General features: G+C 42.0%; 2 protein-coding genes across 2 annotated transcripts in view; one reads left to right on the forward strand and one right to left on the reverse strand.

The window, feature by feature from the left end:
- The window catches only part of UPRT (uracil phosphoribosyltransferase homolog), a gene marked incomplete at both ends in the record, with an annotated part of 16,400 nt that extends 4,392 nt beyond the window's left edge, over nucleotides 1–12,008 (forward strand). The window contains 6 exons of the mRNA XM_082003968.1: nucleotides 2,418–2,460; nucleotides 7,072–7,141; nucleotides 9,006–9,068; nucleotides 10,008–10,169; nucleotides 10,941–11,039; nucleotides 11,902–12,008. Coding sequence (XP_081860094.1) covers nucleotides 2,418–2,460; nucleotides 7,072–7,141; nucleotides 9,006–9,068; nucleotides 10,008–10,169; nucleotides 10,941–11,039; nucleotides 11,902–12,008 — 544 coding nt within the window. The remainder of the gene's footprint in view (nucleotides 1–2,417; nucleotides 2,461–7,071; nucleotides 7,142–9,005; nucleotides 9,069–10,007; nucleotides 10,170–10,940; nucleotides 11,040–11,901) is intronic.
- Nucleotides 12,009–19,795: 7,787 nt separating this feature from the next.
- ZDHHC15 (zDHHC palmitoyltransferase 15) lies at nucleotides 19,796–40,444 on the reverse strand (the record flags this gene model as incomplete). The annotated part of the gene is made up of 10 exons (XM_082004133.1): nucleotides 40,274–40,444; nucleotides 34,194–34,288; nucleotides 32,499–32,619; nucleotides 31,584–31,653; nucleotides 31,240–31,272; nucleotides 30,063–30,183; nucleotides 28,759–28,891; nucleotides 27,446–27,572; nucleotides 25,823–25,932; nucleotides 19,796–19,839 (listed from the first exon to the last, which is right to left on the reverse strand). Exons 1-10 carry the CDS (start codon nucleotides 40,389–40,391, stop codon nucleotides 19,796–19,798), a joined length of 972 nt encoding a protein of 323 aa, XP_081860259.1. The 5' UTR covers nucleotides 40,392–40,444.
- Between the last annotated feature and the right edge of the window lie 31,645 nt (nucleotides 40,445–72,089).

Genomic DNA, 72,089 nt, shown 5'->3' on the forward strand with positions numbered 1-72,089 from the left:
TCCCTTCCACATGCCACATACCCCCAGCCCACGCACTGAAAAAAACTAAGTACTGAAGGACTGCAGGTAGAACATGGTCCTGTTTCCCAGCTACATCATCTCCTCTTAATGGCAACAGTTCATCCAGGGCTTTCCGTTTTCTCATAAAGGCCTTTTACAAATTCTGTTTCAGGAAGCAGCTTTTTTTCGGTCTTGCCTTCACAGTAGCCTGGGTGTCTCTCAAGAAGTTGTGTAAGGTAACTAGAGAAACAGGAATTACTAAAGCTACTCAGACCACAACCTGCATAGCCTACAGCTGTACCCGTGGTTGTAGCTAGTACCGCGTGCTAAAGCAGGAAGAAACCCTGCAGTTAGTTTGTATTACGGTACACTCCCAAAAAAACATTTCTGCTAACCTCTTAAGTCACGCACATGACTTTAATTGTACGTCAGCCATGCTTCCATACCTTCAGAAACAAAATTAAACTAACTTGTATTGTTTAACACAACCTTCATGTTGTTTGCCGTGTGCTACAACAGTCAGGTTTTAATGCCTCACTTTTTAAGATGTTGTCTTTTTGCTTGATTAAGAAGCTGAAAAAGTTTCTAGTCTGCCATGGATCATTACTTTCAATACTTCTATTTGGTATTTAAGGTGAGCAGTTAGTGTTTTCACGTAAGCCTTTTTTTCTGGCCCCTAACAATTCTCATATGATGCACTGGTCACAGCTTTCCAGCTGCCGGTGTCCAAGAAGTGTGTCATTTTTGGTATTACTATTCTTTGTCTCTCATTTTTATGCACTGTTGTTGTCCTCCTCCCCTCAAAAAAGAGGCCTAACGGACTAAGGGCGTTCAGTGAACTGTGCATAAAAACATCTGTGTCGCTCTGCAAGGACAGAGTACTTAATTTAAAGCCAAGTAATCTGTATTAATAACTCATAGTATTCACTCTAGACATCTATCGCTTTGCAGTCAAAACCGCAGTCTTGACATTGTTGGGTTTGTCTTGCAACCCATTCATGAAACACTGCTAAATTTTCAGAAGTACCCTAGTCTAGTCTGGAAGAACCTAGATGCACCACCTACACACTTTGCTACTTCCCTTTTTAAAAAATATTTATACAAACCACAGATGGAAATATGAATCCTTTCAAAAATCTTAATTAAATCAATTTGTACGATTGTAGGGGTCTTGGGGTTGTTTTTTGCCATTTTGGGATTGGGTTTATTTTTGAGTATTGCCTTTCTGGTTGATGTCAAAGTAGCAGAAAGTTATAAATACCCTGTCATTAACAGAAAGAAGGAAAAAATAGAAACAAATAGTGTTTTTAAATAGCACACAGAATAGTATTAGATTAGGCTGATACTCTTCTAAAACTCCTTTTCTTTAATGTGGCTGCGTTGCCAGTTAGCCCAGGAAATAAACTTGACTTTCGGTCATGTAAACATAAGATGTTGCAGAATCTTGGGGATTAAATGCAAAACTCTCTTCGTGGTATTTAAGGAGGCATCCAGAGTATCATGGTTTGAAAGTGAGAGAGGGGTATGCCTGCTGTGAGTAACAGAAAATTTCACTAAAAAGTACCTGCTTATGATGTTGATGCTTTGTCTTGAGTGTTTTTAAGGCTAGCATACTGTAAGTGTTGGCTTGGAAATTTGCCCTACTCTTGTGTAGTGAGAGATGGCCTTGACATGGGAAGCAAGGTGTTAAAAAACTGCTTTTGAAACTCAGGCTTTTAACGTGCCGTACTTACACAGTACGTAGCAGGAGGAAGTGTCCGTCTTTTGAACGGGCCAGCAGCCACACAGTCACTCTAGCAAAAAGGTGCACCCACGCTAGTAAGACAGCAGAGAGGTGTTTTCATGGGGGTACTCGTTGGTCCCTGCTCATTTTAGTCTCAAATTCACCAATCTAGTCATGCTATGAAATGAATTCCAGACAACTTACAATATATGTCCTGCTTATCAGCTGTGTTAACTCAATCTCAGGGGTTGGGATCTGCATTATCATTGTCCCGTGGTTTCTGATTGACTTAAGAACAGGCGGAGCAAAGCTGTCTTGCTCAGAGCTGCAGGGAATGTACCAGGCTGGTGCACATCTGAGCTTGCGAGGTGTTTTGGAGCTGAGCTGGAATGGTGGTACGATGGAAAACCTACAGAATATCATCCTTACGTTTTCATGCTTTAATTGTTGCTGGTACAGTGCAGCAATGTTGCCAGTAGTAAGAGGCAAACCCCTGCATTAGCTCACCGCATCTCAATCTTCACCACCAAGCAGGAAATCCATGAAGCAGCCTCTGTGGGATAAATTTCATATATGGTAGGAGACTTTTCCCTGAACAGCCTTTAGAATATATTGTCCTTGAATTAATACTATATTTAAGCAAAGTTCTTAAAATTATTCCCCAATTTAAAATACAAATTATTACCTTTTTCAGGAAGTCCAGTAGAGGAGACTTCGTATTTTCTGCTGATCGTCTGGTAGGTGAAGAATTTCTTCTTCTTGGTATTGTACTTTGTAACGCTTCCATAAAATGCGTGTTTCAGGGTAGAATAATGGTGGTGTGAGAGCAACTTTTCTACACAAAGGAAATTGCTGTTTGCAGCAACTTTCTGTATAGGGACTTCTGTTCTCTGTTACGGACTGCTTTCATCTCAAAGGGTTCCAGAAACCACGTTATTATCAAACACAACTACTTCAGGACAGAGAGCAGTAGTAGTAAGAGAATACTGTTTAAAAACAGATGCACAGAGGCTAGAAATAATTGGGTTTTACTTTGAAACGGTACTTTTGATCTTGTGAACAGAGCTGTACAATTTCTTAGAGTCTAGATGTTAACAATTGCTTGCATGCAGAAGTGCCTCCTGGCACTTGTTGCGTGTTAGATTAGTAGCTCTGGGTGGATCACACTGGGAATTTGTTTTTAGCCATATGGTAGTTATTAGCAAGGACAAAGCAATTTGAAGTTTTCACACATTTTAGTAAGTCAGAACAAAGACTGTTGGGAATGCAGCATTTATCTCATTTAAATTACATGCTTAAAGAAAACCACAGCTCTCACGCCCACACATGTACTTCCGTGTATTCATGAGGGTGTTTGCTGTTTGCAGATCCACATTCATTAACAAGGAAAGCCTTTCTTTCCCATCTAGCAAAGATGAGTCCAGAGACCATTCAGTTACCAGCACCATTTGCTACAGCAGCCAGGTTTCCCATGATGAGCCCAAGCTTAATCCATGCCTGATCCAGGCTTGCTCAGGGCTTAGATATGACCACAACCTAGGATTGCGACTGCAGTGCTTTATCTTTGCAGCTTTTCCACTTTCCCCTCTGCTTTTCCCTTCTTGAGGACGTTTCTTGCATTCCTGTTCACCCAGAACAGTAAAGGCCCAAGCCGACAAATCCCATCACTCATAGCTCGTAGATCAAGTGACTGACTGGAGTGCCTTCTTTGCCAAGAGCCCTTCATAACAGACAGGCAGAAAGCTGCAGCCCCAACTTCGTTCTGTGCCAGCAGAATAGTTTATATAGGTACATGTTCTTTACAGTTGAGTAAAAGATGAGTAGGAACAGCCTAGGAAGCGTCCACCACCTGTGAAAGTCTAGCTCAATTACGTATCATTCTTCCAGGGTTTTGTGGTTTCAGGTTCTTCACGTGCTTAAATGTGCAAATAAGATTCAGGAAGCCAACAAAGGGCAACAGCAGCAATCCCACACATTTACAGGATATAGGTCTCCAGTGCAGGGCTCAGGGCCCTTCCCCACCAGTACTCCTTTCACAGGAAGGGTTTCTGGTTAACATTCTCATTTTACCTTGTATTAGGTTCCCATCATGCTGCACCCTTTAAGGAGCTCCTTAAAATCAGCAAGCAGCCTGGATTCAGGCAGGTGTTTGTCGTTTACACAGCACTGACCTACAGCCTCAGTTCACAAATACAGTGGTGCTTTTCAGCAGAAGGTACATTTTGTGGTTTGACTGGAGGTCTGAGCTTGAGGAGTTAATTAGTTTCTCAGCCCTACCAAAAACTCCCTGCATCACTTCACCTTTCTGCCCGCGTGCCTCTCTTTCGAGGGGGGTGGTAATGCATACTTCAAAAGTGGTTTGAAATCCTGAGGTGCAAAGAGCTGTATAGATACAAAATATGGCTGACAGCCCCACTATTCTGCCTTCCCTTCGGCTTCCAAGAAAAGCTACAACATAATGGTGAGAGGACCCCTGTAGGAATTACTGTGATCTTGGAAATTAGGTGATGCATAAAAATAAATAAAATAAATATTTTTATTTGCACATAAAATACTGTTAGGCTGTCTTCCCACAAATAGGGGAAGATAGTAATGGTCACTGCAGGAATTTAAATAAATTCTGGTTTCTTGGCTTTTAAAGGCTTCACCTTTTTCCAAATTGCAGGCAGATGGAAGAGTTGCAACATCCAGCTGCTGAGGATCACAGATACCTTTTGGGGTGGCTCTAAAAGGGCTCCCATTTTTCCAGTTTTGTTTGGTCAGAGCAGCACCGCCTCTGACTGCACCCCAGCTGCCTTCCTTATTTAGTGATTACACCTCTTCTAAATGAGGGTACTGTCAGCCTGCTTCCTATAGGTGCCTAGAGCCAAATTTCTGTGTTCACGGACTCTGAGGAACTGGTCAAACCTGATTCCTTCAGTGGTATTTGAGTGTGGTAAGGAGACTTTATTCATGTGCTTAATTGGCTGAGAAAAGGTAGATTTCACTAACCCTTGAAATGTTTATGTCGTTGTTAGTTAAAACTCCTTGGACCTCTGTTAACTGTTCTTTTTGCTAAGAGTTCTTACAGATCTTGTACTAATGAAGGTTTGAAGCAAACAGTATTTCCCTTTACTTACTGCAAAGGCTCTGGGGTAAATCTTAATAATGACCTAATAAATGAGCACGTTGACGTATAATTTTGTATATCGGCATTAAATGCTTAATCTAAAACTTCAGCATAACTCTAAGCCTTGACAACCTGCCAGAATTTAACATCCCTTTTAGCTTTTTTTTTCCCTGCAATTAAAAATAGACTTTATTTTTGTTATTGAGAATTTTAATTCATTATTTTAATCTCTGGTCAAACTCTTCTATCTTGGGACCAAAGCTTTACTTGCCCAGCTTTATGTGGGGACATAATAATACCAGTTTTATTGGTTGGTTTTATTACCAGTGACCTCTCTGGGAGTGGAGCAGGGCTGCTTATTCTCAGGGCTGGAGAGAAAAAGAGGTAGAAATTGTAATCCCCGAGTGTGGGGGCGGCGGAAAGCGTGGTGCAAAAATAAATGTTTTATCAACACTGACAAGTTTACAAAAGAATCCTTTCCAGCCTCTGTATAAAACATTGATAAGTGTAGTGAAACCAAGGAGATTATTTGACTATAGATCTTCACTGTTTACTCTAAACTTTTGGCAGATAATGTGGAGCGATGCTAACCCTGTCAACATGACAGCAGTATGAAAAAAAGCGTTTCTTCCAAACCTGGCTCAAAGGTTGGCTATTTTTGGTGAAATAACTTTAAAAAAATAAAATAAAAATGTGTACAAATGTCCCAGAAACCTAAAATTAAATGTAGGATTTCTTACCTTGTTTATATGAGAAGATGTGTCTTACAGTAGAACACCACCGGTGCCTTCAGTCTTAGGATTAAAGTGGCTGAGTCAAAAACCCTACTTGCAGAGAGACAGGAGGAAGAGGAGAAGGAGGAAGGTCATAGAGCTGGCTCCTGGAGCCACAAAACATGAAATGGGTCAAGCACAGAGTGGACCGACAATTCAGAAGGACCAGCTCCCCATATGCAGTTTTGCTACAGTGGAAGTACTACCCTGTGAATTGCTTTCTCAGGCTTTTGCTTCCATTATATCTCAGTTGCACGCTTCGACCCCTTCGCTGATTTAGTCTGACCACTACCTCCGAGTATGGCAGCCACAAACCCAGCTCTAGGAAAAAAATGTTGTACTAAAATGACTAAAAATACCTTCAAAGAGGGATTATAAATTTAAGGGACTGCTTCTAATTCCTAGTAGAAGTTGCCTGTGTGCTAGGCACTAGGGCAGAGTGGAAGAACAGAATGAAGTTTTCCAGTCTGCTGTGCCGTGTTTCTAGAGTAAGAAATGTCTGGTGAGCAGTATACGGTCCCAGGAGCAAGCAGTCACCTCATTTCTGCCATTGTACGGTGACTTTTGCTTAAAAGGTTTAATCTTTAGCATGGCAGTAGCCTTCCCTGAAGCAGTTCTGGCCTGTGAATCTTTGGCTCACTAGCAGCAAGAATTTTTACGTCTTTAATACCCAGAGCATCGTTTGTGGGCAATCATTCTGGGTTCAGGCAAATACGTTTCGGTAGCTTTGCCTGGGTTACAGCTGCAGGGCCAGCACCAGGGGAGAGCTGGAGGGTTTCTGGCCACTCGAGGCTGGAGGGATGCGTGGCTTACTAGCTGCACCTCCAGTGGAGATGTCCCTGCTGAACCAGGCCGTGTGTACCGTCTCAAAGCGCAGGTGCTTGGCAGAGCATCCCATAGTAACCACAGCTGGCAGGTGCCAGAAGAAGGAGATGATAAAAGAGATTTCTATATCCACTGACTTGTCTCTGGGCACTCGCTGGTGCCTTTACATTGCTGCAGCTCCTGTGGCTGTTCTGGCAGCCCCACTGCTGTTTAGTCATAGAAATACAGATGTGAAAATAGACCTCAAAGCCTAGCTGATGGGGAACTGAGAGAGGGTGACTAGTGACTAGTGTCTTCTGTCAGCAAAATGAAGTTGCATTGGTGGCTCACTCATTTGTTGAGAAAAATTTTACTGTGATGCCTACGCCTGCCAGTTACAAGTAAAGTCAGTTTTATGATTGCAGATGGAACTCCCCCTTCTCCCAATTTTAATCAAATTTTCATTTGATTTCTGGACAAAATGTAGGTATCACCCCCAAAAGGTCTCTAAATTCGGTCCCTAACTAATATTAAATAGACCCTTTCAGGCCCTTCAGGCTGTTAGGTGTTCACCTAGTACTTGTAAAAACTACTAACATGTAGTATCTTATCTCCATAGATAACAAATCCCTTTAAGCTAACTGATCTCTTTGGTTCTGCAGATCAGACTTGTGGTTGAAGAGGGACTGAATCAACTGCCATACACAGAATGTACCGTGACCACTCCAACAGGTACGTGGGAAATTACTCCCCCCAGGTAGGACTGGAAGTGGAAGCTTAACTAATACAAAAACATATGGAACTGTTACAAGAATCATAGAATATCTTGAGTTGGAAGGGACCCATAAGGATCATCGAGTCCAACTCCCTGCTGCTCACAGGACTACCTAAAACTGAACTGCGTGACTAAGAGTGTCGTCCAGATGCTCCTTGAGCTCTGAGAGGCTTGGTGCCGTGACCACTTCCCTGGGGAGCCTGAGGCTGAAACAGTTTAACTTTCAGGGCAGAGTACAGAGCTAAGGTCCCTTCCGATATTTAAAAAGCCAGAAGATGCGTAACAATACAATTGAGCAAAACATACAGTCACATAGTTGTCATTTTACCAAGATTTTAAATTGGTCTTGCAAAACCGTGATGAAAATTTACCAGCGTACATGCAAGATCAGCTTACCTGCCCGTACTGCAATGTTGAATTAAAACTGACCACATCTCACATGCCCGTTAAAGGAGGAGTACGCGGCACAAGCAGTTTTGCCACACCAGCCTAAAGCTGGCTCTGTTGGCAACTGGGGGCCAGCTGGGAGTGATGATAAGCAGGAAATAAAAAGTGGTTGTGCTGACACTAGAGGAAACCCATTGCAGTAATTCTGGTTTGCTCCTGTTAACTGTAAAGATATGTAAGGTCGCATGCATTACTGAGAGGTACCTGCGCAGTGCATCAGCAGCTTCCTGGGAACCACCTGGGCAGGCGCCGTGAGCCCACAGAACGCCTCTGAGACAAACACCAGCTGAGTCCTCTTCCCCCTGAGAATTCCATTTGCATTTCTGCAGGGTGGGAGCAGCTCTGTAGATTCACACCCTCTTCCCTTCAGAGTAAATAATTTGTATGTCTTTACTTTTAGTTAGAGAAAAGATGGACTGAAAACACTCAACTCTGAAACTACACAGAATTTAGGAAGGCGCTCAGGAGTCACAATCACTTACCTTTGCTCCTTTTTAAGTAAAACAGCAGCTACTTTACTTCTTGAGCATTGGTGTCTCATCTGCTGCAGGTCAGTCCGTGACGGATAGACTGATGACCATCTTCTCTCTGCATTACACAATTTGACTGGCAGGTCCCCTGCAAGTAACATCACTTGGAAGCTCTACAGTTTGAGTGGGCCGCTGCCCTGGCCGCTGGGCAAAGAGAGTCTCAGACCTTGCCCTCTGAGCACACTTCACCTTGTTGAAAAGACTTGGTTTGCTGCCCTTACTCCTAGCCATGCTGTAGCTATCTGTTGACTAGCTAAGTTAGTCTTACTGTCTGAAACCGTCTCGGCCCTTTTGTTCCAACACTCGTCCCCATGAGAGAGCTAAAATGGCCTCGGCTGAGCTCTTCCAGTAGGAAGTGTCCCTTGAAAACGCAGATGAAGTCCTGCTTGTCTATACTGAGCTCTTTCCCTCCAAGCATTTTTAAGATGCCATAAGCACAGGTGATTTCTGCTCTTCCAGGCTCAGAAGCAGAACACCCCTCAAGGACATCAGTGAAACACCCTATTATTTCTCCTTTAAGGGAGCCTTTGGACTTTTTTCAGTCATGCAAGGGAGTATGCAATGCCTGTTAGGAACATCACCACATGTTCTTCCCAGCACTGGTCTTGGGCAAGCTCGTTACCATCCCAAAATGGTGCATTTGAGGGCTGTAGGATGTGGTGTGCAGATCGGTTCATCCCACCTGTTGAGAGAGCGGAGCTCACTGTTGTCCCCGGGGTATTCCGGGGGTTCTCAGTTCCACTCACACCAAGGTCACTTAAAACTGCGTCCCCCAAAGGGGCATTACGATAGGGCAGAAGGGAGGAATCGCTGCCACTGACGTCCGGTTTCTTTCCTCTCACAGGACACAAGTATGAAGGCGTCAGATTTGAAAAGGGAAACTGCGGAGTCAGCATAATGAGAAGTGGTAGGCAGTTTCTGGTTGTTGAATGAGCACAAATTAAATGTTTTGGAAAGCTGTAAGCAACTTCCTTTCAAAAATGTGCAACAACTCTTCTCTACAGCAAAGTTTTACCCAAACCTGCCAGTTGTCGTTCTTTCTTAGGTGGTCTGGATCACAGACTGTCAAGTAATCTCTTTCATTAACTTTTTAGGAGGTAAATAGCTGCAGCAGATTTCACCTGGCCTCTTCTCTAGCGACTGTTAGCTGTGAGAGGCCAGGCCAGCCGTCCTCCCTTGCTTGCCGCTCACCACTTCTGCTCTGAGACAGGTCTCCAGATAAACCACGCTCAGTGGTGGTAGAGTCTCCACCGCCCAATGCTGCGGAAACTCTGGTACCTGCGACGTAAAATGCAGCGGCTCCACAGCTTCCTGCGCTACATTTTGCACCGTGGTGTCTCTGGGCAGAGCTCAAAGATGTTCTCCAAACCCCCTGCGTTCATTTTGATGTTTCCAGCTCTCGCCTTTGAGAGCTTAGCACTGGCATGAGGGAACACTAATACCCAGGAGCTAACGAACACCAAGGAGACTCCTTTTTCTCTCTAAACAGAGAAAGAAAAGGGAAATAGAACCATGACAACACTTGGAAGCTAAGTGTTTGACTCTGTGTAAGCACTGCTCAACAATAAAGAAAACATCCCTGTATTATCAACACTTTTCAGCACAGATCCAAAACATAGCCTCATACTAGCTTCTATAATGAAAATTAACTCGAACCCAGACAAAACCAGAACAAGAGTTTTTAACACTTAGAACCGAGGGGAAAAAAAAAAAAATCTCCCTTTTAGAACTCTTCAGCCATACAGTATGGGGGCTGTCTATTTAATTGTAGCATCTTGCAATTGTGTCATTTCTTAGCGCGTAACAATTTGTTGCTGCTGTTGGTTTTTTTGCTGCTTGTTTTGAGGAGAGGCAATGGAACAAGGTTTACGAGACTGCTGTAGATCAATCCGCATCGGAAAAATCCTGATACAGAGCGACGAGGAGACTCAAAGAGCGAAGGTGTACTATGCCAAGTTTCCACCAGACATTTACAGGAGAAAAGTTCTTCTTATGTACCCAATACTAAGTGAGTGTCTTTCATCTTTATGTACAGTTAGATGCGCCTGAACAGCGAGTGTGCTGAATTTAAAGGAAAATTTCCAAATTTCAGGGGCTTTGATTAAGTTTTTTGCTTGGTTTAGGTGACATAGTAGGGAATTTATCAGGCTGCGCCAGAATACATATTAGTCAGCCTGCACCTGCATGAATGCAGAGCAAATCATTCGGGCATGCCTGTGTTTGTGAGAAAGGTTGAAGCATTAAGCCTTAATATAAATTTAATTTTTTTAATTTTGCCATGAGAAAAGACTCAAACGGTATTTTTCTCCTGCTATTAAAAGACATTCTTGGAATAATACTATAATCCTAGCAGTAAATTACTTTAAAATTAAATGCAGTTAATACTACCAAAAAGGAAATAATCTGGGAAGCGTGGTAAGGAGTTTGTCAGGATGAAGTAACTTTTCCAGTCTTAGATTTAATTCTGGTTCTACACACGGAGCTCTTAATTGCCATTTTACTATTTTAGATGAGCTTTCTTGCCTCAGGGCTTTAATAAAATCCACCGACTTCAGTGCTTAAAACCTGGCAGAGTTGGCTGTTTCAGAGTAGGGATGAAGTTCCTTCGTCAGGAGACCAAAATTTTCTACAATTAATACAGGCAGAGGTGATAGTTTTCCAGCGGGAAAGGACAGTGGCATCGTTCAGTCGCACACCAATGTTAACACAGATGTCCTCGGGTGGCTGAGGACAAGTTCTTCAACTGGAGAGGGGAATAACAATCTTTTTCCCCTTTTAGGTACTGGTAATACTGTTATTGAGGCTGTCAAAGTTCTTGTAGAACATGGTGTACAACCAAGCGTCATTATCCTGCTAAGCCTCTTCTCCACTCCTCATGGTAAGTTGAAGGGTGCGAGGGGGACAGAAGAGCGAGCACGGGTACATGCAGCGGGCAAGGGTTACGTTAATCACGCACTTCAGAACTGTTCCTTTGCAGATAACGATAGCAGCATCGCTTTGCTCAGGAGAGGGTTTTTTTCTCCCCCCCCCCCCGCTTTTTTTTTTTGGCTGAATTGTAAAACAGAGCCAGCAGCAACATGTCTGGTGCGGGCAGTGAAGCGGACTAGCAGAAAGGAAAAGGCCTGTTACAACTAGTGGCAAAACTGCAAACGGTGAAGTGTTCCTAAAAGCAGGAGTTCGCAGTGCTGCCAGGTACACAGAGCAATGCCAGTCCTGCGGTCGCTCTGGCCCGTAGCAGCCCCCGAGGAGTGACGAGCTGCGCCGTCACCAAAAGAATACCAGTTCTGTAGGGAGTGCGAGGTAAAGGAAGCTACAGACTGTCCTGTCTGCATGTTAAAGATCTTAACTTGTTAAAGGGGATCCAAAAAAGGAGCATCTGTTTCTATGAATTAGGAAAATGGATCTTGTGCAGTGTTTTGAAAATTGGCCATGGCAGAAATCACCATCAGAAAAGTCACGTGAACTGCAGAGAGTTATTCCTGTCAGTCTGTAACTGCTTTGGTGATTAGATTGGGAGTATAGGTGTATGGTAGGGAAAATTCAAATTAAAAAAAAAAACACCCGAAAAGTGATCCACTAAATTCAGGAAGTTTTTCCTCACAGACAGTCAGCTAAGGCAGAAACATGAAGCGGAGATGGGAGAACTTACTTACGGAATTCTGCTAATCATGATTTAACATGCGGTGCTGAAATACAGCTGCAGCGCTGTAGTCATTATTGCCTTTGCCCTCTCTCAAAAGGTGCCAAATCTATCATCCAGGAATTCCCAGAGATCACCATTTTAACCACAGAAGTTCATCCTGTTGCACCAACGCACTTCGGACAGAAGTATTTTGGAACAGACTGACACTCGGAACAAACGGATATCAGTATATGATATTACAAGAGGTTTTTTTCTACATTTTACTATTGTTGAGTTGGTTGAGGGTATGTTTAAAAATGTCTTTGGCCAAAGGGGGAAATACTTGACTCAGGTTAGTTCTGGGCAGTTCCTGCCTGAACACTGAATCAGGTGCAGTAACACAGCACTCTGTCACTACAACGTCAAGCATCTCCATGTTGGGGTTGTATAAATTGCTACACTCTCTGCTTTAACTTATTTATTCTTCTGTAGCCTGTCTTGTGGCTGCTTGCAAGGGCAAAATAAAACGACTAAATCGCCCAGGCGTGTACTTAATTTCTAGCAGGAATGTTTGCATCACTCCAGGTCAGTGGTGCAGCCACTCCTAATGCTTCCAAAACAACGGCTCCACTTCGAACGCGATGTAATTCTTAGCAGCCATATTGAATTTTTGGCAGAATTTTCAGTCTTTGCATGGGAGCCAAGGACTAAAGATCCCACTCTTGCAATTTTGCTCTGTAGAGGTTATTTTCAAATAGTAAAACGTCCACAGTTGCCTCGCTCGGTGGTACTTAATAAAGAAGCTTCTTATTGCAGTGCAGGTGCCCTGGCAAACAGGGCAGGAGCAGCACTGCCTGCGGAAATTCTCTGCACACCGCGCTTCCGTTTTGTCTCTTCAGCCTCTTGTGGATGAGTCTGGATCGCTAACCCTTTGAAAGAAAGGAAAGCTTTCTGTGGCAAAAAGTTGAACTCGGGCTCTAGCTCTGTTCGCAGAGCAATGGGGCTTAAAGTCAAAAAGAGAAATGGGGCCCTGATGGCTTAGCACCCTCCCAAAATACTTAATGCCATAATTGTATCTATCAGATTAAACATAAATCTGCAGCCAAATACTTTCTTTCTCTGGCTTTAAATTCCCTGGCACCACATACACAATATCCAACACTTAAACCAGCTGGTATCTTACCTTACTGTAACTTTGGGAAAACATACATAAAGACAACATACGCCATTATTATTTTTTAAATGTATCCATATGCTAAAAAGTGCAGGATTAGAGGGTGTCCTCACAAGCAGCGTGATCATACCTCTCGTCAGATGAGTGGAATGCAAAGGCCTGGGCTGCCCCCACCAACACCTCCTAAGACAAGGGGCAGCATTTAGAGAATCCTTTTTCTGACACAGATAAAGAACCTTCCCCACTCCAAGCAGTAATTTCTTTTTGAGTAAGGCTTCCAGAGGGAGATTGTTTAGCCTGAGCATAGGCTAACTCATAGGAAAGAACCATTCACAAGTATAATAAATTAGCCAAAAATGGTTTTAATGCAGTCCTGGCCTGCAGTACAGTATAAACCGTGCAGGCTTTCTAGTATAAACCATTATAGAAAATGACAAAGCAGAACATACAGCTGTAGAAACTGTACAAACACTTGGAAAACGCTAGTGAAACGTACACAAAGCATTCATCATAAAGTCGGAATGTTTGTTGGACAGTAAAAACGAGGATCCAAAGCTTTTGTAAAAACTCATTTGATACCAAAAGTCTCCATGCCGGCAGCAGCATTAACCTCCTGAACCCAACTGAACACCCCAAATGTCAGCAGCAACCCGTTTGTGACATTCACTGGAAAACACGTACTTTCTGTTAAATTAAGGGGTGTGAAATCAGCATTAACAACGTAAGGGTAGGCCTGCGATCCTGAGATTTCATTAAATTTTATCTTTGAGGGACCCATTTTCACAACAAAACCAGCTGGACAGGTAGAATAATTTATACAATATCATGGCCTTTTCTATTTCATGTGTCACTGGCAAAAGGGAAGCCATTAGAAGTTCCCTGCTCCAGCAAGGCAGGTTGGAATTACTCTGGAATAGCTCCTGCCTAGGCCGTGGGCGAGTGCAGCGAGAAGTTAACGCAGTACTGTACTCCCACGCACGGAGATGATTCAGAACAGCGCAACAGGTTCCACCTACCTCCTCATGCCAGCTCTTGGTCATAAAAATCACACCTCTTCCTCCTCCTCAGGGGAGGCCATGTCTGCACCAGCCCAGGCGCTTCATTACAGTGTCAGGACACCAGATGCTGATGCAGGGAATCTCTCTCTCCTACACATCCTGGAAGCTCCTGCATCCTCCAGAAAAAGGCAGGAGAGAAAAAAAAAACCAAACAAACAACAAACCCCCCCCCCCCCCAACACTTCCAAGAATCCACCGGATTTTCATTTGCCTGATACAGGGAAGTGCTGATCTTCCCCAGCTTGGGAAGACGACAGGGAGGACAACTCTTTCTGTTTCTTTCCAGGCTCCCTGTGGGATTTAGCCCAAGGTTTAGCTCAAGAAAAGTTCAAGTCTAGTAAGTACTGAAACAGCAGGAAGGCCTTCAGGTAAATACCCGCATGTTATACAAGCGGTTTGATGCTAGCATTAATGCAGGCAGGCATTTCTTTTTAAGCGCAATTGGAGTAAGAACCAAAGATGATCGCTTTGCCCTTTTCGTTGTGGTTTTTTTTTTTTCTCCTTTACATAACTCTTCCACTTTTTTTTTTATTAAACAGTGGCTGTTTCCACTAAAGTTTTACACATGCTGATGTAAATCATAAAACCTCATACAGAAAAAAAAAAATTTTAAGCAGCATGAAAGCATAACTAACAAAGTTTACGTTCCAAACTGAAGCTAAAAAATGAAGAAATACGATTTTTAGAAAGGAGGGAAAAGCAATGCAGGCAGCTGGATCCCACTGCTCTGAGCAAAGCAAGCCGAGTCCAAATGATGAGAATCACAAACCGATACCTTACAAAACATTAAGATTAGTTTCAAATAAAATACGTGGCGCAACTGCTTAAAATGACACCTGCTCACCTTCAGAGTAGCAAAACACCCACCACAAACAGCTGAAAGCTGATAATATTTTAACTACATATTCAGGAGGGAGAAGAAAGACTCTCTCCAAGGGAGATGGGAAAAGGCAAATGACTAAAACTGCGTAACAGTGGGTATGATCTCAATGTTAATTACAGGAAGGGAAATAAAGTGCTAAGCAGGAAGAGCACACGGTAGTGTCACCACCTTGCAATCCAATGCCTGTCGCTGCCAGGCTGTTTGACAGACCATTGCTTTTGATGAAAAAAGCCACTCTACCATGCAAATGTGTTAACCGATGGTTTCAGAATGAGTTTTATTTTTGCAAGTGTTCTGCAACAAAACAGAAGCTGATAGAATTGGAAAAATATCAATAAAATCAAGATATTTTCAAGTATTTTCCAGTAGTTATGGATCAATTTCAAAAATTTGTACCACAGGAGTCACCGAAATGAAAATGTGACCCTTTGAGTTAATTAATTCTGGCTTAAAAACCAAGGTCAACGGTACCTCCTCAGCCTGCTAATTCAACGCTTTTGTGAACGCGGCAGCTATGCAAACAGTAAATCTGTTCTGCTGGCATAGCGGCTACATGGGAGGCAGCGGGTCCCTGAATACATCTTGGCACGTCGTTCTTGAGATCTAACTTCAGGGAAGAAAAGGTAAATTCTCCCCCTGCCCTGACACTTTACATTCATATTTGTTACAGACTTTATGCATCGGGTTTGGTAACGAATACGAAGTTGTGCTCTCAGTCCACACCAGCATATAGAACTATAAAACACAGCTATATAGATTTTGCCGAGTCACATTTCTGCCTTGTTCCAGAAAGTAAATGTTCATAGCCATAGTGCTATTAGGAAGCTGCCTCGTTCTTGTCAATGGTACAGCCTACTAAAAACATACAGTACTGCTTCCTGTTTAAAGGAATATAACCTAATTTACTCCAAAAACATACTGTACCAATTCCACAAGAGACAAAACTGCAGTGCAGCGAGGCTTACACAAGTCCCAATTCCTTGGAGAGGATTACCACAACACTATCCATCGAAACATCAATATGATGTTTCCTCTATTTATTTAAAAAAAAAAAAAAAAAAAGAGTACAGTGTACCTGAATGTAAATGAGAGAGAAGGGGAGAGGTGAGGAGGTGGTTGTTAGTGGTCAGCTGTTTTGGAGCATTAATCTGGGAGCACAGGGATGAGACTGTGGCAGGTATCACAGTAAAATCTAGCAAGAGCATTCATTCTTTCACAGTGACACTCACCTGGAGAAGTTGCTTATAGCAGAGAGTCCTCCCTCACCTGAAAGGTATTTGTAAAATGCTGAAGTACAAACAACAGACGGCCAAAGGCAAGGTAGAACATGCCGCACCTGGGCTGAACTCACAATTCTGTGCCCTGATTTAAGCTAACGAAACCACGGTTGTGTTCAGCGCTGCTTGTCACTCAAGCCATATGTCTATTACTACCATCTGACTGTTGGTAGAAGTACAGGCAGCAGCGGGTGGTCCTATTCCAGCTTCCACCGTCTCACCAAAATAACACTGACAGTAACGGCACTGGCCGGCAGTCGGAGGCCTGGTCCGCACTGCAGAGCTGCAGTCAGCTCTGCTGGTGGTATGAGATCCACTGAGGACAGAAGCCATTCCTGACCCTGAGCTGAAAACTGCTTCTCTTCTGCCTTACTCTGCAGCGTAGGTCTGATGCTAAGCCAGAGAAAATGGCCCCTCGGATGGGGTCGAGGCAGTTGCCTTCCTGCCTCCTTGCAGCTGTTCAACAGCTCGGCGAGCGCTACAGTCACACAACTTAACCCTGCATCGGAACCGAGATTCAGACCGTAGGAGTTTACCAAATTCTTTGGGTGCAGCTGGTTTTACAGTACTTAACTAGGTAGAGACTGAGAATAAACGTCACGAGGTGGCAATCCTCACGGGGACGTTCGCACTGCTCCTGGGTGCACGGAGGGCTCAGGAGCGTACCTGAAATGCTTGTACACCAACGCAGGCAGCACAAGAAACAAGACGACGAACTGGAAGCGTGGGTCAGCTCCCAGAGCCCACGGTACCATCGGTAGGAACGAGTCCCACACCCGGAGTGCTGGGATGGGGGCTATGGCCGTTCCGGAGGCGAGGCGGAGGTGTCACCGTGGGCGTGAGGGAGAGGTTTGATTGCACAGCCCTTACGGTTAATGATGCTGAGGTGGAGTGCCTCTGGGTGAGGGTTAGGGGGATGGAAAACAAGGGAGATGTTGTAGTGGACATACCCTGAAAGAGCTATTTGCGTGTTAAAAACACTAGCACGCACTCGGCTGAATCTCTCTTCTGCTACCTGCAGCAGTGACTACAGCCAGCCTGAGGTATTTCTATTTTCCAGCACATTTACCTAGCGTATTCGACAGAACTTTACACACCCTGCATTTACCTCATTCTTTGTATGCAACTTTCTTTCAGAAGCCAAGGGAAAAAAGTAAATTTAAAAAGTAAATAGCAGCCCAGCCTTAAAACCACAGGTAGCAGGGGGTGCAGTCACAATTACTGCTTTTACACTGCCCAGATCTCCAGTTAATGACACTGGAAGAATGACATGGCCATAAAACAGAACCAAATCCAGAAAGGATACAAGAGCCTGCTCAGAAAACTCCTGTAAATCCACATGGCTTCAGACACAGCTCTGATATTCCCATCTTAAACACACACTTCAGCTGACAGAATGAAACGGCCACCAAATCATCTTCCTGTTTTTATATACAAGGAATCTGGAGTTTAAAAGGCACAAACAGCACCTCCGTTGGTGCTGAATTCCTACACATTTCCTATTGTGTTTAGCTGCCATTTTCCTCTCAAGATCCCCCTCCAGAACACGTTTTGCCAGAAATGACGTGATTAATTCTCCTGCCATCTTTCCTCAAACACAGCTTAAGGTCCACCACGAGATTTACGTTAGAAATGCAGGTTTAGACTGATAGTTTCAGCACTCAGCAGCCGTTTGGTGACGGAACCGCCCAACAGACAGGGCTGAAGCAGGAACATTCAGAGTGTTCGGTACCGCCCTAAGGACAGAGTAACCTACACTAAGCCTGGGAGAGCCCACCCGGACTCCTGACAACTGACCTTCAGCACATTTCCACTGGTAGCAGCAGCAGGGTAAACAGAGGGAAAAAGGATTTGGTATGTAGGCAAGGCCTTTGTCACCAAACAGATACTTAACAGGTAATTTCTTGTGACATGCACAACTGCTTCTGTAGTCACTGTCAACACAAATAGGCTGATAAACAAACACAAAAGCAGGATAGAAAATGGTACAAAATGATCTTAAAGGCAGTATACTAATACTTCAAGCATGCACTTAATCCAAACATGAGTGATGGAGTTGCCAGGTCTGAATCATGCAGATAAATAAAACGACTCAGGTCTAGAAAAATGCGTGTAATCCTGCCAGCAAATTCTCAGTTCCATTCCACTGAATAAAAACAGCAATACATTCCCTTGACTGCAAATGGAGCAAAATGAAGAAAAAATCTGATCACCTCTTAGTGCTGAAGAACCTTTAAGCCACCAGTCAATACATTTACTTAGGAAGAAGTTTGAAAAAATTCAATACATCAATTGTCTCTTCAGCATTATGGAATTAAAACCACCTTTGTGGAGCGTAAACTCCAAACACCACTGTTGGAGCTAAACTTTCAGTGCACATTTCCAACTCACCTGTTTGGAATTTACCTCTTCCTTTCTGACTCCATAAACACACAGATTTCCATCAAATACTGATCCAGGAATGAGTTGATATTTTAGCCCTACGAATTAATGCAAACTGTACTGTCTGAAGTTCCCTTTTGCATTTTAGGTGCCTGCAAATAGGACTGGGCTTAAAGGGTACTATAATTCAAACTCTAAGACAATTACACCCTCCTAAAATATATTTTTAAAAAACCTATGGCCACAATATTCTTGAATCATGATACTGGCAATGTGAATATTTTGTTTTCATACACAGCTGCACATGTATATATGCATGTTCAGCACTTTTTCTTTCAACACGCTTACATCCAGGTAGCAATTTAGTGCCAAATGTAAGTGTGTCTGTCTCTCATCGATTTGAACCAACTCAGACAGAACTTAAACATGTTAGAAGATGCTACTTGTCAGAGAAGGTTGAAGAATCAGTCTCAAAATAAACATCACCACCAAGAATATTATGGCTTGGAAGAATCTCAAGAACTCAAATCCCTGATGTCTGCAAAATGAAAAGGCCTTTGGAAATGCCCTCACATCAATAACTTTTTACCTATTTTGAATAAAAAATATATATTATTTATAAAATAAAGAAAGCAGGCCAAAGAAGATTGGCCAGAATCACTCTATAAAACTGTTCTGTTCACTCTGTAACTTAAACTTATAAAGCCTTGAAACATCTGGATAGCAGGATTTCTGGAGAAGCACTCCAGAAAGCAGATTCCAATCAGATGATACTTCATGATTCTTCTCATCTTGAAGATACACTTGTTTTCTGCCCCTCAAAACAGAAGTCCATGCCAAGAGAAGGGATGTTGACTCCTGAGAGGGAAGCTGAAAGTGAAATAAAGAAAAATGTGCAACTATAAGCACTGATCTGATGAGCAACAGATGCTGACTAATCTTGACTTTGAGCACTGCTGTAAAGCCATGTGGGACGACAGGGAAAAACGCTGGTTTTCCACTCCATCAGTAGAATGGCAGCGTGGGGTCCTCGCTGAATATCGACAGAATGGCTGCGCTCTGCAGCCTTCAGCATGTTAGATGACTCTGCCCGCGCACGGTGGGCTATGCCACTGTTAAAGTCAAAACCTGTCCGACGTTACCCACCGATTTCCCTGCAGAGCGGCTGTTTTGAAGGAAGTGAAGAAAGAAGTACTGACCTTTCTGGACAAGCTTTATACTGCTGCATTTTCACACTGCTATGTCTCCCTTTCTATGGCAAGGGATGAAGCTTCACCAGAATCTATACAATGAAAAACAAAGTAGTTAGAGGTAAGTAAATCTGGTTTTCTCACTGAGAATATATTTTTCACTAAGTATGGGAGCGTGTTTTTAAGAATCATTCCAAATAAAAATAGACAACCACTTGTCAGAGATGACTGAGCAGCAGTTTTTAAACTGAGATTACTCTGTTCCTGGCTTTATCTATTTCATAACTGTGTCACAAGCTTTAAAGCCACAAAGACAAAACAAGTTCTTTCCATTTTAATGGAACATTTAAGGCCTTTCCAGTTAGCAAATTATACTGGTTTACTTCTGTTGTGCAAGATGGAATCTGAAAACTCTAAGCTTAGAGCACTTCATTTGCTGATGCCTTACAAAAAAAGAAAAGCAGTGATGAGAAAAGAAGGAAGAGTAAAGCATCATTTGTGCCTACAACGCAGTCTCCTAAAACCCTTCTGTCAGATGGGAGCGAGGGTACCAAAGCTTAATGAACCAGGAAATCACGTTCTCTGAATTACGTTGGCTTAATACAGCCATGGTAGAAATATACAGTAATACGTTTCATGCGTTCATGGTAAGTTTATTCCTAAACATTTTCACTTGCAAAATAAAAATGTAATTTTTCTATGAAGACACACAGTTTCAGCCCAAATCTTGGAAAGCTGAATGCTGTGGAGGTCAGACTTAAGCCATATGTAAACATCACAGAAATTTCTACTTTAAATCTGTGTAGAGAGCTTGAAACAGTTGGGCTTGTTTCATCAGAGGAGGAAGAAGCTCGAGGTCAATCTAACAGCAGCCTACAACTAAGTGGAGACCGTTTAAAATGACAACTGGCCTGAAAGCAGCTCATACCTCATATTCAATGGAAACAGCATCATAGGCAACAACATTTTGCTCTACTGTAGAACTGTGTTATTACAGCAACTAATACCCAAGAAACTCAAAGCAATTTATATGCATAAATCTACCATCATAACCTGCCTGAGAGACAGGAAGGTTATCATGCTGTATTTCTGCAAAACATCATTAAGTGAAACACACTGTCCTATTTAAAAAAAAAAAAAAAAAAAAAATCTGTGGCAGGTACAGGAATAAGATCCAATTCCTAAATTCATACTTCCAGAGTTGTTCCCATGCCTGCGAAAAACAGGATTTCAAAACTGCATTGCTCTGTAGACATCTTATACTGATCTCACACTGTTCAGTTTGGAGATCCAGAGCTTGTTGTAAGACATCATGGTCAAAATGCAAGAACGGCATCAAGCACTGTCAAAAATGAATTTGCCACAGAACTTTCTTTAATTTTCTCGGTGAAGATAAAGAAAGAAAACCAGAAAGCAAACACTTCCCCCTTACCACTCAGTGATACATACATGATAAATAAATTTGCCTAGGCCTCTTGTTCCCTAATTATGCATAAAAAGAATCAGTACTATTTCCATTATCAGGCTATTTTCATATTTATTAGCATAGACATCTGTTTCACCATGCAAAATCTAATCCGTTTATTCAGATGGGAACTTCCAGAGAACAGCCCTTTGTTCTGCGTACCTTTAGAAAAGCATATGGTCTGAATGTCACAGGGAACTGATAAAAGGATATAGAAGACCTGCTGGCTCTGGGACATTAGTGTCACTGAAATTTCACCACCAACTTTTTATAGGAATTTTTTTTTTTTCATCTAATTGATCTAGCAGCTGCAGGTCTGATGCACATACAAAACCACACTGGATTTACTAAATATATTCACCGATTAATTTAGGTGAACTGATGCAGATTCCTACATGGGTACCCCTTCACCATTTCAAAACTGATTATAAGGCTGATGCAGGGTTTAGCACTGCTTTAACTTAATCTTCTTCTGTCAGACACAATTTAACGATTTATATCATGCCTAAAATCCAGAGATGCAAATCCAGTCTTTTGTGTGAGTTTACTGAATTTGCCAATACACCATTGTACTGTCTGAGCAATCTCTGCTCGTTTCCAACATCTTAACTAGCTTTTTAAATTTCTCGACAATAGAAATTCAATCCCTACAGTCACAACAGATGACTTCTCTACTCAAAGGACGGCTATGCCAAATTAGCTGATATCTCAGGACATCAAGCCCCTTTAATTAGACTCCCACCAGTTTGAATTTAAATTCAAATCACGTGCCTTCAGACACCTGGAGCGTCATCACCCCAACCAGCTTCCACCTATTACTCAGGTTATGCTGCTTTCTGTACAAGTTCAGCTGAAACACATGATTAAATTAATAAATCAAAGAGATGAGATGTTGCTATAAATGGCTGTCCTGTCCTAGGCTCCACAAGGCAAAGGGTGCAAGCATTCATAGCACTGACACACCCACAACCAACACGTCAAATACATTCTAGATGAATTCTTTGAAAAAAATTATAACCTTATAAACTGCCAGCATGTGATTCGGGGTAGCTCTCTAGCTAGACAGATTAAACAGATGCCTGTGAATAAGGGATGAGCATTAATAAATCTGAAAAAGAATTCACTGATTTGGAAGCAAGTGTTTTCAGTCTCTGGCTAAGAAATGAAACAAAAGGTTCCCTACAATACTTTTCACCCTACATGAAACAATAAAAGCCTTATCAAGGCCAGGATTAAGGAGAAAAAAAAAAAAAATCCAATCAGGAAGGGCTCATTTAAACACCGGTATCACAGAACAAAGGACAACCCTGGGGATAAGAGGGACCTAGATGAAGCTACCTCATCTCCTTGCTTTCAGTTGGTCTTGTCCTCTCCTCCTGAATCTCCCAGTCCCCATAGCGCTCATCTCCCCCAGTACCCACACATGAGCTAATTTTGCAATTGTGGGGGCTTGAAAATGTCTTGCTTTATGCAGACGCCGTGTAGCCAGGGTGGAAGCACAACACTGCAATAATGCAGTTACGCACAGTAACATTACAGAAAGAAACATTTCATCCAGCTCCTCCTTTTTTCATTATTTCTGTGGTGTTTCTCTCTCTTCTGCACAAGCCTGGAGTGAGGGACTTGACTGATGAGGTGACCCTTCATTACTCCTGCTACATAACACAAGTGCACAAGCAATTACCAGCAAAACTCCAGGAGGCGAGAGACCCCACTTAAATACAAGACGGCAGTTATTATTTTGAGCTTAGTGCAGCTGGCAGTGCCATCTCCTAAGGCTGCAGGATTGAAAAATCTGAACCTTCATGTTTCCTCAACTCCTGCTTTGCCTAATGTCTAGGTAATAGGAAAAAGAACAAACCTGGTACCTTTTCTTGCACAGCTCCCTCTTCCTCAACATCTTTTATAGCAATCAAAATGATACACAGACATTTGTTATCTGTGCTAGCAGAATGGTGCAGTCAAGAGCTTGGAGCAAAATGCCCCCCGAGATGGATTTATGCTGTATCACAAAACTACTTACTCAGAAATACTATACATGTGTTATATGGTTGGACTCCATGATCTTAAAGGTCTTTTCCAATCTAAATGATTCTGTGACCCTGCCTGGTGGTCATAGAGGGCTACGGAACTTGCAGAGTGCAAGATTCAGGCACCCTGCCAGCTGTGGAGCTTTTTGGTGAGAGCTCTGCTCACGAAACTGGATCAGCGGCAGGGCCGATAGCTGACCCTTGCGACGCAGCTTCTCTCAGTCCTGCAGCACCAGCCACAGAAGCATCCAGGGAAGGGTGTCAGCTTCCTCCCCTCCCAACCACACATACTCCCCCCAGTCTCCATGTGGGATTTCAGCTTGCAAAATTCAGCTGTTCAGACTGAGAGCCGAGAGCCTATTTGTAAGAAAAATAAAAGGAAGTGAACTTCCCCCAACATTTGCTCTAGTAGCTGAATTCCAGTTCCACATCACCGATTTGTAGACATAAAAAAGACACAATCTCCTTCTCTAGGGGATTATTTTATCTGTAGTTCCCACCTTTACCTCACAGCCGCTAGCAAAAAAAATTAAAACATCTCCAATCATGAACACACTAACAGCTATTTGTCTACTCACAGCGTGTGTTCAGCCCGGTTTTTCACTTTGTCTGTAACTTCGTATAGGCTCAGTTTGGCTTTTACATTACAGTAAGAGGTTCTAATTTTACCAATATTACAGTTCTACAGCTTCTTGGAAAAAGATTGCAACCTATTTTTTCACTGAGAAAGACGGATGGGATAGGATGGGATGGGATATTTCAGTTGGAAGGGACTTTCAACTATCATCTAGTTCAACTGCCTGTAAATGTCATTTAATTTATATGCACTATAAATTGTGGGACTTTATATAAGCTCCAGATTCAGATTCTGGGGTTTGACCTGGCCAAAAATCATCTCACTGTCAAATGTTTTCATAGTTAAGAATTAATTTTTCTTCAGAGAATTCACACTTTGTAAAAGTTGGATGAAGTTCTGACTCATTCCTAAAGGAGCTATTTTAAGCATCATTAACAATACACAGAGGTACCATATTTTGTTATTTTTAAAGCCAATCTGTGTTACATTGTAGCTGCCAAAATATATGGAACAAAACAGGATGAACAGGTAGTTTTCTAACACAGAAATACAAAGTAAAGCAGCTAATCTGAAGAAAAGCTGAAATAAGCCTCTTTAGTCCTACCAACAAAATCCCGGAGAGTGTATTTTCCCAGCAGTATGCAAAGTGTGCCGTGGAAAAAACACAGCCTCTTTATTTTGCAGTGGAATAACTTGAACTAACAGCTGCAGGTAAGACCTAACCAGAGACTGACCAGCAAATACTGTGCTGTTAGGATTAAAGAGCCCATTGCACACTACGCTGCACATGTATAAAAACGTTCACCTGAAAAGTTTCTGCTGCCCCCTTTAACCAAGACTTCCTCACAGCTTCCCAGACATATGGTGTGCACATATGACTAAAATGTATACCCTGAAAGGGAACATTATCAGCAAAGCTTCTGAAAACTATTCTGAGGCAATAGAGAGCACGACTACGGAAATCATGTCTCTGAACAATAAGGCACTGATATTCGGTTCTCCAAGTATACTTGCCTGATCCACTAATTGTAGTAACCTGAGAATTAATTAACACTTTCACCATTCCTTGAAGGGAAAAGAAGAGTGACACTATCATATTTCTTTTAAAACGAACCTGTGGATGGCATCCTTGGTCCACAGGAAAAAATATGAGCCCTTGCTTAACTTGCTGACAGCATTTCTGAACCTTCAAACTTGGTAACCGGGGTCTCTGACATGAACCCTGGTATTCTGATACATACTGTATTCTCCAAAGACCAAAGCTTGGAGGCAAATATGCAAGGAAAAAAGAAAAATCAAGTTTAAACCCAGAAATGTAACAGTAAAAAAACCATGAAACAAATTTTGGATCCACCTAACAAAAACCATCAGAGAATGGATACACATATAAATTCTTTTTTCTAATAGGATATCCAGAGTATAAAAGCTATGTTTGCATTTGAGAAACTGATCAAATCCATTGTACAAACACTCCAGTTCACCTAGAACTGCTCTCAGCACATGTATTTCTCCCATGGAGATTAGCACATAGCTAGGCAGGCGTCAAAACCAAATCAACTTTACTCTTGTGGTAAAGCTGAGCAAAGTAGTTTCCTAAACGTATCACTGCATTCCAGTGTTGCATGCCATGTTTTCACACACTCTGAGAGGACAAATGCACTTTAAAGAAAAGCTTACTCCTTTTCATTTTTACAGGCACAACTTTATGTCTCCAATAACTGTGCTGCATGCAGCAACACTTACGTATAAATACGCCCAGTTCACAGAAATTTCAGTTTCTCTCTGTAACTTGTAAAAACCTCTCAGTTCATTTACTTGCAAGTAGAAAGCTACTAAAAAAACAAAACAGTTGACTCCAAAGTAGGTCTTACTTTTAGCCTGCGTTCATTAGTCAAGTCAGAGCTACCAAGTGACTTAGCCAACACAGTTTTTTTTATTTGATTAGCCCTTATAATTCATTCATTAGTCACCGATACAACTACTTTCCTTTAGTGTTACCTTACCATGAGGTTCTTCATCTATTCCATCATCTTCCCACTGCTCTTCATTTGCTAGGAGAGGATTCTGAGCTTCACACAAAGCTCTCATTGGGAAAAAATGTCCATCGCCCTGGCTGCATGGAAAAAGTCAGAGAAAGACACTGTAAAAAGCAGCAAGTGACTCTGAAGAATGACAATTTCTACATGTTTTATCTACAAACAAGGTTTTCTGTTGCCTGTATTTCCAATGTTTACATAAAACGATTTTTAAGTTTTGAAAAATACTGTGGTTTTGTGGCAGCTCAAATACAAAGTTTTACTAGCGAGTAGTTTTGGTCCTCAATTCCTTCAAGCTCTCTGGAGAATAAAAGTTCAAACCTATAGCCTGGAATTCAGTCATTTTTAGCAGAACTTAAATGTGCCTAACTGGATCAATTCATTTGGATACAGAAAAACAACAGAAAAAAATTAACTTGTAGACAGCTAAAAGTAAGGGGGGAACTAAGGAAAACATTTATGTAGAAGGCACAATTTATAATCTAGGTATAAATTTCGTCAATGTATATCATAGATTCTTCAGGGCAGAAATTACATGTCTGTATTTGAATGACACCCAATAAAAAATGGCCCAAACCTTAGTTAGATGTTACTGAAAGACAAATAAAAGACCCACCTTCCTGTGACCTAAACCTGTACACAAAATGGAAAAAAACCCAAACCTCTGCAAAGACCTAAAGCTGCAAAAACTTTTTTTTTTTTTTTTTTTGCTTTACTACTGTGTATCTGGATATCAAACAAGAGTTTGAGAGTACGTTCAAATTCATGTAACGTAAACGAATGAAGTTAAAAACTAGATGTTCTAGCTTGGTCTGCGCCATACTGGATTCCCTAACCTCCAGCAGCATAGACAAACTGTAAAAATGTACAAAAAAACCCCCAAAACCCAGAAAACTGTAAAAATAGCTGAAGTGCCATTTTCCTCTGATGATTTGTCTTTGTGCAAGGAAAATAACCCAAGCGTTCTCCCTGTAATTACTATACACACTGGCCACACGCCTCTGACTAGCACCTCAATGCTGCCTTTTTTTAACAGAAAGGCTTTCTGTGCTAATCTTTTCCCTTTAACTATACTTAAGAGTGGAAAACTGATGGCAGTGGGGATGCGACTGGGCCTTAGACTTATACATCCCTGCTTGAAAAAGTTGTGAACTGCTGTGCCAGGAAGTTATTTTAAATTGTGCCCAGTTACTAAAGGAATTAAATTACAGTGTAATTTACTACCGGTCTACTAAGTGCCACAACATTTTCCCCTACATTAAGGAATGTAAACTCTGGTTTCAGGTAGAGGAATCTGACAGATAAAGCAAGCTACATCTTTGAAGTGAACACCCACATGCCACAGGAGTCCAGGAAGAGTTCCGACACCCTGTGCAGCGCATTTAGCCCTCAAAAAGCTTTCTCTTCCACACTTCTGGTGGACAGGATAAACACAAATAATGTCTGTTGGTGCATTGACAATGATGCACAACAGTAGTCAGCCAAGCCACACAATAATAGGTGTAACACATGAGGCTGTGGCAGATATTTAGAAGTCAGTCCCTTCAGTTAATTGCATCAGCTTTTAGCACTGACTTGATAATTACTTACCTAGAGGCAATAGGTAGTAACCAGAGCTTTTTTTCTTCTCCAAACACTTGCTGAAGATTCTTTACAAAGCCAAGATTGAATCCATTTTTATCTGGGCCATTCTGAAACACTGGAGCTGAGAAAGCCTCTACATACAGATGCAATTTCAGCAAAAAAACCCGAAAATTAATGCCAAATACTCTGAAACAGGATTGTGCATGTTGTAGCCATCTAAACACATCATGATTTAACAGATTATGAACGAGCATTACAAATATAGAAAGTTTGCAAATAATATTTTTTTCATTTTGCAAGCCTGTAAAGACTTTGAAACTGAAGGCAGGAATTTGTTCTTGCAAATGAACCATATAAAAGAGACAAACCCAACTACAAACGGCTTGTTTAATCAGAGAATAGAGTTAAAAGATCTTTGTGTGAGACATTGAAATTCAGTGGGTAGAAATTTCTACATAATGAGTCTGCAGTTTTAAGTAGGTTGGTCCTCAATGCATATTTCAAAAGTAGCACTGGAGATTTAAATAGCTTAATTCATTAATGATATAATGAACAAGCATTAGGAACAAACATATGCAAATAGACCCTCTGTTATGGTGAGACATAAAATTAAGAAAAGAGAGGGGAGGAGAACCTGGAGTGCACTAGAAACAATTTTATCTAGCTCTAAGCTGCTGCAGAGGTCTGATGTTTTGGGATAGATGAGCTTCAGTGTCCCTTGAAATGAGTTTTAAAGTTAATAAGTGTACAAAATCCGAATATTTGCTCAAACTCTTGATAGTGTGTGTTTTGTTACAAGACTTACAAAAAGCCTTAAAAATTAAACAACATTCATCTGAGGAAAGACAAAGAAATCACTCGACAAAATCATACTGTTCCAGATTTTCATTTCATTGGTTTTACACTCCTAACTTCTTTGCCTTTGTCAATGAAGGTGGACATTGTTTTTCCCAACCGTACTAAGCTGTTTTAGGATGCACAAGAGCATATGAGCATAAAGAACCATTATTCCTGAAAACCTGCACTCATTTCACAGCAAATGTAGTTATACATATGCGTAACATTTGTATAATTGGACTTTTACACTTTAAGGCTCTCATCTCCCTAGCAAAGCTTTTGCCACACCAGCTAATAAATACAGCTCATTTGAAGTGAAAAATTTCTGCAGCATTGTGCCAAGATCTTAAATCTTTCTCCCCTCATAAGCCAGCAGGAATGTAGAGAAGTAGAACACAAATGCTTTTTTTTTTTTTTCTTTTTTTTGTCTTACAGCACTTTTGGTGTGTCTTACTTAAACAAGTAAGCCAAAAGAGCCTTACCTAAAGTAGATCTGTTTCTACTAACGAGCCAACAATGGTAGCCAAATAGAAACATAAGGCTTACGAAGAACATGACCGCCACAAAGAGAAGAAAAAGGACATGAAATTTGGAACGTCCATTAGTCAGTTCACCCTGGAAAGAAAAGCAACATGGAACAAGTGGTAAGAACAAATAAAAGCTGGAAATTCTTTGTTCCTAGAGAGAAGAAAGGTATCATCTAAAACTCCTTCCTGGAGTTCTCAAACTTGTATACCCAAAAGTCACATCTTACTATAAAAAGCAGGAAATAAGCAGGCACTAGAGCTTGAAGCCCTGTTCACGTTCTGCCGAGTTTCCTGTCCATATATTAAAATTCTGCACCTCTTGCTATATAAGGCACGCCAAGAAAACCTGGCCTCCACAGCTATAGCAATCAGGTAGCGTTAGTACTGAGCATAGATGGTTTGGAAAAATTTAAAAGCCAAGCAGGATCTTACATCCAGAAGAAACACTTACTTCCTTCTAGAGTAGAAAAGTCAAGTGCCAGAGATCCTCATAAGCATGTATCTACAGATAGGCTGCGGGGACCTCAAAGTAAAAAAATTACTTCTCAGCCTTTGCTCATCCCATATCTGCAGCCACAGAGCTCAAGTCTCTGCCTTTCTTAGCATAAGAAACAATTCCTGCTAGTGTCCCATAAGCATCTCAGGAGGCATTTTGTGTAAGTGATTAGCCATTAACAAAACAGAAATTGCATAAAGTAATGCACAGCAAAGTTTAAGTTACTTAAACACAGTCACACAGAGTTAGCAGCAGAGGGGACATAAAAAAAACTAGAGACAAAAGGGCAGTCTCTTACTGGAACTGTCAGTTGGCATTGCTTGCATATGAATGATAATCGATAACTGAATAAGCAGTGTACTTTATTTCAGTCAACTTTTAAATTGAGAAAGGAGTCATATGGGGATTAGAAAACAAACAAGGATTTTTGATATTGTTCAGTAACTACGTACTGATCAATGCCAGGATGTTATACTTTGATATCAAAGATTCTGAGATATGTACATGCAAACACAAGAACAGGAAAAGGATGTAACTTCTTTGCCAGAAGCTAACTCTACAATTTGAAATTCCTGAAGTCTATTTGCTTCTCACATTGTGCATTTCAGACATGTAATGGGAGCTGTACTCAAAAAAGGGCTCAGGAAAATGCCTTCCGGAAGAAATGCAGACCCTCCATTGACTGAAAGCAAAAAAGTAACAGAGGGACTAAACCCCACCAGACTCACAGGATATGAAAAAGTAACCAGATTTCACAACTTACTGTCCAATACTTAATGAAATACTTGAAGACTGTTGCAGCAATATACAAGCAATACAACAAAGAATAGGCTAAGAACAGTAGAAAGAATTTGTAGTTAGAAAATCCAATGCAGTTATTCACCCTAGAGAACAAAAGCAAAGTTGAAATCAGGATATGTACAGTACACAGTTGTAACACAATGAGTACTACCAATTTTTTGGGGGTTTTATTAAGCCTCTGGAGTATACAACACAATTTCGTCAAGAAATTGCTCCCCTCAGTGGCGAAGTGAAATATAACTAAAGTCTCTTTGCTTTTCACTTGAAGACTTCTTGCTATGCCAAGTAAAAGGACAGTTCATACTTTTGGAATCTGTTTTAAGGTTGGTACCACCAGTAAATTTGTCACAGGGGCAGGCTCTACTGATTCATGTCTATTTGTTGACTGAAAAGGTAATCAGGTCTGGGATTTCTGTGTTGCTTTATTCATTTGCAAAACTCAGGAGCCAGATTCACCACTACTTGTTTGTTTACAGATAAAACAAATAAAACCAAATTTGATTTTAATTCTCCATGCCCAGAACAACTCTGGAAAGAAACAAGGGAATGCAGAAAAAATAGTAGGTGTTTGTTTCAAAAGTCAGGTTTGAAAAATCCTCTACAATTTAGGATTACCAGGGAGGTTCCGGTGGGGAAATGTTTGTGTTGCTTCTGATTTCTGAAATCTTCCTTTTTTAAAAGAGGAGGAGTTTAAGAAATTTAGCGGCAGTATAATAAGTATAAAGTATAATAAAGTTGCATTCATCCATGCACCATTCTACATGACCTGTCTCTGACCATGCACAGGTGGCAGGCATCATTTCAGAAACAATGTGCGTGCAAGCATTATTGAAAGCAACCACCAAATGCATGCTGCAACAATTATACACCCAAAATTAAAGGCTAAATTGAAGTCCTTTTAAAATTTGAATACTAGTCAAAGCGTGAATTAGCAGATGGAGTTTAAATTTAGTTTTTTACACATAGTTTATGGAACAACATGAATGATCTGTCTTTCACAATATCAAACATTTCAGGCAATTTCAAAGTGTAACTGTTTCATAAATATCCCAACATAAAGAGATGCATGAGCTAAAATCAAAGAGGTGTACAAACACTATTCTGTTGAAGAAATGTATTTAACAGTATCCAGGACATACCATGGACAGTGATGATCCATTTTTAGCACACATCTGCAAAGAGACAAAAAACAAAAATGGAAGATCACTTGACGGCTAATGCAGTAATTTTCACTAGATGGCATGTTATCTAGCAACTTAACGCTGACACGCTTGTAGGTGTGGGAAGTGCAAACACTTCAGGGCCACAAACAGCAGAAATGCAAATGCTAATGCTGCCAGGCACGAACGTATGCTGCTGGCTGCAGCTGGAACAGGGGCACTTGGGTACCTTTATGTGTAAAAAGGCGCCTGAAGGACCAGCCCATTCACATGACTTCGTGGTGACTATATGCGCTTCAGTGAAAAACAATCCAGTCACTTACATAGCACAAACGGAGCAATGGTGGCAACGATCAGGTTTTATTAGCTGGCATCTGTCACAGAATCGAACACCTGAAATTAAAGACACATTAACACCAAGTAACAGAAAAGAGTTCTCTTCCCAGGTGTTAGTTAACATTCTGCTCATTGCCTAACAAGCCATGTTCTTTCCTCTGTCACTTCAAAAGATGCGCGCATTTGCAGCTGATTTTTGCTGCCGGGTCATCATCAGATAAGCAATGCTCATAATTCTTCTGGACACTTGCAGAAGCGGGGAACAATCCTCACCGCAAAGCATACAACCAGCTTAAAAGCGATAAAACGGTACGCCTCCCTCTGGCTTCCACAATTGCTCCGACTTTACACACACTCCATTTTGATAATTGCCTATACAGCAGTTCCTTACTTCAGAATTCTTTGGCTTGTCTGACAGACACGAACAGGTCAGAGCCTCCAGTATCAACGCGGATTTCTTTGAAGCTTTGAAGGGAGTGCAGTGTGCATGTAATCACAGAACAAGGTCCAGAAATCTGTGCAGCCAGTTATGTCCCGCACCTCTACGCTAGCCTCCATTTTAAGTCAAAATGACTATGCGTCTTGTCATTCCATTACTCTTACTAAATGCAGACAGCACAAGTAGGCTTTTGAACTGTAAATACAAAGGGTAACACACTGCTTCTCAAAGGCAGCAGCAGCTACTCCACGGAAGGTGAACGGAAGCATTCAAGGCTTTTTTGTTTTCCCTAACATAAAACCTAAGAGAGGAGGCATGAGAATTACTCGCACAAGAGCTACTCGGTGCGGGCAGTGGCATTAGGAACGCCTTGTTGGACGGCAGGATCATCTGCATTGCCAGCATATGCTACTTTAGCGAGCTTGATTAGATTTAGAGAAACAAAGCACTCTGCTTAGCTGACCTCCATTCCCCGTTCTTGTGTACACCGGCAACTTCCTTGCAATTTCGGCGAGAATTTGCCTCTGCACCTCCGGCCTTTCTTCATTTTCATAGCGTTCTTTGTCAGCATAGGACATATGGTACTGGAAGCAGAAGTCATGAGGGGAGCAGTTACCCATGGCTCGCAGAGATAACACTTCAAATACAGTCAAGTTTGGAAACATTTTTGTCTCCCACTCCTTCTAATGAGATTAACCCAACGTGAAAATGTGTTTGCTAAGATGACAAAGAGAGATAGTAGGTGCTGGGCAGCCACAATACTATGCGATACATCAATAAGAGACGCAAAAGTGAAATAAAGACCACAAAACAACGTACTCCAGTTGCTACTCCTGCTGCCTTAGATTGCTATTTTCCGTGAATAACGTTCCTAACCATGACAGGCACCCTTGTGGCACTTCCCTCGTGGGCAAGACCCTGTCCCCAGCCATAGTTTTCAATTTCTAAAACTGGGATTAACGCTGTATTTATAAATTTACATTCTTGTAATTAGCATCAGATTATGGCCCTGTATATTTGGAGTGCCACACAAACGTCATCCTCATTCTATTGCTCCAAACACAGTGTTTTATTGGTATTTCATAAAGAGGTAGAGCAAAATGCAAAAAAAAATCCAGTGATCCCAGCAACAGGAAAAAGTAAATACTTGGTAGAAAAGGAATTGAAACACATATCTGCCTCTGACTGCCCTGTGCTCACACCACCAAATCATACACGTCCTAAAATAAACCACCTACGTTAAAAAAACCAATACCAAACCCTTAACTAACAGAATATTCATGAAACAACCTCAGTTTGTTGCAGTGAACCCCACTTTCTCTTTACCACAGCGTATTGTGACATTTCTCTTTCATGATGACCAGGGAAGTGCAAGGACTGGAGCTACCAGAGCTGCATGTACATCCAGCACCAAATTAAAAGCCACGTGCTGTGGACGGAGCCACGGTCCTCACTGCCACAGACACGCAACATCAGAATCTCAGCACGTTTGGAAGGAAAAGGGTTTTTCCATCCCTCACCATCAGAAGAAAGAGTCTGAGAAATAAAGCAAACTTGACCACTACAAGGAGGCCTCCTCCGGCTGGCAAAGGGCTCCCAGCAGAGCAGGCAGTGCTGGACTTTGGTGAGACACGGAATGTTCACATATGCACCACAACAACCTGGCTCAAGAGACGAAGAAATGCCACAACCACTGCACAGGCACCCCTTTCCACCTGCCCTGAAACATCTTCCATGAGGACTGAGCACCAAAACTGAAGGTCCTTACTCAGGAGACTCCAGTAAGACTCAGCTAAGGAAGGTCTCAGCATTTGGCTCACAACTTTTTAAACGCTTAGAGATAAAAGACACTACAAATAGGAAGTTAGTAATCATCAATCCTGTTATTCTCAACATGAAAAATCTTATCGGCTCCTGGAACACCTGAAAAGGCAGCTTTAAAAGTTAACACCATCTCTAATTTAAACCATGCTCTTGGGGAGTTAAAGGATTCTCAGAACAGTAAATTACTCCGGTTTTATGGACAACACAAGGTCACTTTCCATCTCTTTAGGAAATCCAATCAGTTGTCCAGAGCAACTAGATTGAAGGATTTTTGAGCTCTCTTCAGCATCCCTGCTTTTGTTCTGCAATGAATGAAAAGTGCTTGGACTCTTACCTTTTTGCCTGGCTGCACCGGGAGAGTAAAAATAGACTTCCAATATGTCCACACAAAGAGCACAAAGAGAATATGGAATATTATAAGATAGGCCACTAAAAAAAAAAACAAAAACAAAACAAAAAACAGAAGCAGAACAATGACTTCTTAAGCAAAAGTTTCATTCATGATGGGCATAATTCCAATCTTTCACAACAATGACAAAAAAAAAAGGAAAAAAGAAAGATTTACAGTACGAACCGGTATTACAATACAGCTAAACCTTACTGTCAAAGGGTCAGTAGAATTTCAGATATCTGTGGCTGCAGGTAGGGGTTACCTCCCTCACAAGCCTCCCCTTCTCCACCCGATCCAATTCCGTGGGTGAGGAAGACGACAGCTATAAGAGACTTCACCCACAGGGCAGGTGACAACCCTTTATCACTGGGAATGAGAGGATTCCTGTCTCTTCTCCCCATATCCTAGGCACAGGCAAAGCAGAACTGGCTGGTGCTGAACAGCATAAAGGTTAATACTGCAATACTCCCACATGTCCAAATTTTGGGTTTGGTTGCTACTAAACGCACTTAGAATCATAGTGCCATATTATCAGTGTACTGCCCACTTGTGCAATACATTCTTCGCCACTTGTGAGAGCTGAGAAAAATAACATGCTGTAGCAGAGCTTTACATCAGCAGAAAAAAAATCAAATATCTTATTAAACATCTTTTAGATTTGCCACAGTTGATACAATAAAACAAAACAGGAAAACATCCCTCAAATTGAGCAAAACAGGTCTTGTGATTACTGAGAAAGAATTGTAATCCACCAGACACAACATTATCACATGAAATCCAGCATACATCAGAATAATCTTATTTCAGTAGGCAAACTTTATTTCAAAGCCTTTGGGCATAAGCAGGCATACTGTGGTTCAGAGAGCCAGCGGACAGCTTTCCTTCAGCTACACAATTGCTATTTAATTGTTATTTTTTTAATACTTGACTCACTAAGACATTATCGAACAGTTACAAGACATTTTTATTTAAACACACCATTTAATCATAATAACAACCTAATTTTCCCCATTTCATTTACCCTTCAAATCCTAGAAACTGAGATTAAAGCTACTACTACTAGTAGAAAGGGAAGTCTAAAATCCAAATGCTTCCTAACTTCTCCAGCAAGACTGACTGTATGAAAATATAATTGGTAAAAAGGCAAAACACAGCTTTGAGACCTTCTAGTGGGATGGCAAATGGTCTGATATGCCTCGCAAGAACATGATGGATTGTGTCACTGATGTGTGAATCAATGATAATTCATTATTATGCTCTTAAGTCTGAGATGTTATACTACGTGCAGGTGGAGCTCGGTCATTTTTAAATTAATATGTAAGGAGATAAATCTCGCAACAGGTTTAATTTTATTGATAAAGCAATACAGCAGCATGTTAGAGGAAGCTGACCTGGAGATGCACTAATAGATTAGGTAACTAATAACTTTCTTCTGCTGAATAATCATTAATATCATGCTTTCTGTAGGTTCTCTGTAACACTTTCAAATATTAGGACAGCTCTACAGCGGAAAGAGACTTTACTTGATGATCTCTTAGCATCAGCCGGCACTGTTCTTCATGGAACAATTTGCCCACTGAAAACCGCTATACCTACTTCTATCCTTCATAACCCTGGAAGAAGAAATGAAGGTAAAAGTCCATCTTTATTAGCCAAATGCCTCCAAAACACCTCCAGGAAAGAAGAGGAGGAATACTGAAATGGCCACTAACCCCTTACTCTTAGAACATGACTGTGGCCTCCAACAACGCACCCACGGAACAGTGTCATCAAGTGATCCTGCTGCTCTGCCCATCTCGTTCAGGGACCTCACGGCACCGCATCTGGCACCTCAGAACAATGTCTGTCAGCCTGTGCCACCAAATGAATCTGAGAAGCGTTCAAGCCAAATAATAACGGGACAGAAACCTTTGCTCTAAATCATTGGTGATAGTAATTGAAAGTTACTGTGTTACCACTCAATATACGTTAGTGGTCACCAGAACCAAGCAAAAAATATTTTGCAAAAGCCTCCCTACAAAAAAGCATTAAAAATAACTTTCCCTGAAAGATCAAATAAAACAGTGAAAAAAACTCCAGGTGGGCCACAGAACAGAACTAGTCTTTTCTGTTTAGCTTGTAAAATCAGCTCTGAAAACGTGAAACAGAAAGGGAGAAAAGGGGTGTGTGTGTGTACAGATAGACATACATGTTTTTTTCTGAAGAGTAAAAGGGATCAAAGCCATTTCATGTTCTTCTGCTTATCCTGTGACTAAACAGGGGCATTTCCCAATACATGCGAAAGTTATAGCATATGTGGTAATCCACGCTGTATACTTCATGAACGTTACAGGAAGGAAACACTGAAGGAGCATCTAAGTTAAAAAAAAAAATTGACGGAAAGTATTTCTGATATTTTAACTAGAACATGTGTGAATCTTTTTACCCAAGGACTGAATGTCAAATAGTAAATTGAATGCACATACCTTTTTCCACAGGGTTGGTCAGAGTCACTGAAAAAGAAAAAAAATTATGTCTACATAGAGCAAATAGGATTCCCAGAATAACATTTCTATTTCCAATACAGCCATTTTAGGAAAAAAAGTTTAAATTCAACAGACAAAAGGAGAGCCCACAGTTTAGCATCAAGTCAAAAAAAAAAAAAAAAAGCACCCATAACAATTCCTTGTTTACTCACGCAAATGCCACCCACAACAAGATGCTCAATAACTGTAACTTATGCTGTATTTTCCTGTGTTATAAAATATATTTTGTATATTTGTACATTAGAAACATGATAAAAATAATCCACTGGTGACAGTGATGTGACAAGATTACCAGGGCTCCTCTAGCAACAGTCCAAGCAGCATCTCTATGCATGTACTTGTAGTCTGCTTTGTAGTAGTCTCTAGGTGGTCTTGATCCTCCACAGTAAGCCATGCCCCAATGCATTTCTGCATCAGGATAAATAAAAAATTACAAATTTTCTTGGCTTTGGCCTAGTCAGCAACAAAGGATACGCTGTAATGACTCAATTATTTTTATGCTTCCTACTAGCAGAGTTTTTGCAACCCGCCCTTACTTTACCATAATCATAAGAATAGTCCTTTACTAAGAGAACCACTTAGAGCAACCAGCAAAGGGTACATTGCTCAATGTCTACTTATGCTGATCATTTAAAAATCCACTCATTATTTTAAAAGCCATCATCCAAGCTTAACAGAAAAGATAACGACATCTTTCTTTAAGTGAAAATGGAGCAGTTCTGTGATATCTTGACAGAATACTGCTTGGAAGACAAAGATCGTTCATGGGATGGGAGCCCCTAGCCTTGAATCTAATGGTTGCAACTGAAACGCGTTGCTCCTTGGAGGAGCAGAGGAACAAAAGGAAACTAGTGGCCACGGATCATCTCCCAGAGGCACAGTAATCTTATAAAAACAAGATCGTATTGTTGGAAGACTCAGAGACTTGAGAGGCTGCACATACCAGTGGTATGTGACCCCTTCAGTAACTCTGTTAGACTGCACAGAAAACACAGTGATCAAGGGATTGGAGCTTTTTACTTCTAGCCTACAGCCAGCGCCAGGAAAGAGACTCTGCTCTTCAAGGCTCACTCTATTATCTTACTTGAATAACAAACTTGGAAAATGTAAACCAGATTAGGAAGCAAGAGGTCGTGCTTTTACTAAGGAAAGTAGCTTTTTTAAAAACCATGCTAACAATTTTGATCTGTAAGCTCTGATACACAACAACGTAGATGAAAAAAAGAGACTAAATATTTGCTGGGTCTCTGTATACTCAATTTCAGATGAGCAAGACTGTTTGTTAGGAAACCTTTAGTTTTCCCTTTGCTTTGCTGCAAATCAAACTATGAAGAGTACATCAGCTTTTCACAAATACTGCTTGGTTCCCTCCTGAAGTACATATCGCACTCGCAGCATGGCCTTTCTAAGGACTTTACTTGAGAAAAGAGCAAACTCCTTTCTATTTATTTGTCTTTATTTAAGATTATATAAAAGGTTTTATCGCAGGACACCGGATCATTGTTCTTACTGTGGCAGCAACCACCAACAAGTCATTGCAAGTTTAAAACCCAGTATCATGAGATACCTCGCAGGACATCACCCCCACGCTACTTTCAATCCTCAGCAGTCAGCACAACTAAAGATGAACATCAAGAATCCAAACAGAATGTCTACTATTTACATGCTTGCAACAGCTGAAATGGCAATACATACTGGAAACCTGAAAAAAAAAGAAGCCAGCACATAAAGCCTTGCTACATTAGAAATCTGGGAAAGAGATAATGTCCTGAGAGCTGGTTTTCAAGTAACTGCATATACCAACAGTTAACGTTCAAATCCCAAAATAATTAACTTCGTCATTTCAACTTCTGTATAGATAACCCCTTCCACACACAAATAAAATGTATGAGAGAGAAAGATGGGGGGAAAAAAAAAAAAAAAGAGACAAGTGTGGGCAAAGGAGTGATTTTAAGTTGTGATTCTAGGCAGTGCGATGAGCTCCTGCCAGTTTAACCAGCATTTGCAGAATAACACAGGCCCAGTCCACACTCCACTGAAATCAGCAGAGTCTTTTCTAACAGCTGCACTGAGACTTGGAATGAACCGGTGTTAAATATTACTGAATTTGCAGTGCACTACAAACAAAGCGTTTTTCAAAAGACTGACAGCATTTCAGGAAAATACTATAAATTTTTTGTGATATGGTCTAATTGACAGTTACATGTACCTTGGAGATATTGTTCCATGTGAATTCTTCAAAGAAACAGCCCACGATCTCAGAGATGGAATAAAATGTCATTAAGTATTTGGGGGTTTTGCCTAGCTGCCAATTAAAGCAGATCAAAGAAACTGCATTTCATTTTAGTCCCCATCGAGAAAAAACAACAGGTCTTACTGGTAACCCTAACAAAAATCTGATTTAAATTTGCTGTGCAGTACCAGAAGGCAGCTCTTTTCACTGCAACCTCACAAACTACAGTTCTGAGAACTTTGGCTTCCTTTATCTGGCTCACCCTGTCCTGAAGAGAAAGAGCCACATTTCCTCCTCACAATTTCGAAAATCCAAGCAACCAGCTTTTCTCTCCATCTCCACCAGACCTAGTCATCCTTTCTTCAGGGGATTTTGCTCTCATGCTAAACCAGAACATAACAAACACAGGAAAGTTTGCAACAACATATAGTTAAACTGCTACATTAAACTATGTAATTACCAGGCAGTAACAAAAATTTCCCTTCTAAAAGTTAGCCTTTTCCACCCTACTGTAACAACTTGACTCATGAGTGTGATTTAATGCAACCTATTTTTTTCCTTTCCAGAATATAAAAAAATGACCGCAACACAGGGCATATACTGATTTTTGTTACAGCTTAAACCAGAAATCACATCTGAACGTTATCACATGGCAACTACACGGACTTTCACTGCGGGTGCAATCTCCCGGCCCTCACAAACGCCCCTTCCCCTGGCTGACATGAGGACGTACAACGCACGGACTCATGGCTAAGTAAAAGAACATCTCGCCAGCCCAGCTAGGATACAGATCTTACGGAAAAACAGGACAGCACGCCATAAAAATCCCACCAATTCATCACATCACGGACCTGGCTAGGGACAAAGTCTTTCTGCGTATCCACCCGGGCACTGTCGGGGGCGTGGGCTGCAGCCACAGCTGTGCTGGGGCCGGTGGAAGCCCCTGCCGCCTGGCGCCCTGATGGGGCGGCGGCCCGGGCAGGCTCCGGGGGCGATAGGACACGGGCGAGAGAGGAAAAGAAAAGGAAAAAAAGAAGAATTCTCCCAACCTCCGGAGGTGTGCACGGGGCTCTGTGTCCCGCGGGCACCTGCTCCGCGTGGGGCCGCCTCAGTCACCCCCGGCCGAAGGTGCCTCCCACCTTCGCGGCCCTGCAGCGGCAGGGCAACCCCACCCGCGCCGGTGCTGAGGCGCGGCCCGGGGCAGGCCAGGGCCCCGTTCTCCCCCGACACCCTCCCGCCCTGCTGTCCCCGGCGGGGGCGCTCACCCAGGCACAGCTCGCAGACGTAAGCGTAGTAGGACCAGAGGACGACGAGGGCGATGATGAGGACGGGCAGCCAGGCGAACGCCCGCTGACAGCACCACAGCCCCCGCGACAGAGCCATCTTTCACCCTCCGCCCGGCCGCATCGGGCATCGGCTGCGCGGGGCTGAGCGGCGGCGGGGAGGCGAGCGGCAATCGGAGCTCGGCTGAGCGGCCTGGCGGGCAGGGGCGCGGCGCCCGCGGCGCCCCCTGGCGGAGGTCGGGGTGAAAGGCAGCACGGCGGCTAGAATGCTCCTAGAATCGTTAGCCTCGTCTTAAAGAATCGCAGAATCATTAAGGTTGGAAAAGACCTTCAAGATCATCAAGTCCAACCATCAACCCAACACTACCAAGCCCTCTAAACCATGTCCTGAAGTGCCACGTCTACACGTTTTTTGGACGCCTCCAGTGATGGTGGCTCCACCGCCTCCCTGGGCAGCCTGTTCCGATGCTTGACCACTTCTTCAGTACTGCAATTTTTCCTAATATCCAATCTAACCCTCCCCTGGCGCAGCTTGAGGCCATTTCCCCTCGTCCTATTGCTGGTTACTTGGGAGAAGAGACCAACCCCCACCTCACCACAACCCCCTTTCAGGCAGTTGTAGAGAGCGATGAGGGCTCCCCTCAGCCTCCTCTTCTCCAGACTGAACGCTCCCAGTTCCCTCAGCCGCTCCTCATCAGACTTGTGCTCCAGACCCCTCACCAGCTCCGTTGCCCTTCTCTGGACACACTCCAGCACCTCAATGTCCTTCTTGTAGTGAGGGGCCCAACACAGAACGCCACATTCAAGGTGCAGTTCTTCCTCCGCAGCACCCCTGTGGCAGTTCACACCTCTAATGGACTCAGGTGGCTTTCCCATGTGTCATCTCTGACTGATCAATCTTTATACTCAAAGCTCGTTTTATGAGTAATCATACAATTTTGTACTTTGTTCTATTAAGCTTATCTTGTTTTTCTTGGAAAATGTCTACATTGACACCAGCTTTGCATTGCGCTCAAATTTCCTAAGCACAAACCTTGGTTTCTAGTGAATATGCGTGGGAAGATCAGATTCAAGACCACCTGTGGAACAAAATGAATATCCCCTCCAACAACCTGGTAACATGGAATTTAATGTAAAAAAAAGGAAGAAGAAAAAAAGACCACGCCACTCCCCCAGCCTGCTCCACAACCCCCTTTGAATTCCTGTAGGAATCCCCCTCATTTCCACACTTGGTAATGTGTTTTGAATTAAGGCTTCGTTAATTAAATCCACCATATTGCCCCTGTTAAGGAAATTAGTTTTCTCATCAAGAGAGTGATTTATCAAACAGAATGTACTTCTGATAAAACCCTGGTGTAATTTACCACACTTTCCAGTCACCTCTTTGTTCTTCATTTCTCTCTCTCAGAATTTGTCTGTCCCTATTGTTGGCATTAAACTTGCGGGTCTGCACTACTTCTATCAACTTTTCTCTCTTTTTGAGTATAGGTACCACATTTGCCATTCTCCTGCCCAAATCCCTGCAGATTTAGACATCAGCTACAAATCCTTAGGCCATACTTGTAATTGCATATTTAGTTCTTTCCATATTTTAAGATGGAGATGACGAACCGCAACCTCTGATTTAGTCAAAGGATTTGTTCAGTAACAAGGCGACAGCTGTCTGAACCTCTTCTCTACCCACTCACAGTCTGTACGGCCACTGTGCTCTACTTCAGGCTATGAAACTCTTTTAGTACAAAACCTGAACTTGTTGCTACTTGTTTTAATTTTCTGTGTGTGGTCCAGCTTAACGAAGCTTTTGGATAGTCCCTGCTGTAGCAAAAGTGCTTTGCAGATACCGTAACATATGCTGGCCTGAGCTGCATGTAACCCTAATCAGGAAGTTTCGGACATCTGACTTAGATTGTGAAATCCACAGTCTATGAGGGTTTTTTTTTTAATATATATATATGTAAAAATACGTGTGTGTGTATATATATATATGTGATGGAAAGAAAAATGCCCCCTTCCAGGGGATTCAGGACATGGACACTCCATGTTTTGAGGATTTGGAAGAGGAAGATGTGAATGCTTGCTTGCTTCCTCCTCCTCCTCCACACTGTGTAGAGCTAAGACAGCATTTTTGCCAGCAATACATCTTACAAAGAGTAAGATGTAAAAATCATTCTTGTGAGCTAAGTTACTACCTGAAGCAACTCACAGAATCTCCTCTCCTAAAACCTCAAAACTGCTAATCATATAGATGGGAGGCACGGCACATCCATGATACATTTTTCCTGTGTGTTTGTACGTAAAGCAGGAAGGCAACCTCTCTGACAGACAGCAATGGAGCACTGTAAAAGTGAGCAGACATTTTGAGATAAAATGCCTCTGTAAATAAAGTCAAGATTATTTTTTTGTTCAACAGCCAGTTTTTCTATGCGTTCTAAGATCCACATGGATTATCTTCAATATTCTGTTGTTTCATGGGCTTCCAGGGGAGACTTAGTCATATAAACATGAGCTCATCTGAGGTAAGAGATTCCCAAATACAGCCCTTTCAAACAAAAATAATCATGCGACCTTGAAATCTTGTGATACTTACAATGTATTTTTTGCACTTGTGGTTCAAATGGTAGCTCCCCATTTGAAATTGCCAGCTGGAGTTAGATACAACTGGTATAAGGTACCTTGTGCCTTTTTGAGAAATCAATGCTACAGATTTTATTCAAAATAAATGTTAAATCTAAAGCTGAGCTTCAGCCAGTTTTACAAAGCAAAGAAAGTCCTCTCTGACTGTGCAGCCTCACTGGGCTCCACAGCAACTACAACAGTTACAAGTAGCCTGACTTAAGAGAGGGGTTTAGGAAGACATGGGATTGTCTTAAGTAATATCTCTATCTTTAGGTTTCATTCTGACCACGAGCAGTTTCCTGCAAATACGTATCACACACAACTCTTTAAGCAAAGAAGCAAATTTTTGCAGAGTTCAGAAAGCTGCGATTTCATCCACATGAGTAACTAGATTATTTAAAACTACTTTCAAAGACTGCAGCACTAAGGCAGGCAAATAAGATAATCAAGTACTAGCAGCTTTAGGGTAATTTAAAAAACACTCATCATCATCGGCTTTTTCTCGAAAAACATAACTTTTTGGGTGCTCAAAGGAAGGTGGTGGTGACTCACCAGTGCCACAGAGACTCTGGGCATCAGGAAACACATCACCACAAAGAGCTGTAGTCTGAAGACTAGAGTAAGACTGACACCAGCTAAGATGGCACTGGATTTCTCACTGGTCCAAAAAAATAGCTAAACTACATCAGGAAACAATATAACAAATATAACAAACATTTACAACAATTGACCTTTTGCAGAAAACCCCAAAAGACCACATGTACCAATTTCACCGAAATGCTGTCTTTCGTATGAGAAAAAGCTCTTAAAAATTCTCACATGGTAGAAAATGCTTAATTGTGTTGTCCTGTAAAAAAACACGACTGGAAAATGCAGTTTATATTTCCAGTGTTGAACGTCAAACTGAGCACAGACTACAGTATGTATTTTGAAATTACACTCTAATCCAGAAAATCAAAGTTGCGCAAATGACTTTCCCCACTATTCATTTCAAAACCTTGCTTAAGCTTGTAATATATGCAAGCCCTGAAGGCATGTGGAAAGATAACTACAAAGCAGGCGTAAACAGTAATGAGCCAAACGTTGTGAAGATCTAACTTTGCAAACTACTTTTAACCTAGTGTGTGTAAAGTAAAGGTGTAACTTATTTTTTTTATTGTCAGACATACTTATATCTGGGTAGGTTATACATGGTTTTGCTTATCAATGACAGAGGTATCCAAGATGTGATAATCCAGGACCTAAAAAGGGAACCAAAACCAACGCTGACTGGCAGCTGAGAGCTCTGGCTTCTGACCTCCCTGTTGATCTGAAGAAGGTTTGTGGACCCACAGGCTGGCCTGTTTTGTCATTTATTGTAGCAAAACATAGCCACCCTCCCTTCCTTGATCGTACCTTGTACTATCACGAACCATACTTGTAGGTAAGTAGATAAATCTTACGACACATGCTAAATCTAATCATATCAGATTTGGGCTTTGTATCAAAAATGCTGCAGCTCAGCTCATGCAGAGTTAGACCAAGCCTTTTCAGGAAAAAATGGAAATTAAACAGCTGAATGTGGAAGAAAAAAAGAAAGCTGGTCCAGAGATTGGCCGTGCAGAGCTCCGTAACTACTGATTAATATCTTGGCTGTTATCTAGATTGTTGTGTGTAGTTAATGCAGCATGAGCGGTGGCAGTTTTTGCTGTAACCGGAGTTTTTCGGTAGCCTTCACGGTTAGTTTCAAACAAGCCAGAATTCAGCAATTTTGTTTGATTGCTGTCGTATCAGAAAGTTCAAAGGACTAATGGGCCAAAGAATCAGGATTAGAGAACACTTTTAAAAAGAAAAAGTAGGTGCAACTGATCATCGTCAGTCTTCACAAGAGGCTTTATTATTTTTACTGGTGACTTCTCAGAGGGAGTCATATCTCATAAAAAGTTTCCCTTTCCTTCCCCGTTTTTCCAGCTAAGTGCTGGGGAAAGGGTAAAAGTGTAATGAGGATTGGCTGGTACTAACCTATGAGCAAGCTGTATTTCTGTTATATTCAGTAAGAACTCGCCACTGCGTGTGATAAGCTACCACATTTCCACATTAACGCCTTCCCAGAAACCCCAGGAAACCCTATTTTTTGTTACTTTTGGCAGGACTTTGCAGCTCTGTACTGGGGCTCCTGCATTTTACATCAGTTAGTGTACACATACAATGGTCCTATCACACATTTATCCACATAATCTGTATGTAACATCATGATACTATCTTGCAGTGGATAAAGTAAGTTAAGGAAACCGCTAAAGCATACTCACTTGATGTAAATCAGCAAGGCCTCTAACGAAGTGAGGAGAGCTGTGTTTGTGCATACCAGTTTTAAGACCTCTCTCTACAGCTCTGGGACAAAAGTTGGATCTAGACAACTATCCTACCGCTGATGTTGAAACCGAAGTGGATTGACTTTTCCCCTCCATAGGCTTCCCAGCTTTCTTTGTTCCATATGGTATTACCGGCCTTGCCTTTGACTGTAAGCTGCATGCATGGCATCGTTGCTCTTAGTCATCACCTGTTTCCTGCGCCCTCAGATTTCTCAGTCTTCCCACTCGCCACTTCAAAATTTTATCATGGCTTCACGTGGAAATATGGGCAGGGTATCTGAAGCATGCGGCAAGGTCCGTCAGCACAGATTGCAGGTAAAGCTGTTTAAAATATTATGAAACTTTTAATTACCTCCAAGTGAAGAAGTGGCCATTTGTAGTAAAATTTGCCTCATTATTACAAAAGCAGTCATTTGTTTGTAAGTGTATAGGAAGGTACGGTGAGCAAGTGCTCGCACCATTAGAGGGTGCTGGAGTCCGCACAATACTAATTGCGTTCAAGTCCCTCCAACGCAAGAGCTGCTCATTCTTCATAGGGAAGGAGAGTGACCTGTACGAGCCTCGGTGCTGGTAACTACAGAAAAATAAAGCACCGGGGAGGGACATCATAATCTTGTTTTGTCACACTTATAGTCTTGCCAAAATATTGTTTGAAATATTTCCCCACAATTATTCCTATGCTCCAGAGATTGGAAATCTGATCAAATGCACTTATATGCATGACAGATTTAGGTAAAAAGTCACATGAAATACCATAATGTGACATTGTCTATTTTCCAAGTTCCTCATTTTGCACCCTAAATAACATCCTTTTAATTAGACAGTTGATATATACCTTTTAAAGGCAAAACATGAAAACAAATTTCATTCTATGTACCTACAGCAAACCTGTCTTCCCCATCTCTCTTCCTCTCCTGCAATTATCAAGTGAATCCCCAACTTCTGTCACAGACATTTGCTGTTTGACACTGGACTAACTACTACTACTGACTAGTCGGCAGTAACTAAGTCTACTAACCCAACGGATGGGCCTTTTTCTCTTGCCTCTGCAAAGCAGAGGGGGCCCTTCTTCATATGTCGTGTCTTTGGAGAAGAGCAGATCGGGAGAGAAACATGCTACGTCCTGGGAGACGCTGCTGTGATATCTTAAATCTCCGTATCTTTTCAGCAAATGGAGTCCTTGTCCCATGCGGCACACTCAAAAGAGGGGATGGGACGCTGGGGACAAACCCTAGGTAAGAACAGGTTGCTACAGTGGTGAAAGCAATCCCACGTGCAGCGCGTGCTGCTGCTTCCTTGGTGCTGCACAAACCTCTGTCTTCAAAACGTGCATGCACATGATAATTGCAGCACAGAAGATTTCAGGAGGGGAACAGAGAGAAGAGAAATGCTGCTTTTCAGTGGTTTAAATCAGCAAAGCATCAGGGCAGTTCTCTCAAACAAACCAGAAGCAATTCCCAAGCCAAAAGGCTTCATCAACCCAGAGCCCGGCTGCAAACAGTGAACATGCTCAGAAGGTTTCAAAGGAGCATCCCGTGGCCTCTTCTAATGGATTGTCCCACGTCACCCTGGCTAGCAGCCCTGCGCATCTGAGCCCACTTCTGTCCTCTGACACGCAGACAGACGTGGGAACAACGTCCGATGGAACAGATCGCTGACAGAAGCATGGTCTTTTTGATCCCTGGTGCTTATGTGGGTCCAGTTCTTATGCCCACGTGAGTACTGCAGCAGGATACCCAGTTTCTGGTTTCTAGAATAGCTGTATTCTATGATGATTCTCTTTTTTTTTTAAATCTATGTCTTTTTCAATCAATCTCCAGTTCTTTTTTCCCCTCACACGACTGAATTTTGAAAGCAGGTAAACACACTTCTAGACAAGTCATTATTTCCTTATCTTTTAAAACAATATACGGTGGAGCTTTGAGTCCTCTGACCATGCTGAAGCTTCAGCAAAACTCTTCTTTAAATTTAAGCCTATGCCATCTTTTAAGAATGAGATGTACACAATTATGTGAGTCTTTAGAGTGTTGTTTTAAACCATAAAAATATGTAACCTCAGAGATGCACAAAAGAGAATGACATTTTTGAAATCTTACCAGATTTTGCAAATCAGTTTACTTGATTTTCTTTGTACCTGGTGGACATGATTTCAGAGCTGAACAGCAGTGTTGAGTGTAGACAGGCAGCATATGCCATGTGTAATTTTTTAATTTCCTGGTAGCAGCAATTCTTACAGGCACAATAGCAGGTTTGTTTGTTTTTTGTTCTTCATCAGACCTTTTATTAACATTCTGCTAGATCTCTCGACTGCACCTGGTTTGTTAGTGACTGAGTGTAATGGCATCTTTGCCCTGGGCTCTTGGAGACGGTGCATATGGATGGAGAAGGCAACAGATAATATGGATGCAAATTTCAAATTACTGGTTTCATCCCTGAGGCACTTAAAAAGGACAAATCTCAAGGAAACAGGGAGAACAGCATGACTGTGCTTTTAGTTCCTACTGAAGGTATAGGCTTGAAAACACTGTTCAGGGTCCTTGCAGTATTTTCCTTTGCAAAATAACGGAACGTAAATTTATTTCAGTCAGGAGTACCTATATTCTCTTGATGAAAGCTTAGTCCAGTGGCAGATCATCAAGAGCACCGTGTTTACCAGCCACAAGAGCACTATATTTACCGGCCACAAGAGCACTATATTTACCAGCCAGTGCTTGAAGAAGAGCCTGTCACTTGCACAGGATCAAGATACCAGAAATCCAACATGACGGTCTTTCTGATGAGCACCCATTAACCATCACTGTCACCAAATACACACTGATTTGGACTAATCACTGCAAGGAGTGGTCTTTAATGAGCTGAGAGGGAGGCATTTTCAACATTCAAGTCAATGTTCTCTTGCCTACAGAACCACTCATATGGAAAAAGTAACTGTCTTTTTCTATTTGTGTAATTCTGTCTATCTTACTGGAGGCTTTTTTTTTTCCTTCGAAACGGTTTCATGCTGATAAAACTCCTACACATCCCACAGAACAGATCTGGTGTGTCCCCAGCAGCGCGCTGGTATTCAGCCTCTGAAAGTAAAACACAAACTGAACCTTCTGAGCTGGAAAGATTTATCAGGTTTTGCACTTCCTGAGACAGAGTCTCCTCCTGAGCAGTAGTGTACGTACTGCTTTAGCTGCCCGCCTCAAATCTTCCACTGCGTTCAAATACATGATGAATACCAGTGCTGAAGAAATCTCTCAAATATACTGCTACCTCCTCCACAAACTGCCAAGAGAGGCTTTGTAAGAAAAATGAGCTTCATTTTTAGGTATTTTTTTAAACCAGTGCCATAATCACTGACTTGATGTATTTTCTTACTCTCTTCTCCACTGATGCATACCTGTCTCCTGGAGGATGCTCCAGTCTCATTTACACCTGATGTTTCTTCCAAACTTCAGAACCTGTGTCAATCTGGTAATCAGTTTGAAGACAGAATTAATTAAATTGGATTGCTAGAATGAATTCCGTAATACCCTGGGAAGTTGGATATTTGCAATCAGCTATGTAACTGTTGCTAGGATACTGGAATTGTTTATTTTTTTGGAAAAAAATTCTATTAAAATATTTCCCTTTCTAAAGCTACAAATCCAAGACATACAAAAGTTTAGTTGGTCCTGTGAACAATTTTTTGGTGCTTTCATATATAAGTAATGTATTAACTCTTGACTCAGAAAACGTATGGAAAAACCCACAAGAATCTACTAATATATCTATCAGATATATTCCTAAAAAGAAGCACGTTATAGTTGCTGAATGTTTACTTCCATGATTTTTCCTCTGTTAGTCTGCCTGAGCTGCACATACACAGAAAGCATTGCACACACAGAAGACAGTAAACATCTATTAAGTATGTTAGATTTAGTTTGTACATCTGACAGTGACAGATCATCCTCTACAGCATAAAAAAATATGTAACATTGAAATATAAAGGACTCAGTGATGAAGCTTGTACCACCTTAACTAGAACGACTGGACCAAATTTCAGGTTTTACCCTCAGGTTCTTTTTCTCAGTTTCCTACCTGTGGCCCCATAGAAAATACTGAATAGTTCTACTCCCTCTCCAGCGTTCAACTTCAATTACTTTTAGAAGGTTTTGTCATCCTTAATTGTCATTTATCCAAGCTATAATTATTTAATCCTTTGACCTCATTTCAAAAGTCAATCATGAGCTCTCCCCTACTGTTTTTCTTTCACAATGTTCAACCACCTCAGCAGCGACAGCCTCCAGCATGATTGTGATACGCGCAGGGAATCATTTTCTAGTGGCGATCATCAAGAGACAGGTCTTCTCAGCTGTCCTCAACAGGCTTCTCTAGTTCACTGCAATGCTCTCGACGTAGTACTCTAATGGATAAAGTCGTTAATTTTACTGTGTTTTAGAGTTAATGTCCATTTTCTTCATTATTATTTTGCCTTCAATTCCTTCGCTTTTATTATCTGAGAGAGACTTTGGGGTAGAGAAGTGGGGGGTATAGAGATGAGATGTAATAAAAAATCAGAAGAAAAGACCATGTTACCCACATGGCTTTATTCCTAAACTTATTCTCAGCTGCCAAAATGTTGGTTAAAGTCTGGTTGCACTGAAATTGATTTTCAAAATCATTATTTAATTCTTCACCTCTGTTTCTCCAGGTTTTTTTCCTGTCGATATTCCATTAATCAGAGAGTAAAGAAGATTTGGTGGGTACTGTGTAATTCAAATTGTTCTCTATTCCTAGCAGGGACTATTTCTCTCTTCTAATCTGGCATGTAATCTATTTTAGCTTCAGCCCCGAGTAACAGCAAGTTCTATTCACTGGGATACAACTGAGTCTATCAGTGATGAATGTTTGGTTCACATTGTTATGAATCTCCAATAAATTCATTTCATATAAAACTAGGACACTTTAAAATATCTGCAATTGTCGCCTTTAGCCTTCAACGTACCCAAAAAAAAACCCCACTGTAGTGACTGCTGCTGGTTAAACCCACTTTTGACAGTCCACGTCCGTTTTCTCTTGCCTCATACAAGCTTCAGCCAGTCTAGATTCTGACTGCTAAGGATGTAATGAGTGTTGTGAATTATAGCTGATGACCCTGAGAAAAATGCAATTTATTGTCAATTGTCCATTATAATCTGTGGGAAAAACAAAATACTTTTCTTGCAATGCTGTGTGAAAAACAAGTTTTGGCCCCAAATTTTTGGAACATAATATAACCACTAGATTCACTCTTCTCTTGTAATGCCGATGAGCCCCAAGAGTACTCATAAATATTGGCAGACTGAAGTAGGTAGTATTTTGCCAGTTTTTTTTCCTGCTAAATTGTAGTTAGTGTTTTTAACATAGTGATACATAACAACGCCCTTAATGCTATTCCTTGGAACTTCATCCTGAAATTCTATTTCAACCCACTAAGGTCCTAGGACATGTAGATCAGCTAGTGATACTGCTGCCAAAAAATAGGTAATGAATTTGCTGACAGACCCCAAGAAGGGGGGCGGGGGTCTGCATTTCAAACAGCTGCATTTCAACTGTACCAGGAGGAAGAAAACTAATTTTTGTAGTTGCAAGTTTTATTCACTTTTGTTCCTCTTACATCAGTGAGACTTTCATTTAAATGTAGTGTTCAAGGTATCTTATTTCCAAAATTCTTATAAAACCAGTTTTTGTGTCTGTCCCAAGCTTTATTCCAAGATGTCTGTGGAAGAAGACAGCTGAAACACATGGTAGACATGTCCTCCTAAGGCTTCACATGAGGCTAGGAGCCTGTTGCTTTTCTTTCAATAATTAATTCCCAGCCAGTTCATCATGACGTCGAGATCTAAAACATCATTTCAACCCAACTGGTATTTGCCTCTTTATCTGGACACTCTCTAGATTAACACTGTCACGTTATTTCAACAGAAGTCTTGTGAATGAAGAAAAGAGCGTGGGGATACAGAATTCATTTATCACCACGGCTATGTTACAACTTCTGGTCTGCTGTTTTCCCAGTAATGCAGTTTTATTTGTCAAGTCTGTTCCCGACGTTTGTATCAGTGGGCAACTTGCTTCTTTACAGTTTCTGCTAGGATACCAACATATTTTGGAATACTTGTAGAGAACCGTGTACAGAGTCAGTGGCTACGTTGCATCAGGGGTGACAGATACATTATTAGCACATTGAGCGTAATTAAGTTTGTGAGATACTAGCTAGCGTGGAAATGGCACGACATCACAGCCAAGTCCTGGGCCCCAAACACAGACCTGCCTGGATCCTTAGCACGTTGAATCAAGTTGTATGTTTAAAGTATCAGACGTCTCATGGTTGCTGTTTTGTTCAGAACAACAGCCCACACGTGGAATATTATCCTGTTTTTCAACCTTCTAGTTGGGTTGAAGTTCTCTCTCCTAACAAAACCTTTTCATCCCAAATTGAAACCATGGCTAACGCAGCCTTCTGAACCACTAATGAGATGTGGCTGTGGGAATCCTCAAGACCAGTAAGTTTGAATCTTAAAAGATATTTGTGTTTATGTAGTGGAAATATGAGAAAGCATATTTTGACTAATGGTATCACCCTAGAGAGAAACATACTTGTTATAAATATGTTCCATTGCAATTGCTGGAAATCTAACAGAATTGCCATAAACAGGACTTACATCAATGTTTCTGCTTGACCTTTCTGGGAGAATAAAAGTACCTTCTGGGAATGCAAAACAAATGAATTTTTCTGGAAACAAAAATGAGTAACACAGCCCTTCCTCTTTAGAAAATGGAGCCCCGATATGGCTGCTGCTGCTTAGTAACAGTTCCTCAAAACGATTCATAAAAGCACCAGATGTAAAGGTGCGCACGTGTGTTTCTTAACTCCAGGCTCTGATGCAAAACTCAGAAACACTCACGCTGTGGGTATAAGAATTTGAGATTTTAGATGAATAGCATTTTCAAAATGAAAACCATATCCTTCTAGACATGGATAAGCTATGCAATCAACTCCCCTGACATTCTTGTTTCTGCCAGTTGATGTGTTGTTGGAATTGCGATACCTGTTGCATACCATTTCCTGGTGCTTCCCGACAACAACTAGCTCTCTTCTACATTTTCTGTAAAAGATATCCTGTCTAGCACAGAAAATCTGCTAGAAACAGTGTGATAAAACCCACATTTTTTTGAGAACTTGGTTAACCTACAAAAATACTACCAGCACCACTAAACTTGAGTATATTTAATAGGACCAGAAGGGTACCAAGACACTTAACGCAAATAATAGTTAGTGTTTCTGCCCATGATTAAATGTTATAGAAAAATGTATATGCAGAACGGAGCTAGCACTAAGAAAATTGCACTTTTTCCCTTCAGACACTATTCCAAATGACCTGTTAGTTTGGATTATTATAAAACACTTGAATTTAGATTGTGATATCTTATACAAATAGCCAAAAAGACTACTTAGTACTGCTACTAACCCTCGGTTATTAATACATTCCTCGTAGTAGATGCAGTATGTTCACAACAGGAATACTATTAGGCTAAAAGTAAAGTGTAACAAAGCTCCTAGAAACATCCTCATCTCTTACAGCAAGTGACTGCCGAAGCAGTTTGATCCCTTATCCAGCTCCGCAAGTTGGTGAGGTAAGAAACATGAATCCTTCATTGCAATGTACAGTTCCCTCATACTGTTTCTTTTAAAGAGAGGAAATCATTTAAAGCCAATTAGAACTTCTGATGCATTTATTCCGCAACAATCACCAAAAAAAAAAAAAAAAAATCCCCATGTTTGTCTTGCACAGCCTGGTAAAGCAAAGAGAGCAGCTCCCCACCCCACTCCCAAACCATTCTGGAGCAGAACTCTGCTTTGGCAAGGCGGGTTTAAAACCAGCCAGGAGCCTGGCCAGCACAAGCAGAGAACCAGTGCGTTTCTAGACTGGCTCTTCTTCTGTGGCCTCTGCCAACTGGCTCCCATCACCACGGCAGAGCAGAGACTGAGCTCCTTCGCTTAACCCTCTGCTACGGCCAGGCGGAGTTGAAAGGCTGACTCTCACCATCGTGATAGGAAAATCTCACCTTTCATAAAAATTCATGGACCGGAGAGCGGGGGTTGCACAGCAGCACTCGCGCAATCGCGAGCAAATACACGCTGTTCAGATTTCCTAAGGACATCGGTAGATACAGTTATTCCTGCTCACCCCCTCCTACAACCCTCCTCTCCTTCTCTCTCCACACATCCACAGGTTAAAATTAAGCGGGTCTTAACAGATCCATAAGTGGGATATACCCAAGTGTTTCCAATTTACCCTCAGTGAACTTGAATGAAAAACATTTGAAAATGAAATTCTGGGTGAAATCTTACAGCATTGCTACAGCATATGGAGCTAATTTCAAATAGCACTTTGATAATGTCATGATCTGTTAGAAAGTGTTCACCTTATACCGAAGATATTATAAACTCAGTTGCCTCACTCAGTATACGTTCATCTTACGACCCATAAGAAAGCTATTTAGTGGATTGTGAAATACGAACTTTGGCCAGAGCTAATTTAGAAAGATCGTTATACTATGGATGGTGCAGCTTGTTTCTTCTGCGAGTTTCGTATTATTCAACTGTTCACAGCTAGTAAATTCACCTCTAATAACCTGCAAAAGTTATCAGACGGAACGCAGCCCGTTCTAATCCCCACGTGAAGTAAACAACTGATGAAAAATTAGTTCCAGCACGTGTAACAAATATTTTTGCAAACAGCCTCTGATAACGGGATCAGCTTTATTAGCAACTAACTTATTCACCCAACGGAGAAAACGCCAAACTCTGTTCTGTCTCTACAGGCCGCAGCCTTTCTCAGGTGCTCACCAGGGAAGAGGAGGGCCCCACCGGCAACAGGAGCACGTACAGGCCCCATCTCCTGGCAGGCACGTGGCTCGGCACTGGGGACGCAGGGGCAGAAACACGTTGAAGGGATTTGCAGGATGTGAAACACGGGCGAAAAGGCACTCGTGCTAATGAAAGCCTCGTTGTAGGGCTGCCGTAAGATGCGCTGACAACACCGAGGAGGGCATATTCGTAAGTTCAGACAAACTGTTCGTTGCTCTGCATTTAAGGTCAAAGAAAGTAGTAAATTTACACCTCGCTTCTCGAGACAAAACAAGGGCCGGCGACTCCTACCGTGAATCCAACTAACTTCTGGTTCTTCTAAACCCAGACGGGGAGTAGCGTCACCCAAAGGGCTGGTCCAGCAACCGGGGAAAACGTAAACACGAGCAGGAGCTCGTGCTCGCGTCGGGCCTTCCCCCATGCCGTCGGCAGGCAGGTGCGTGGTGCGAGGCTGGCTGTGACAGATTCACGCTCCTCCGAAGATCCCCAATTTGTAGGCAGTTCTTAAGAGCCTCTTGGCCCCACATGCAATGCAGGGTGAAAGAGTCTAAAGATCCTCACGTTCTCCCTAGAACAGTAACTTTTCAGGCGCTATAAATTGTACTTCTCAGAAGCACTGCTTCAAATCTGCAGCACTCTCAGAAATCGACTTCTTTGCAATACACCAAAATGAAGTCCGTTGCTGAATTCGTTTTAGGAGGGTTTTTTGCTGTGTAACACTCGAGGCATCACCCGAGGTCCCCGGTGTAACTGCAAGGCTACCGCGGTCTCCCTTCAGCAAGTTTCCAATAAACAACACATGAGCGAAGAGCAACAAGCAGGAGCGTACGCAACGGTTCTGGTGTGACGCACCAGAAAGGACGCTCAAGAGCAGATCTGATTAAAAAAATCAGACAAACTGTTTGGAAGAGCAGGAAGCTGAAGCAGTTGTTTGGGGCTGGAGGTGTTACAGAAACATCCACCGTAAGTAGCGATTGCTCCAAGCACTGCAGAGTTCACCGAGCGGTGTAAGTGAAGGGCACCAGGCACATGTAGAGCCAGGTAAATGAGCTGATGTGAGAACGAGCACTAAACTAAAGAGCAATCTCGTTTCACTACGTGCTGAGTCCTGGGAACTTCGCTCCATTTTTCTCTTGCTGTCACAAACTTCCACAATTGTTAGCGACAGCTGGAGTAAGAATTAATAAAGGTCTTTTGTGATTTAACCCTCAGAAAATCAGTGTTAAGCCTTGTACTAGGGGCAACCTTATACACCAGAGATGGTAGAAATTTTGCTCAATTGTGACAGATTTTCTTCTTTCCCCTTCTTTAAGTCAGTCCCTTAGCCCGCAGCAATACTTCTCCCTAACAGGCCAGAGCACTAGCAGGAACAGTCAAGCACTCGGCTCAGGTTCTAGCAGGAACAGCCCCTTTGCTCTGCCTCGTTTCTCCTTTACTCCAGCGGCAATTCCTCTGCCTCTGAAGTCTGTCATCTTTTCTCGCCGAAGAGAAAGGAATGGCAAAAGCATTCAAAGAAAAAGAAAAACAGAGAAATCCCAAGCCTCGTGTGTGACATAAAGAAAACAATTCACATGATCTTTATTTTTGTAACCCTCGTCCTCCTCTCACCCCCATGCCTGTTGTTATCACTCAGCATGTTATTGTTATTACTTGAAATTTGTTTTTAAAAGTGCCTTTCCAGTGCTGGAGGTGCTTGAATACACATTGAAAATATACAAAACATATGTCTAACTTAGACCCCGTGTTCCCTGAGGAAGGCCTGGTATCCTCTGTAGCGCACTCAGCACACTTACGGCATGAACAAATTATAAACAATAATAATAAAGAATAACTTGTGCCTATTTATCTGTTTGGTCTATGAAACTGATCTGTCAATGACCCTGAAAACTCTCGGTGACACACACTGCGGTTGAGTTAAAACCAAGCTGCTCTTTCCATTATTTTTTTTCCGAATAGCTTGAGTCAAAATCCCAGGGTAGGTGACACAGAGCGACCCTCCTGCTTTTGATGTGAATGGGAAAGGATTTGTCTTTTTATATCAAAGCTAGCTGGGAAGAGGAGGTGGGTGGCCATGAAAGGGAAAAGCCATGAAATTATCTCCATTGGTTTATAAGAAACAGCCATTCGATGGGATTTTGGGAGGGGGAAACCTTCTGAAAAATGTGCTCGTGTGATTCCTCTGGAGGCCAGCACATCTGAGCCAAGCGCTCGTATCAAGCGGGGGGGGCAGGAGAAGTTCTTCACTTAATTGAGAACACACTTGTTTGCAGAGTTCAATGTCGGGAACTCCAACATTGTTTTTAAAAGACAGAGTATTGTGTAGGTGTCGGAATTCAGAAGGGGCAAAACAAAAAAGGATGGAAAAAGGCAGCTGTGATGATTTAACTCTCCGAACACCTTTAGCCGTTCCCCTTCCTGTGCCCCACCAACTGGATCTCGCTCTTCTCCCTTGGCTGCCGCTGAGAGACGCGAGCCCGTCTCCTCCGACCCTCTCCCTGCTCGCCTCCCCAGCATGTTCCTCCTCCAGCAGCCTCCTCCTGCCTGCACCCCGTTCGCTGCCTCCAGCCCTTCTTCCCTGCTGCTGCCAAGGCGAAGCGAAGCTGCCCGCGCGACGTGCCCGTACCCCCTCGCGCCGGCCCTGGCTTGAGAGAGGAGGCAGGGATCGGCGCCGCCGAAAGGGCTCGTGCAGAAGCAATGGTCAGAAAAGGAGACAGGTTTCTGGCAGGTGACGTTCAGGCCAACGGTGGCACGGATAACCTACGTCTCTGATGCTCTGCCTTGGGGGTCTTCTGAAGACAGAAGTGAAAGGCCATGCTTCCATTGACTATCTCATCTGCCGGTTCTAATAGAACACAAACCCAAAAGATACATCGCCAAAACCCCCAAATTCCTTTACAGAACTCGATCATTTTTCATGACTAGGGCAAAATTCCTGTATATTAGTGGGAGTCCTGTCAAAACACAGACAATCAGTAGAAAAAAGCTGAAGACGATTAGCATCCTCACATGTTTCCCAATTCGATTGCTGCTGGTCTGATGAGAGTTTTGTATTCCTGTTTTTATGATTAACAAATGAAGACAAGGTAATTCTGCACAACTCACATCAGGTTAACTTCACCTAAATATCACTCTTACCAAAATATTCTATATAATATTTATTTTTCTAAAATATGTGATTTTGCCTGTTCAACAGCTACTTTCTCTTTACACAGAGCAAGCCATCTTTTGTCACAGCTGACCTGGCAGCAGAACAATGATACAGCACTTCTGACTTCCAAAAGAGAAGGAGAGACAAGCAGGTACCAATGTGGTAAAGGAGTGAGAAGAAAAGACAGAAAGCCAGATTCAGGTCGATGTAATGTGTTCTTCTGCATGGGTCTTTTTATCTCACCCTTTGTATCTTGGCTGCCTTTATGGTAACAAATGTGGCTCTTCCTTCCCACCATCATATAGTATAAATTGATGTAACACTTCTATTTTATCAGAGGAATTTCGCCAGGAGAGAGAAAACAGGAAGGAGTACATTTTGAATTTGAAGACAATTAGCACAATTTTACATAATATATTCAATTACTAAAGCTTTTGAAAGTCTCGGTTAAAAGGTGATCCCGCAGAATAGTAGGTGCTCAGTGGCAGACAATTTTGCTTACATTTACACAATTCACAATGTGTAAATCTCTCTGTGTTTTAATCACACTACTTATATCACAACAGGTAACTGGAGTTGTATCATGAACAAATACCTCTGGCATAAACACATTTTCTTACATAGTGCATATACTTCTTGCCAACTCAGAAGTTGTATATAGTATAACAGGCAGGTTATATTGCCACCAAAAATTGCTTTCATTTAGTTATTATAACAATACTAATGTGATTCTCACAATTCATGGGAAGAATTCTTTTGTTTTATCTTAAATGCTGATACACAGGAAGGTGGTACTCCAAAGAGGTACGTTACACCTTGCTCTCACCCAATGTCATCATTATATTTAGAAATAATAAGCAATATCACAAGTTTCTGACATAAATATCAATTGTTATGGAAATGAAAATAGTGGGGATAAAAGATTGGATTATTTAGTTAAATGCAGCTTCTGGTATTACCTTGTGGCTGGCTTGGTTTGGAATCAAATTAGTTTTTCAAACTAAAAAGCCTCTAAGTTTCAGTCCAAAAGTCGACATGTTTGCCCATCTCTTGCAACCAGTAATTTATTTTTTATCAGTTTAAGGGCCAGAGTGGAAGCAAGTTCTATGATTTTCTTAGATTTCATTTAAAAGCAGGAAACATCTCTCAGTGTTTTTGTAGGCAGCTTAGTAACGTTTAGCAGAACTGCCAGTTTCAAACAATGCATTCAAATAATGGAAAAAAATAGGAAGAAATTGCATGTATGTGTAGTCTGATTGCAAATGCTATTGTCACGCTCAGGTATAACAATCAGGTAGAGGTATTGTTCATATTAACATTTATTAAGAGATTATTAGTATAACCAGACTACGGAGAGATTGATTGAAATAAAACACTTAATCCAAACTTGTGGTATTTCAGTTCTGAATTTTTCATCCCCTTAGGGGTGAGGCTGAAGGCTATGGAATCTGGATCTAGTTCTTAACTGTGGCTTGGTGTCTTTTCCAGTTCCCGCAGAAACATGTTCATCAAGATCTCCTGACATTTCTCTGCATTTTTTAATTTCTTTCAGTGATCATTTGAAGCAAGCCCTGCCCTTTTCCCCGTAACATTATGCTTTTTACATGACTGCAGCATGTAAACACTAAAAAATGCAAGCGTAGCAGCTCTGTGAAATACATAGAAACAAATGTTCGCAGAACAGCCTTTTCCACATTTTTATAGGATTTCCACAGACCTGGGACTGCACATGCAAACCGAAGGAGAGTTACGTATAAAGCAGTGCGTTCCTGTCCCGGGTGAACAAGCAGACTGTGGCTCTATGGAGTAAGATTAAGGAATATGAGATTTCAGTCCTGGCCTGCCAATGAATCATTTTGCAACCATGGGTCTGCGTGTAATACTAAGAATTATGATTACTGAAGCCTATGAGAACGTAAGTAAAAGCTTCATAGAAGTAGGTAGCTTGACTCTCTTAAAAGATCACCAACGCTTTAAGAATTTTTCCAATAAATGGAAAATACGGGGTAAAGAATAGGCTCACTTCCAAAAGATGAAATCAAAACCCTGATACCTTTTATCATTGTTTCATCATAGCTAATAAAATTTCCGTAATTATCTGAGGACACCTAAGCCTTTTATCTGCGATGAGTGACACGGCATTGTGTGTCTTGAGTTAGTACGGTAAATACAATGCATGCCTGTGACAGCATCTCCAGAAACAAAAATAAACAGAGATCCAATTACAGATGAATACTAGCATAATCCTGAAATTGTTATTTCCCCTTCCAGGCTGTGCACCTTCCCAACCTCCAAAATGACTATTGACCTGCTTGCTTTTCACGTGCTGTCTACTTTAGCCCAAATTTCCCTGCAGAAAGCGGCCCCCAAAATACCTTTTTTTTGTTTGTTTGTTTAATCACTGAAAGTAGCCTCATCATTTAATCAAAAGCCTCTGCTTTAATCAGTGAGCTCCTTCCACTCTAGGCTTACAAGGAACAGAAAGCATTCTTCTGTAACAAGCCTCTGCTCCTGAAAAATGAGGGATTGTGTAGACATTGAAGGCTGAAACTCTCCCAATTTGCCCCAAGGGATGCCAAGTGTAGCGCAGAGAAGTACAAAGGGAACCTGTTCTTGCTGCTTTTCAACTGCGGCCCTACTTAAATTGCCCCGGGGGTTTCACGTTTCATTCTCCTAGGGTCGCTGTCTCAGGCTTTTCTGTGGAAAACATTAAGGATGTAGGCCTTGCTTTAAAGCGACTTCCCTGGGAATAAGATTGGGCTCATAATCTTATAGTAACTAACGACTCGCATGTTTGGTATTGTCTGTTTTTCATGCGTGAATCAACCAGCCAGATTATTTAGAAAGAGCTGTTAATTTAATCTGTTGATATAGATACACACACACACGCTCACAAACACATGTGTGCGCGCACACACACACACAGAAGGGAAAGAAGGTAAAAATTAAATAAACCCAGCACTTTATGCTTCACAAAGGCTTATCATCTGAAAATTTCATGATCTTTTCAGACACTCGATTAAAATTCCCACTACAATCTTAGAAGGCACAAGCCAGTAATAGATATTATGCAGGAGGATCACTTGATCTACCGCTGAAATGCTGCCACTTCACAGCGGAACACAGCATCTGTTTTACACATTATAATAGTTTGGGACATGAAATGAAGGTTCTTATAGCCACCTGAAGCTGTAAAGGAAAATATAGGTAAAAGGAATTTTAATTAGCTGAATCACTACAGCAAGAGCCCTGGGAATGCCGATGAATAAAGCAGGTAAGATTCTATTGCTAATGTTTTGACTCTTCTGAGAAGCCCCAAAATCATTTCATATTGCCTCTAAAAGATGTTCTCACTTACCTCACCTTAAATTAAGACCAAGTCTACTAAAGCCGTAGCATCATGCCAGATTTAAACAGGGGCAAATGACAGCGGTACCGTCTCCGGCAACTGCGGCATTTACTACAGCTCTTCGTCACATCCCAACTGCCGTTGAGGAACACCATGGCTGCCCCGCACTCTCTGGCGGCCGGCGCGGTACGGAGTCAAAACAGAAAGAGGATTCCTGCCCAGGGGAGCAGCAGTAATTTTAGAGTACGTCTACACAGGCAGGTGCAGACAGACGAGAGCTCCTCTGTTCGCTCGCCGGGCTGGCTGTAGGCAAGCCCGCTTCAGCCTCAAAACCCAAGTCACCGCGCTGGCACGTTGCCGCGTAGCCCCGATACCGTGTCTCGCCAGTTCAGAGCACAGAGAGAAGAGCTCTTCCCTTCAGCGCTGGTGCCCTGGTTGTTGACAGTGGTTAAGAACTGAAAAGGAAGGGTACTGCGTACTGAATTACAATAATTTACATTAATTGGGGCACTGAAGGAAGAGTGACTGAAGGAAGCAGGAGGCTTTTTCTATTCTGCCTCTTTTTTTTTTTTTTAAAAAAAAAGCATTTGTGAGAGAGAGGAAGAAAAAAAAAAAGAAAAAACTGGTTGTCAAGGGTAGGTAAAGTGCAGATACTCTTGTCTTCCCCTTCCTCCCTCCTCCGCTTTTGACAGACCTAGTCTTTCTCCCCCTGAACATAATGATCCCATAACGGATCCCATAACTCCAATTGGAAAAGGCTGTTGTTTCCAGCGTGTGAGAAGATGAAGAAAAAATTACACCACAGCCTGCTCCGTCACGGCGCAAAGACAATAAATCGTGGAGGGGGTGATCTGAGACATTTAATACGGTTTCCAACAAATTCAACTAGATCCCTGGGTTCTCATTGGCACTAGCAACGTGCAATAGCCAAATAAACGGAATATTGCCAACACGTCCTCTCACCCAGCAGATGTGCGGTTCTTGTTCTTATTGCTGGTGAAGATACAATATAATACATGTGCAGAAGATGACTACAATTTAATTTACACCAGTTGTAGTAGAGAAATATAAGCCACCACACAGAGCTGAAATCACGGGGATGGTGCCATCTGTATGTAATTGTTAGGGTTACGTTTTCCATTACATTTTCTTCTGGAGGAAGGGGAGGATATACAACTGGGTAGCAATCATAGCAATCAGGCCTTACAAAATATCGGTCAGAAATCACACTTTCATTCGCTAAAGAGGTGATTTGCATTTCATTCTGACACATAAGAATGGTCTATTTCTAAACAATGTCACAGAAAATTATATGAAATTAAGTTTTTCTTCCAAATATTGTAAAGCAATAGGCCAAACAGATGGACAGGTATGGCATTACTTCATCTGTGGTATGCTAAGCTTGGCTAAGGGCCTATGGAGTACAAATGTTTCAGCAGTCCTTAGGGGTTAACAGGCATTACATTCAGCGAGGCCCAGAAATTAAAAGATCTGGCAATTGTTGCTTTTTGTTTTAACCCTGGAAGAGGCTGCTAGACTGGGAAAATAGCTAGCTAGACTAATCAGCTTGTCATTTTTAAAGGAAAACTTAAGACCATTTAATTGCAACAACTGAAAAACAACCCAAAATAAATGAAGGTTGAAATTATTTGTTCTGTCGCATATATTTTCTTGGAAAGTGAATACTTAAAAAGACTCCTTATAGATCTATGAGTATTATGTAAAGATTTTGCCAAGCCTTTAATCTGTTTGCATCTTCCTCAAGAATTCGCTACTAGCTTGCGACTAGAAACCGAGGGTGCAGTTCCATGAATATCTTCGGTAGCAGCAAAGCCACTTTAAAAACCTCCCGATGCCCTCCTCGCCACCTCCCCCTTCACACGCCATGCGTGCCCTCGTTCCGCAGCTCGCCTCCGCCTCAGCAGCGCTGGCGTAACGGTCTGCAGGACCCGTCCGTAAGCTCAAGCAGCCATCTGAGGGGATGGAAGAGCCCGGCACTAAAGAGGGATCTGGGCAGGCTGGATCGATGGGCAGAGGCCAACTGTATGAGGTTTAATAAGGCCAAGTGCAGGGTCCAGCACTTCGGCCACAACAACCCCATGCAACGCTCCAGGCTTGGGGAGGAGTGGCTGGAGAGCTGCCTGGCGGAAAGGGACCTGGGGGTGCTGGTTGACAGCCGGCTGAATATGAGCCGGCAGTGTGCCCAGGTGGCCAAGAAGGCCAACAGCATCCTGGCCTGTATCAGACACAGTGTGGCCAGCAGGAGTAGGGAAGTGATCGTGCCCCTGTACTCGGCACTGGTGAGGCCACACCTTGAATCCTGTGTTCAGTTTTGGGCCCCTCACTACAAGAAGGATGTTGAGGTGCTGGAGCGTGTCCAGAGAAGGGCAACGAAGCTGGTGAGGGGTCTGGAGCACAAGTCTTATGAGGAGCGGCTGAGGGAACTGGGGTTGTTCAGTCTGGAGAAGAGGAGGCTGAGGGGAGACCTTATCGCTCTCTACAACTACCTGAAAGGGGGTTGTGGTGACGAGGGTGTTGGCCTCTTCTCCCAAGTAACTAGCGATAGGACAAGAGGAAATGGCCTCAAGTTGCGCCAGGGGAGGTTTAGATTGGATATTAGGAAAAATTTCTTCACCGAGAGGGTGGTCAGGCATTGGCACAGGCTGCCCAGGGAGGTGGTGGAGTCGCCATCTCTGGAAGTGTTCAAAAAACGTGTGGATGTGGCGCTTCAGGACATGGTTTAGGGGACACGGTGGTGCTGGATTAATGGTTGGACTTGATGATCTTGAAGGTCCTTTCCAACCAAGTGATTCTGTGATTCTGTAAACAGGCTGTTTGAGTGGAGGTTATGTTTGTGCAATGATGCCCTGAAGCACCAAAAGTTCCCCGAGTCTCTGTTAAAGACGAAGCTGGAACGCAATATTTTCCTTCCAGAATCCCCGACGACATCAGCTGCTGCAAGGGAGTCCTACACAGGGCTCTGCAGCAGGAGAGAGGAATAATTTTTGTTTTAAATCTACTTTTGCTGTGTGTATTTATAGGAGCCAATAATTTTCTAGTCCCCTCTAAAGTTTGCCCAGGTTTTGTGAGGACATTTTTTTTTTTTTTTTCCTGTGAGCACTTTTCTATAAAACCTCAGATTTGCATATGCTATTTGCATTTGTAGCCAGAAAAGGGATAACTACCCAACTGCACAAACCACGCACTACAAAGTGTCTGTGCCGTTTCGCACGAGGACTCTTGGATAGGCCAAACCCGGGATTAACGTCTTTGACGCTCCGACCCCCGGCAATCCCCTGTGGGTCTGGAAATGCAAATGCTGTAGAGGAGAAAAGTTCTGCAAAGCATCCATGCCTCCGAAACGGCGACGTACCTGTTGGCGTATGGACATTCCCTGGCATGTTTCGAGATGAGCACCGCAGCCAACATGCTCTTTTACCAAGAAATAGTTAGAAAAATCTACATTAAGCAGTTTTACCAACGTTTCCCCATCCATCCTTCTTCGGAACCAAATCTCTGCTGCAGACCAAGACTTTGATGGATAGAGACTGGATGCCCTTCCAGTGAAATCCAAGAACTTCAGTTCAATTGTTGTAACTGTTGAAAGTGGCTTTTTTAGCAAATGATGCTTGTGAGATAGTACAGTAAAATAATTTTTATTATGTTTAGGTTAAAAATTTCTTTAAAACCCTTCTAGACATGTATATACATGTTAAAAAAAATTCAGGCCTGCAGAACGTAAGGGTTAAGCTTCTGTCCCCCTAACGTTAAAGTGTTAAATGTTTCCAGAGTGCCTGGAACTACAACTGGGCAGTGCACACTTTAAGCTAACTGGCAAAGAAGTGTTGCTTTAGGCTTAGAAATGCGGTCTTTTCACTTCTAGGGCCTGGGTTTATTCCAGCTTAATCCAACTACAAACTGTTGTCTTGAAAAGCCTGCAGCTTCTTTTTAAATGCTTCCCCCATCCTTGTAGCGTATAAATACCCAGCAATTAACATTCTTGTTTACCAGTGGTGATTTCTGAGTTGTGTCAGTACGTGTGTGTTTATATAAGGGATGGAGCCTTTGTTAAAAGCTACATGAACTGACCCAATGCTCTTGGGAAGGATAAGACAAATTGGTGTGGAAAACTGAAAGACCTTAATGATCCAAAGGGGAGCTGAGTATTAAGACAAAGCACAAAAATAAAATATCTAATTTGTTTTTGCTTCGTTTCTTTGAAAGACCTACCACAGGGTTGATTCCCCTACCTGATGTAGATAATTGCTTCTGCAACATTCAGTCATTCAGATGCTGTTGTGTAAGAATATTTGCAGGATGATAAAGTACTTTGGAGATAGGTTTATATACAGAGAAATTAGACCTATCTTGCCAGAATAGTGACTCAGCCTAATGTGTTAGTTTGTAGGCTGCCCCGGTCTTGAAAACCGTGGTTCAAGTCTTGGCAACAAGAACCAGGTGAACATTGTGTTCTTCACACAGAGCATCAAGTTTTGGGCACTCTGGCTGGCTGGCACACGCGCTCGGAGAGAAGTGCTACTGCGCGGTCAGTTAAACGGTCCCACTGCCTTGAGCAGCAAAATCCATCTGCTGAGTTTCTGTGCAATTAGGTGCATTCAGCTGCAGAAAAGACCCTTCACAAATAACCACAGGCTTTAACGAGATGCAGTATTTTCTAGGAGTATTATGCTCTGGTCTGCAAGAGGACCTGAGAGTGCATAGGACCATTGCTGGATGGGATACGTTATAGGATGAGGCTGTCTCTAACACATCCCAAGCAAGGTTAAAAGAAGTGGGCCGGCTCCAGGAGTCACCGCTCCGGAGAGAGCAAAGGAGGACGTGATGAGGGCACTGGTGTGAACCCGAGAGGAGCTGACTGGCAGCTGATTCGCATCACGAGCACGCTGGAGAAGCCTGGTCGTAACCTCTTGCTGTGAACTAGCGAAACATTAGCACAGGACGGCGCAAGACCAGATGCTGCAGTGCGCAAAGCAGTTCTTTGCTTGTGATGCACCCAGAAAGCTCTTCTCTTAGCGCGTTGGTTCATAGATTTTCTCTTGTCTAAGATATTAAAACGTGCCCTCTGGTCATACCTCAGTATCTACTGCATGCCAGTAGGGTGACTTTTACGTCAAGAAGGAAAACAGGCAGCGACAGAAGGGAATTCTCAATCGAATGAGGAGAAGAAGGTGAAGAAGGAACATATAGTCTTTTCTGCTTTGTCACTTCACATCTATCTGCCATGTATTTAAACTCCTGATAATACACTGTATGTCTTTCAACTAACAAACCAGAAGTCAATGAAACCATTTGAGGAGTGTGGCAATAAATTGCTTTCTAGAACAGTTTCTACATTGAGTTTTTTTCCTTTCAGTTGACCCTCAGTACCCAAGACCCCAGAACTCTGTGGTGACTGAGAAAAGAGGAAATAAATCCAGTAACATGTAACTGAAGACAGTATACCTGGTACATAAAATTAGTGCCCAAAAAGCTCTCCACTGTCCACTAATGGTCCATGTACCTGGGAAAGCATTCTGCACCTCTCCCATGGAGTGGTATTACCCTCGTTGCATTTTCAATACGTAGCATAACAGTAAGCTATATGGCAGTCTAAAAGAAACGTTAAGGTTTGACAACAGCCCACTCTTACAAGGGAAAGGTATCCCTGACAAAAGTAGAAAAAGCAATAATGGAGGAACCACTGCAGCTTGTTCACCAGTCCAAAGGATCCATTTAACGCTGATGACTGCTAGCTGGCTTCAGCCAAATGAAAGCAACCCGGTACCAACCTGCCCTCTTCCCACTCACCGTTCCTCCCTTTTGTGCAGTTGACTTTACAAGTGTTGTCGCAAATTAAACGTATGAGAATATTTACCAGAAGAATATTTTCTTTGCTGAACTCCTCCTAGATGCATGGGCCCACTGACGTTCACTTGTCTCCCTATGTCACCTTGCATCTAGTAGCTATTCTGACTCCTCCTTCTAAAAACATACGCAATGGGCCTATGAAATGCAGTCAGTGTAGTCTCACTTGTGCGTCACAACCAGCTACCGACAACTGCAGAACACCGCTATTACGTCACAATGCTAGAAGAACATGGAAGTTATTCTAGCTGCTTGATTTAAAAATAAATACGGGTGGCAAACTATGGAAGCCACATTTAACAACTGTCTGTTCCTGCGGGCGCTTGGAGGCTGCCCCAGGCAGAGGTAGCGCGAGAACTCTGTTTCGTCCATCTGTCTGTCCTCCAGCAGCCACCTGCCTTGCTTTGTGCCCCCGCTGCGTTCTCCCCCACCCGCCAAAAGGTTGGTGGTAGCACTGTGATGCTCAGACCCACCTGCAGCCATTGGCACCTCTCTGGCCTCAATCGAGTCCTTCTTTGTTTTTTCCTGCCCCCCTTTAATTCCCTTCCTCCCAAAGGCTTAGGAAACCCTGTCCAGTGCTGCTCTGCCCCTGCTTCTCCTGGAAAAGAAAATAATAGATTGGACTTCGGTGAATTGAAGAAATACCTTCCTTCGAAACTCAATGAGATACTTGCAATCTCGCTAACGTATTCATTCATGCTGTTCTTCCTATTTTCCTTCCCTTTCTCCTCGCCTATCAGCTGTGCATAGGCCTGCCAGTACCGATTATTTAAACTCATCTGAGCAAACTTCCACAAGCTGCAGAAAGGCAGCAGAAGTACAGCGACTGCTCCAACCAGTCTCCTTCAGCTGGAAGATCACGAGTCAAATCAGCAGGTACTAAACCTCCACTCTGATGGTGATTAATGCCCACACTGAGAACCGGTGAGCTATTTTACAATCTTAGTGCATATTATCAATAATAACATTTATTTTAAATGTACGGTATTCCAGGAAAAAAACAGACCCTCACATCACTTTAATGTACGTGACAAAATAGAAACACAAAACGAGAGAGAAGTAGTGTTTTAGAGCCTGCTTCGACACCCTTTGCTCACATTAGAAAAGGCTCATTTGGAAGAACAGTTTTACACGTTTAAGCAGTCATGTTGTAAAGCCTTTTGAAAAATTTGAAACTTTGAAGTTTTTTGAGGTTTGCTACAAATTTTGAATTAAGCTGTGCATTATGCCCACACCAAAGGCTTACCACGGATTTACAAGTCCATGAGAATTCCTTTGCCCCTTATTATTTCTACTTGTCTTAAAAGCACTATCAAAGCTGATTTCTAAATGATGATAAAACGTTTATCTAGAGCTTGGTTTGGGATTTGAGCCATAAGAGTATTTGTTTTGAGGCATGGAGGTATAAAGAAGGCTCTGAAGAAGGTACTTCACTCAAGTCATAAACTGAGATAATGTAACTGGCTTACAAATTTTGCGCTGCAATTTCAAGCTTAGAAGAATTTAGCTGCAAGGCATTCGCTGAAATAGGAACAACAATAACAATAATGAAAAAATAATAATACTAATAACAGCGACAAAGACCTGCATTTCTACAAATTTGAACGCAAGTTTGCATGTAGGAAAACATTACCAAGCCAGGGAGTAGCAAACAAAAAATTTGAAACAGAAGAAGAAAAAAAGCTCTAGATCTGTAGCAATATTTGGCAAGTAGAATTTGGCACTTTGGAAGCAACATGCCTTTCTAGTTAAGAGTGCAAACTACACTATTTGTACCAGAGAAAGATGAATCTTCTGGATGCAGCTGGAGGGAGTAAGAACCTCTTGAACAGCCATATGGGTTTTCAAGTCTGCCTTGAAAAAAAACTTTTTCCTGTAACTTAAATCATCTCATCTCCCCTCTCTCCCATCCTTGCCCCTAGTTAATGAATCTTCCCCACTCTCTTTTTTTTGCTTGAGTAAAGGAAAAACACTGGTGTACATGCGAGATAACAGCTTATCCCAGCTGTTGTCACCAAGGTCACTCAAGCCCTTCATAGAGGGGCAGCGCCTTTCGGACGCGCCTGTTCCAGAAGCACAGGTTGCTCCTCAGCAACTGATGGAGAAACGGTACTGGCAGCACAGCACCCTTCTCACCCAGACTTCATCAGCTCCTGTCCATCTTCCAGAGGGCAATATCACATACATCCAGGAAGACGTCCCACGTTCCAATTCTCAAGTACCCCAGAACGGTGTTTTTTGGTTTTTCAGATTAAGTACATACAAGGTTGTAAAGAGCTTTTTCAGCCGTGGGTGGAAGACGCAATAGAAGGTGAAATGATTTTATTTTTCAAGTGTGGGGTGCAGGTGAATCCAATTACAAAGCAGAAAATTCAGCTGTGGCTTAGTCACCACGAAACTCTATGGCAAATGCAGATGAGGGTACTCATCGGCGCTGTGGTGAAAGCATGAAACACCCCGAGAAACAAACCGGGGAACTGCTCCAACCGTACAAAGGAAAAACCTAACAAGAATTTAATAAAAAACCCATAATCTCAGCAGCAAAATGACTGAGGTGTTTCATAGGCGAATGTAATGCTAAAACCACCCTTCCACAGCCTCAAGAAAAACTGTGCGCTACGGCAACGATGAGAACTTGATGCAGTGTATTTTCCAGAGCGCAAAGAGCCAAGAATAATATAACATCACCAAGCAGACTTCAAAGCCCAGTTCCTCCACTCACTCCTTGCTCCTGTGCATCCCGCCGATGCCAAAGCACACACGGATCGGAGGGCTCTGCTCAGCAGCTGCTCAGGATGTTTGACAGATTTCCCAAACTCTTACAGCACTTGTAAAAGAAGTTTCCAATAGAGGCAGCGCTTTGACTGTAGCATTTACAAGAAGGAAAGATAAAAAGAAGAAGAAGAAAAAAAAGGCTTGTTTATTGATTGACTGTCAGAATTTGCACTTATTTCCTGGAAAAATGCATCACTAACTGTGCAGAATATTTTCCCGTGGGACTGTGGATGTTTACAGATGTACACGGAAGGATTTATTGCTCTAGAAGGGAGTAAAGTAATTTTGGGAACCATCTACAGATAATGACAACAAAGACTTGTTAATTCACTGCATTAATTACCTTAATCTATGAACTATCGTAAGTTGGCAGAACTGAAAGCATCCAATTTTAAGAGCTACTGTATTTTCAATGCCGATAAAATCATGCCCCATCTACAAAGACTTTTTAAGAAGTGAGAACGCTTGATATCAGACTCTATAAGCAGCATATTGGCAGAAGAAAAGCAAAAAACACAACATGCGGGAGCGTTAGGCGAAATCCTCACAAGTACTGCGCTAGTCACAGAAGTAATACATTTTCCTGAGGTTTAACGGTGGGAAAGGGTGGGAGTGCCCCTGCGGAACACGCCGCAGGGTGGCCAGGATTTCAGTGTGAGATCACCAGTGGGAGCTCTGCAGACACACAACTACACAGGTTTTAATCGGAAGATTTTTAACGAAGCCTGAAACCTAAGGTAGATATGGGTCAAGATCATAAATATTCATCTGGGTTGTTGTTATTATTATTATTTATAATTTATTGAGTTTTAGAAGTGTGTGTGAAACTGTATGGAAAAGCAATAGGACCCCTGGCCTAAAAAATGTGCTGTGAGCACTACTGGGGCCAACGGGTTGTCTTGCTAGCTCCGGTGGCTGCCTAGTGAATTAGGGCCGAATTCACAACTGGTGGCAAATCTCAAAACCAGGTGACTGCCATATAGTTTGGATGAACAAAACATTCACTCTCATCGCCCCCAACACCCACCTCAAATATCCCATTTCACTGCCCACTCAGATAATTGGATGGGAAGTGGTTTCCATTAGTCTCAAGCTGATTTTTTTTCCAGTTTAATAAAAGGTAGCATCAAAAACTCGTTCTCACCCGCAAATGTCACACATAGCCAGCAGCATAATCTGGCAAGGATACCGGAGATTAGTTGTGCTCCCTACGAGGCAGCGGGTCCAAATATTCCATTAAGGTCATTAAGGTCAGGTTAGTGCCCATGTTCCCTGAGAATAAAACCAGGGCAAGGCAGACTGAACTTGGCTATCGCTTTGCTTGTTTTGTCCATTTTCATAGGGGTTTATAACTTGGCCATAATCTTGTGAGCTCTGGGTTGCATGTAAAAGATTGAAGGCAGAAAGCACATTTGCTAAACAGAAGTTCACAACAACAAAAAAATTCTTTTAATATTAAAGCCACTGAGAAAAAGTGAAATGCTAGAAATAATAGAAGCCATGTGAGCAGAGGGAAAGAAGAGGGTGCTTGAAGGTACCCTGATGTTCTACGCTCCAGAGTTTTCCTATCATCTCCGCCACTGGCATACTTTATTCATCAGTTTCCCTCAGCTGTAAAACAGAGAAAGTGTTTTCTCATGCTATGAAACCGTTCTGTATTTAATAGGTTATTGTTTTAAAAATGCTTTAAACATGTAAGCCATATACATGCACCACTGAGGCGGTTTCAGTTTTGAATAGACAATAACTGACATTAGTTTAATGTGTGACAATTTATATTGGCATTTTAGAAAAACCAAACCGCTGGAGACATCAAGCCTTGCAAAATAACTAAAAGCTTATAGCGTGAATCAGTGTTACTAGGAATAAGTATCTGGCCTCTGCTACACTGGGAAAAAACATTTTTTCTGGAGAACAAATAGTTTTATCAAGCACAAGACAACATAGTTTTGTGGTTAAAATGCATATAGATCCTTCAGCTTGCTCGGAAAAACGACCATCCATGACCTGTTTGCAGCTACTGCTTGTGAAAGACCTTTGAAGGACCCACTCAAGTGCTAAAACACTTCCCATTCCCATCAAGAGGGCAACAGAAAAGCATCAGCTCCAGAGAAGATGCATTTGAACTTTAGCACATGCCTTCAAAAAGCACTGTAGCTATGATCATCCTTTCCTATGACAGGGACTGCAAGATGGCAACACTAAGATGTCCTCACACAGCCAGCCTGTTCTTTCTGGGCTATCTGTGGTCTCCTCCTCATAACCTTCAAATCTCAGAATGGCTCAGTCGAATACCTCCAAGTGATCCCAGGACTCTTCTGACACTTGTCCTTTATGATCTTTCATTTTCTTCAGGCACTTTGGAGTTGATAACTTGCAGCTTTCTGTTACTTAAACACCCCACAGGTGTTCAACTTCTCAATTTTTTAAAAACTAACCTCTTCTGCAGTGTGTTTTTGATCAGATTCCTTCAACAACTACACATTAGTGCTTTGTATTTAGATAAATAATGATTTTACTTCAAACAGAAAATTCAACCGGATTCAAACCCTGGTATACTTGAGATACAACTTGCTCTAAAATTAATTATCTACACACATCCAGCTGGAACGTTACTTTTTTCACACAGTATGTTTAAGCATAAGAGACACTATAACAATTATTTATACCACAGACTGGAATGGCCTGGGTAGAACAATGAGAATCTTTTAAAAAACATGTTTTTAAAGATAAAGCCAACTAGCTTTTCGCCTTGAAATTTAGGTTTTGCAATAAAAAACATTCTACAAAACATTATACCATTGGAAATGCTTTAA

Source organism: Phaethon aethereus, assembly GCF_964289735.1.
Source record: "Phaethon aethereus genome assembly, chromosome: 10".
Taxonomy (NCBI): Eukaryota; Metazoa; Chordata; class Aves; order Phaethontiformes; family Phaethontidae; genus Phaethon; species Phaethon aethereus.